General features: G+C 37.3%; 1 protein-coding gene across 2 annotated transcripts; it reads right to left on the reverse strand.

The window, feature by feature from the left end:
- Nucleotides 1-3,826: 3,826 nt before the first annotated feature.
- On the reverse strand, nucleotides 3,827-48,150 carry mapre2 (microtubule-associated protein, RP/EB family, member 2). Of its 2 annotated transcripts, XM_033993334.3 has the most exons (8): nucleotides 48,052-48,150; nucleotides 43,296-43,343; nucleotides 19,769-19,896; nucleotides 13,353-13,498; nucleotides 12,446-12,659; nucleotides 9,792-9,931; nucleotides 8,431-8,589; nucleotides 3,827-5,918 (listed from the first exon to the last, which is right to left on the reverse strand). In XM_033993334.3, the coding sequence occupies exons 3-8, from the start codon at nucleotides 19,887-19,889 to the stop codon at nucleotides 5,844-5,846; spliced, it is 855 nt and encodes a 284-aa protein (XP_033849225.1). In that variant the 5' UTR covers nucleotides 19,890-19,896; nucleotides 43,296-43,343; nucleotides 48,052-48,150; the 3' UTR covers nucleotides 3,827-5,843. The 2 variants fall into 2 exon arrangements, with proteins under 2 accessions (XP_033849225.1, XP_033849224.1); XM_033993333.3 differs by lacking the exons at nucleotides 43,296-43,343; nucleotides 48,052-48,150 and adding an exon at nucleotides 36,699-36,961.
- Between the last annotated feature and the right edge of the window lie 6,736 nt (nucleotides 48,151-54,886).

Here is a 54,886-nt window from a genome sequence, read left to right on the forward strand (position 1 = left end):
TGTTACAACTTTGAAGCACCAAGTCACTGTTTCAGGAATACTAATGACTCATTTCTGTCATTTCACCACAAGATTAACACAAAAAAAAAAAATCTGCTTTCTGGATCTTGTAAATCATGAAAGCTGAAATGTAGATTTAAGAATTAAGAATGCAGAAAATAGTTTTTCTCCAGTATTTTAGCATACAGCAACATTGTAATTATTTTAACTTAAAATGATCAGCTTTAACATTTACACATGGTGGGTTTTAGAGAGAGGCAGTAGCTGAATCGTGGTTTTATTTGAGCTGGGAACATGGGGTATTAAGGCTTTAATTTAACATTTTAGTTTTTTTTTTTTAAAAAGGCATGCATCCTTGCATACCTATAGACAAGATAACTCTTTCAGCACTCTGCTGTAATTTCATTAAATAAGGTCATAACAATGCTATCACACTTTTAGTAATGGCACCGGTTTATTTATTTATTTATTTGTTTATTTATACCTTGCTTGTCCCTTATATTTGGATATTTAACTTAAATGAAGGGGCATTTTCAACCCAACTTATAAGTAAAAGTGGATATTTCTGCTTAACAGAAGGACTGCCTTATGAAACAAATTAAACAAGGTTTCTTGTACTGAAAAATGAATGCATATATAAAAAAGAAATAGATATTGATACTGGCTGGCCACTTTATTAGGACCGGTCTTACCGATTGGATTTGCCCTCACCCTGGTGTGGGACATGTTCTCCTGGTATATCCGCAGTCCACTGATGTTTCTAGAAGGCAGAACAATTGCCATTGTTTACTCAATCATTGTTGCATATGCAGTCCACCCAACAGTGCTGCATTTATACCCAAGTGGCGATGGGTACGCTCAAGACGATAGTGCAAGTTCCTTAGGCGCCACAGTCACTGGATCTCAATCCAGTTGAGCATTTTTGGGATTAACATGAACAACGCATTCATCATCACGATTCTCTGCCTACCTCTGCACCAATTGTATGAAATCTAATGATTTCCTAGAATAATTCTCTTTGGAGTCTATGCCATGTAGTGTCAAGTCTGTGATCAGGACAAACAGTGGCCTAACCCCACATTAGGTAAATGTCCAAATGAAGTGGCTAGGCAGGGTACATATTTTATTGGTCTGCTTTTGGGAGCGGAGTTACTGTATCTTTCTGTAATTAAAACAGCTTAGGTGAATTTCACTTATTTGGGGAGCTGTGTGTAAAGCCCCGTTTTGCTGCAAATCTTAACTTCAGTAGCAATCCTATGGGTTTAATTCAGTCCCCATGGCGGTCATGTTGTTCAGACCACAGAATCATTAAAAGCTTGGCAGTCAAATGTTCAAGAGACCATGGTCTGAGAACAAACCGAAACAGCCTCCTCCCACAACAGGGTGCACTCCCTCAAGGTCAGAATTACAGTCCGTGAGACGCATGTGTGGTCAGGATCGAACAACACATGGCCAGTCTGGTTTTTGGGGGGGGGGTAACACCGGGATTTCAGCTCTGTATTCAGTGCACAGGTTCACGTCTTTTCTTAGATTGTTTATTTTTTTTTAAATTATTATTTTTTAAAAAGGATGCAAACTAAGCTGCTAGTATTAATGGGTAAAAGTACAGCATACGTCAACACTAGAAAAAAAATAGAAAACCTAGTATAAGGACACTAATCAAATCATACCACTTGAACATATTTTTAAACAGTTTTGTTTTTGCCAGTAACCTTATGTAGCTATCTGGAATAGTTTGAATGTATTACTGTTTAGAACATTGATACCTTTATTTGCATATACAGTATTTGTATGTATACACACAATAGTATTCTGGTAACCAAAAGGGTTTGATGTGAATGTTCTAGTAGTGAAAATTCTATACTTTAAAATATTAATACTATAAAAGCAACACACATATAAAATGTATGAAAGATATTTAGTCACGTGTGTAATTTGCAAAATACCAGTGTTTCATTTTTATTTTCATTTTAAGTATATGGACTGTATGAGTTGCTTTATGTATTGTACAAATAAGTATTCTAAAACATGTTTGTGTTTTCAACTGCTTACTCTTTTTTATTTATTAAAGAAATTAAAGTCACTGGTCTCCGTTTTATTGTTTCTGACTGAGGGTTATTGCAGAATTTTTTTTTTTTGTTAAAGTACTATATCTCTTTAGCATACAAATTACATTGAAGTATGTGCTGAGATTGTCGTGGTTGTTATGCTAGATAATGCCAGTGGCCAGAGCTGTATCCTTATTCAAACTACTCTCTCTACCTACACCACATCACTGCATATTCTGCCCTTCACTCTCATCATAGAGCAGTAAAAAAATGCTCCAATAGTGTTCAATTCAAGACACACTTGGGGGCTGATGTAAGGATAGGTGCAGTGCAAACAATTGCACCTGTAAAATTGGGGGGGGGGGGGGGGGGGGGTTAGTTAATAGCGACCCATCACTTCTGAATAATGCGTTAACATTTTGCAGTATAAATGATGTATATAGTTGGTTTTGTCTTATAAAAATAATTCTGAATGTTTTGGTGCATTTTTAAGATACGCAAATTAAATACTGAAATAAAAAATTCATTTTTGTAAACAAACTTTACTCAATAAGTTAAATAATTAATACTAAAAAAAGCTTTCCGCCAAGGACATTAAACAGAAGAGCATCCCGCTGTGGCTTTTTTTTTGTTAGTTCTGCTTTTTCAGCTGAGACTGTCAAGCCTACAAATCTCGCAGAACTATCAGAAGCGTAAATGAACAAGTACGCAGAACAGTCCTGCATGTAGTTCATTATCAAACAGTGCGATTCATTGAACATATTCTCTTTTTAAACTAAGCGAGTCTGCAGCAGCGTATGAAGCATTCAAAATGGTAAGTACTGTTTTCATGACTTATTTTAATACTCTGCATTTAATTCCATGTGTAGTTGTCATTGTATTGCATTTATAGTTGCGTTGTGAAACGCTTAATATTTTCCAGGTGCTTAGGCAATACAGAATGGGTAAGCTCTTAATTGCTCGCTTCTACAATGGTTTGCACCTTGAAAGAGGATGTAAATCCATGGTCTTTTCTTCATTTGAATACATTTCAATACAATTAAAATGGATTAATGGTAGCAAAGTGCTAATTTGAGAGCAGTTGCAGAAGGCCAGGTGAATTCTTTTTTTTTTTTTCACCACCTTTTTAATGACCAGTAAAGTCACACTTTACTCCAGCTAAACACTGTTTTTGGCAGCATTATCTGTGTTTTGCAGTTGCAAATCACTTTGCACGTATCCTTACATCAGCCCCTTGATGTATTCAGCTGTTTTGCACTTTTCACAAGACACAGCCCAGGTGTTGTGGACACTGGGAGAAATCCTGACAAAGTAACAGCACCATCTTAAGCAATTCAGTCATTTTTCGGTAAGCAAGCTTGGGGTGGCCTGCCCAGATATCAAGGAAATGTTATGCTAGTCCGATGATCAGGTAAAATCTCCCCATACACTTTGGAGACTGGGGAAGGCAGGTAGGAGCTGATTAATGTAGAGATGATTGAAGATACAAGTAATGTTTCGTTGTGGTCTCATAGATGTGAAATCCAACTTTGGGGGAGTATGTGTTAGGTTAAACCTGTCTGGTGAATTTAAATACCCAAAGCTCACTATTTCAAGGGTTACCAAAAACAGACAAATCAGGGGTTTACAATTATTTGCTTCATTTAATAAGCTCTAAAAGTTTTGGGGTTTCAGTTCTTAAGGGGCTTAAGAGGTTTAATTAAAAGCAGCAAAATGAAAATGCATTTTGTTATTCATTGGGGGGAAATAGACATTTTTAATTTAATGAAAAAAATAGATCACTGGTCTCAGTAAGTTTTATTGTAAGTGTTGCATATATTAAAACATTGTTTTGCTTTAAACATACAAATTACATTGGAGTTGTCACACAGTATAATTTTGCCTAGTCTGCAAAAAAAAAAAGCCCCTTCCAAATCCTAGTGTTTTCTGATTGTCAGGTGTTCTAATCAGTTGTTGCTTTTTGGACTGGGGGACAATGGTTTAAATGTGATGATACAAATTATTTAAATGTGAAAATCTGATTCCACTACTACCACCAAGAGGCTTTAAAATCAGGCACAGCCAAGGCCAGATAAACATCTAACATTTTTTACACAAAATCCTCAAGCTTTTGCTGGCATCTGAACCTCTTTGAAATCAAGTTTTCATTAAAAAAAAAAAAAAAAAAAAAGTTTAATATTACATTAAAGCAGAGAATACAGAAAAAATCTTTACCTATAGATTTTTGTATATTAATTAAATAAAAAAATAAATACAAAAAAAGTTACATGTTGAACCTTTTACAACAAAAGAAAAAAGTATAATAAAAAACAGAAAAGACACCATGATTTTGTTTTCAAACAGAATTTTAAAAAGTACCTGATATTTAGGTTTAAGAAATTGGTTAATTGTTTGTTTTTTTAGTTTCTGCAGAGAAATACCAACTGTGAACAAACACGTTCCAGAGTGTAATCTTCAGGCATTACAAAATCAGGGGGTTATTAATTAAGCAATACATTAGCATTAGTATTTATGTGTGCAATAGTTTAACATAGCACTAGAGTCTGGTGTCATGTCTTTAATTGATATTAATGCAAAACAGGGTTTGCAAGGATAGGACAAATTGATTTGAAAAAAACATTATACTTTAGCAGTATATGAACATCCCCACCATCCCAAATAATAATACAAATAAAAATAAAAATGGTGGGCTAACATTTATAAAACGCATATCACTTAACACATTTTTTTTTTTTTTTATTAAATATGTAAAAAGATAAAAGCAGGTCGTTATTCACATAATCAAAAGACAAACTATCTACCCTATCATGCAACAAATTGTGGTAAATGTAAGGAGTTAAATACATCTGAATAAGACATTTCTTGCATCTATTTAACACTTCCCCAATATGTTTTTCTTCTTTGCTATTTATAACTATAAACAGTACATATGCTTACATTACTTTTCAGTTTACATGTAATATATAACAAAGCATGATGGTGAGCTATTTAAGTAAAAGTAATAGCAAATGCATAATTAGAAAAAAACAAAACAAACATAATACTGGAATACTGCATTTCATCCAATTCCTCTGTGTGAATTAAACTGTAGTTTATTTCTCTGGAACGGTGATTACAAATTCACAAACAGGTGGATCTCTTACACAACTTCACTAGTATAGCCACTTGGCTGCAGCAGATTACTTCAGAGCATGATATGTATAAAATATGTATGTATTCCTTGTGAATTTAAATATGGAAGTGTTAAAGATGGATGCATCCCCTTTTATTTCATGTGTTCTGTATTTAAGCTTAATAAATAAAATTAAAAGTTTTCATAAAAGGTTCCCAAATGTCTTCTTAAAAGGAGACATCCATTTTGTGTACAGTTTTCATTGAGACAGATCAACTTACTGATATGTTAATAGAATACATTAAAAAAAAAGAATTTAGAAGCATATGAGGTGGCATTGAAGCAGGTTATGTACAATCTGACAATACATTTTATATACCCTTGCAAACACATAGGCCCTTACCCCAGCTCTGAGCAAATCCGCTCCTCAGTGGAGTGGTTAAGCGACATAGCCCTAGAAAAACACCCAGTATGCCTCACTGTTTGCTGTGTCTGTGTCTTGTAGAACCAATGGAAACTGAATTCAGTATTTCACTGGCTCTCACTACAGCACATGAATAAACTGTGTTAAAACAGTGAGTTTTGAGTAACCTTGAGACAGCATGTGCTTGTTCTTCAGGAACAAAACAAAAATAAAAAAAGAGTTCTCACAAAATGAACACTGCGACTATGAAGAGTTCCGGTCAGTACTCTTCCTGCTCCTGGGCCTCCTCGTGAGCTGGCTGCTCCTGGTCTTCATGGTGTTCGCCTGCCCCTTCCTGCAGAAATACAAGCAGCAAATCAGAACCAATCCCAAAAGTGTGCTTCCACTCTGCTGGGTTGTAGCGGACTGAAACTACAGCTGAAGCCCACCCTCCCCCAAGCAGGATGTAGAGGGGTAGATGTACTAAAGTGTTGCGGCTGTCGCAATAATCGCAAACGAGTCGGAAGTCTAGGGTAAAATGTACTAAACAAGCACAATGCTGTTAGCGACTTTTTAGGAAATGCTTTGCGGCAGCGGTTTTTCTTTGTGGTTCAGCCTTAGCTGAATATGTAATTATGGGCATTCCTGCATAAATTCACAAAAATAGGGTGGAGATAGTGCAAATGAGGTTTCTCAAATATTATAATGAGGTAATAAAGCTGCCGGCAATTGCGATACTTACAATTGCTCGTTTTAAACAGTAGCAATTAGCAAACCTTTAAAAGGCAGTATGAAAAATACTATCGCCTAACCATGGCCACTGTGACTGCAGCAAGGAGGAGACATCATCTTCAGCAAGAACATGTGATTTTTAGGGTGAGAAGTGAAAGCGTATTTCGTACCCGCATTACCCTCTTCAATTTGAAGACCAAATTAAGCACAGGTACACAGGCTTGGCAGCCACATAATTCTTGAGCTGCTGTCTGAAACGCCATGAAACGTAACACCAGCGCAAAATTTACCAAAATAAATACCAAACAAACCAAAATGAAAGAAATGGTGAATGTGAAATGTAATACAGCAGAACCCATATCTGATCCTGTAAGACACGATACTCCTCATTAGATTGTTGGACCTCCGCACATGTCATTCACACATGCTGCTACCAACTGAACGCTACAGATGGACACTGATCAAGGCACATTTTATTATGGGTTTAAAACAGTAAACTAAACTCTTAGAAGGACAGAATAGAGATAAAAAAATAAATAAAAAAAAGACGGTGTGCTTGGGAATTCAATTTCATTTTTTACATGCTGTCACTTCACCTAAAACATGATTTTTTCATCCACTTCCAAAACCAGTTTGTGTTTGTGTGCACGTTTTTTTTGTTGTTGTTTTTAAACAACATTTGTGTCTTGGGTTAACCTGTACTAACGGAGCAAAAAAAAAAAAAAAAAAGTCTGATTACTTTGGCATGGACTGAGGAAGCACGGTCAGAACTGTTTTTGTAATGCGGTTTTGTACATTGCCAAATACTGTAATACAGTGCTTTGTTTTGCAATCACTTTCACTGATTTTGTATAGTGTACATGCAGTACCATATCAATACTAACATTCCTGACATTGTTCATTTATAATGCTCCGTCATTCAGGGACTTGAACCGGATTCTTTTCCGTTATTAACCGATAAACAAAACCCAGAATATCATTTTCGTTCCAGATCGTAATAAATTTATTTCGTTTTCGTTTTTTGTTTCTGTTCCATGAAAAATCTCATCTCGCCCCCCCCCCCCCCCGTTTATCATTCCGGTTCCGTTTAGAATCCCTGCCGACATTAATAAAGCAACTGCAATGAAGTATAACAACTCCCTCTGAGACACATCTGAAGGACCCCAGGAGCCAATGAAATTAGACAGGTTCTACTGTACCACAAAATGAAACAATGAGAATAAAGTAAGTTCACCCCGAAATTAGCCAGGTACTACACAATATTTACATAGATGACCGATTGCTGGTAAATAAACTTTAAAAGCAAGACTATTGTAGTTAAAATAGTTTGGTTTCAAGATAAGTTTAACATCCTCACCCTCTCCCTCAAATAAATAACTGACATGTTGGGGTATTAAATTAATGCTTGATCTTGTGTTCACCCTTTCTGTAGCAGGATAATAAACAGATAACTGCAATAATCCATCACAAATTGTCTTAGATTCTTATGCCATTTATTACAAAAATTGCCTCTGCCAGGATAATGTTGTTTTTTATTATTTAAAAGGAAAAGAAAGTTGTTAAATTCTTAAATGTTTTACACAGCATTTCACCAAACAAACAAACTACACAGCATTCAAGTTTAAGTGTGGTTTTGTACACAGTAAAAGCCTCAGCAAACAATGTTATCTTATTGAGAACATGCCTAGCTTCAGACACTTGAAAAACCACAGCCTACATCTGTTAGTTAACAGACTGACTGCGCCTACATGATACAGTACACCAAACAAGATATGTTGCCAGTCAGAGGATAGGTAGTAAACCTTCTGCTTATTTACTTATATACATTTATCTTGTGAGAATAAAAAAAAGCACTATACCAACAACCTGGTCTTGCAAGGAAGCCAACAGTGGCGGGGGGAGTAGGCCACATTTTAATGAGAATGGTTCTATGTTTAGCCAGGTTTCACCTATAGGGGGCTATTTTTAAACCCTAAGCTGGCACCACCACTGGGGCCTACAAAACACCACTAACGGAAAATCCAGTTTATCGAAGTAAAGCAGAAATGCAGACATGTAGAACATACATAGGGTTCTACTTATGGGCCTACTTACAGTAAGTGGGCCAAAAAAATAAATAAAAAAAAACTACTGACCTGCTCGTCTGCGGCGTACAAGACTTCCATTAATCGTTCGACAAGGTGGGCTCTGTCCTGTCCCTGTTCCTGGCAGAGCAGCTCAACCTCCCTCAGCTTTCCAAAGTAGAAATCCCTCTCCTTCTCCACACCTTCAATTGCAGCTTTTAATGAATTTACCTGCAAAACAGGACACAGTTAATGATGTAACGATCTAATATTCCATCATGGTATTGAGCTATTTACCCATTTATTTTCCTTTATTCTTCCGTCTTGTACATTATCTAATTGTATGTCTTCTAAAACTACAAATTGTAGGTCATTCATGTTACTTTCATTATTTGTAAACTTGTTTAAAAAAAATACATAAATAGCCGTCTGAATGTAATTTAATTAGAATAAAACAAACTAAACTAACAATTACCTAGCCTATATTTAATTAATCATTTTTTGTAGTATCCAAACTGCCCAGCATCTTCTGTTGCAGTCACACCGCTGCTAATGTTAGCTGTTGTAAATAGTGCTGAGCGGACTATGGTGGTATTTATTTATTTATTTATTTATTTATTTATAATGTTGGACTTTTGGCGTCTCATGAATGACCATAACAAACCATAGCATAATAGTAGAGTGGCAAAATATATAGTTTGCCTCCCCTGCGCTCTATGGGTTATGTGCCTATAGTCTCAATCAAGTTACAATTCAACAGGAGAAAAATACACTAAAAGGTCACAAGTCATCAAGTACGTGCGAAAACATTATAGTTTTCCACCCCCCCCAACACACCCCCAGATTTTTTTGGCATTTCAACACGAATCATAGCAATGGACCTGGGAGAGGCCATTTTGACGGAATTCCATCTACAGACGGAGGACTTTCACCCATGTATTTCTTCTGAAGATATTATTTGCTTATCTTTTCTCTTATCCAGTGCTTCTTTACATGCTTCTATCCTTTACAGAGTAAATATTGCTTGTAGTGTTCATGTCTTAAAACATGATACTATACATGCTGCAGCCTGGGACATCTAATGTAGTGTAAATGCTCCCCCCAGATACCATGGCTTACATAATTAATGGTGTAACATAACTAGCGGCCACATAGTGGGGAACTAGACTACATCTCTAAACCTTTACCTGCACCATGTGGAATTTCTGTAAAAGGACCACTTGAAAAAGATTTGCCTGAACAAATTCTGAAGAAACCCATTTTTTCAAATGCTGCTTTGTTCCACTGTCCTCTGCTTTCTGGCTAACATTATATTGGCATGGGCTCAGAGGAATTAAAGGAAGGAAATAAATCAATAAATAAATAAATAAATAAATAAATAAATATAAATAGGCTTACAACATGAACTCAACACCGACTCCACGGCACAGTACCTGTTCACTGAGCTGTGTGACCTGAGCTTCCAATTCTTTTTCACCCTTTGCAGGCACTGCTATTGCTGGTGTCCTTTTAGCAGACGAGGGCCTGGATGACGGTGTTGAGGGCTTAGTTGCTGGACTGGATTTAGCAGCACCTAAAAGTGAAAAAAGAAAAATTCCAACACTAAGTTTGGCTTACAATTATTTGACAGTGTTTACAATCGGAAGTGCAACTAAAAATAACATTTGGTCTGTGTTTAAACACACAAACAAACAAACAAAAAAAAACACAAGTCATTTTAACATAAGTTACATTTTCATGTGGGGCAAGCCCTCCAACACCTCAGTGTTTATTCTACTCATAATGAAAAATACTGTACCTAGTACTAGACTAGAGGTCATAGTTTGGAAACTACAAATCCTTTTCTTTGCAGTAGAACCTAGTAGTATTTCTTTTTTTAGTTTACAGAAGCTTTTTTGGTACAGTCTGTAAGGTTCTATTAACTTTTTGGAGTTGCTGCACTCCTGTTTGTAGAGTATATTAAACAGATTTTAGACATTGTACTTATCTGAATGATTGTGCTTGTAAAGTATTTGAATACTGGAGGAATACAGTATAACAAATATAAACACTATTACCACCATTGACAATTAATTGTATTTTCATTTAATGGCAAGCGATACTGTAATGCCATTTGCAATTCAAATTAAATCGCTCATGAAGCACACTATTATGCTTTATTGATAACATTTCAAATTGGCAAGGAAATTGATAGGCCTAAGAACAGTTTTAAACACCTGAGCTTTTAACGCTTCATTGCCTTTCTATACCGTTTTTTCAAGCACATGTCTGACAAAAGTGACATCTCTGGTGGCTGTGGTACTATTGATAGTGATGATAATTTTGAATGACCCCTTAATGTATACTTTGCGGAACACATTACATCAGCACCTTAGACACACAGCTCTGTCAAGATGAAATTGTCTTTTCATTTTATGAACTGGAAAGACTATATTAGGCAAAAAAAATAAAATAAATGAGTAACAGCGAGAAGATACCTTAAATCTACAACTAAAGTGACAGCATTGGTTAACTGTGACAAGCTGGCTTGAGCGGTGACGTCAGACCCGGAAGAACACGCAATACTGCGAGCGAAATGATAAATGTGCTGCTTGCACGTTTATTAAATGAACAAAATAAAAACACAAACACTTTGACAAAACAAAACGGCGCGGTGGCCAAACAAACAGACAAACAAACACTAACCTATAACAAGTATCGTGCTGGTATTGAACCAGCCCGCTTAGCAATTGCTATTATTAGTATTATTATTATTATTTTGTTCTCCTCTTTCTCTCTCGCTCTCTCTCCGTACCTCCTCGCTGTACACCCAACCCCATGTGCGTGAAACATTAATTATTTTATACAGCTGTGCCGAGACTCGATTGCTAATCAATCATTCAATTGAATCTTGGCACAGTCTGCACGTGGACTAATTGTGCACTCCCCATGCCCCCATACAAATACCCACTTTAATCTGCATGTGAAGTGATTGTGCAATCCCTGTGCCTAAATACAAATATACATTTTACATCATCTGTGCTACATAACCCACACTCAGTGAACCACTACATACGCACAATATACAACATATAACACAACAGAGGCGAGGCACCCTGCCACATTAACATATTCACTTTCTGCCATCTGCTGGTGATTAGGTATCATGTGATGGCCATATTACATGTTTGTGGATTTAATGTTTAATTTTACCATACAGCTTATTTCTGATCATATAGTTTTTGTTCTTATGCAAATTAATGTATAACTAGACAATTAAGATGCATTATGACTGTTCCTTTACATAACTGAATATCCAATATAAACATTCCTCTCTGAAAAACACAGCACATCTCTGTGTGTGCACCCAGCAGAAGCACAGCTTGTGTCTCCTTTGGCTACAAGCTGCAAACCTTCCATTTTGTTCCAATGATTCCCGTGTAGTGGCTCTGCATCAAACCACACAGCTGTAGGGAGAAGAACTGATTAATCTTATTGCTCAGCTAAGTGATTATACATAGGACTCCAAAGACAGAAGGGAAGCTGCTCTTTATGACTGCCGATTGGCTCTGTTTAACTGGCTGTAATTTTATGTATGCACAATCATTGCAACCAGTGAAGGCTGAAAGGTGAAGCCCCTGAGCCTACTCTATAATATTTAATTTTCATACCATTAAGGATCATACATTAAAAAGATTACCAGCTACAAGTTGCCTCGATCAGGAGCTGCTGACAGCAACACTCAACACCAACACAAACAAGATGGAGCCCACAGGACTCAATGTATGCCAGTCACATTTGGAAAATGAACTTCATAGTGAAACAATATGTAAGCATTTCCAATCCTTTTTACATTTACATTTTAAAATGAAAAAAATCAGGATTGAACAACAAATGATGAACCTTTTTAATTGAATTAAATTGCCAGACAAGGTTCTGGTGCTCTGTTTAATGTTCAGGAGCTCCATGATTAAAGCAGAAGACTCCCTCTTGCTCCTCTGCAGAGACAGCTCTGATGGAAGGGGAGGAATGTGGACAGGGACCGCTTCCCAGCCCATGATAAATGAATAGCACTAATGAACTCCACTTGGCTCTGGTTCGACCTTACCTGCTGTCGGAGAGTTTGCATGGTGAGGCTTTTTAGGCAGGTTGAAGATCTGCTCGCCAGGGTCTGGGGGCGGGGTGGCGTCTTGGCCTTGCCTGGCTTGTAGCGGGTCGTACTCTTTGCCATCATAGTTAGCGTCAAAAAACTTCTTAAACCACTGGATGAAGTCCAGGTTGTCTTGGAATCTACCTTTTACCAGCTTCTCTACTGGAATAATCTAAAAAAAAAAAAAAAAAAAAAAAAAGGGGTCAATGGAAATACAGTCAGCAAAGCAATTCAAATATTATAGCCTATGTCTTGCTCCACCTGGGACCTAAATATTGTACATATTTAATATCTACATCGCCTTCTTGAGTACATAAAATGTACGGGCAGCTTTTGAGACTTGTGTGGTCTGTATTATTTTATTGTATACAGTTATTCTGAGTTATAGTTATTTATTGTAGTCACTGGTTACATTTCATATGGTTTGAACAACATTATATTCCTGAATTGTCACTGTAGATAAAACATTTGTAATTTAGAAATCAAACTGTGTTAGTCTTCATTTTTCTCCTGCATCAAAAAAAGTTTGGTGTACTGTAGAAAGGCCAATTTGCTGGCATTTATTCATTTTGCTTTAGGCAAGGATTCAAAATAGCTCAAAATACATTGGACATTGAACCCAAAGTAAAAAGGCTATTTATATAAACTGAAAAATAAGCAAATAAGGATATTTAACATAAAACAGAACTTGGCATGGGACAAACTGAGATTTACATCCCTCTCCCAGGAGGAAAAAGCAAAAAAACTAAATTTGGGGCACTCAGGTTCCCAGCATCTCTATAGCTGGTTTCAAATGCAAAAAGTGTAAAGGAAATAGAGGAAATAGGCCGGAGACACATCACCCTGTTCTGCTGTTTGTACCCACCTTATCAACATTCATCCTTTTGAAGGAGGCCTGCAGCAATTTAAAATTGTGAATGTACTCATGCTCTAGCTTGGCCTGGAATTTGACCTTCTTCAGACTGATGCATCCCGGAAACAACATATCCATGAACTGGCAGTAAGTTGCGCCTGCAGAAAAGGACAAACCCAGCAGCATTAATCACTACACTGGCCACTCATGCTATATGCAAGTTTGCTGTTCCTGCTCCAGGCACTGTTCCATTTAAAAGCACAATGGTGGTGCAGCATCAGTCCGTTTGTTGTACAGTTATAATAAACATTGATTTGGCATACGCGAGCATCAGTTCCAGCAATGTCTTTTAAAATAAATAAAAAATAGCTTCAGTCTGGAATTCAACATGAATTTCCTTCTCGGGTCATGCAAGACATGGTAACATTTTACAATATTGTAACGGGTATCTGAACAGGACTTACTGCTATGTGTAATGTGACATGTGTAGTTAACTGAATTTACACCTACTGTATCACAGAGAGATTACCAAGACGTAAAGGGGGTTAGCACTAACATTTTACAATAGGAGCAACACAGTTTGGATTAACACACAGCCTCTACCACCCATAACATTTCGCTTAATCAAAACAGCCACGTTAACCTTTTCTGTGTTGCGTTTGAGTCCGATGGAGATAAAAATGGGGGTTAGCTGAACGGCTGTATAATTTGGCTCCTTTTGTCACAGTATCACATACTGTACAGTTGAAAGACACAGACAGCACTTAGGTACAGCAATGAACCTAAACAAAGTTATAAAATACCAGAACACATGTGACACTAACTGTGATTCCTTTAAGTTAAACGCAATTACATGTATTTGTTCAAAGATTAATGGAAGACTCAATTCAAAATAACAAAATGAAATTAAAATGGAAAATCACCCATATATTTACTGAAGCAGAATGATGACGAGCAAACGAACATTAGCATCTTTCAAATGAAACAGAACACATACAGTATTAAAATCTCACACAGGGTCACATGTATTGGAGATGGTAATGACAATGTTACAGTAATGTTAATAAGCAAGTTAATTAGCAAATGACATTTGAAATATTATTGATTTATTATTAAAGTCTTAAACGAGACATATGGTGTGGACAAACGCATATTCTTTTCAGGTGTTAATTGAACTTAGTCCTTCAGTTTTTTTTTTTGTTTTTTTTTAATCAATCAAAGTGTTCTCATTTGAATATAAGTTGTGCCTTGCTACTCAACTAATATGACCAACAGCATTTTTAGTTATCGGATCTTCTGATAAAAATCTCATGCACTAAACAGTGGTAACCAGTTTACCACGCAGTAAGCCCGTTACTGCGTTCTTTGTACACCTGCTATATTCACTAACCAGCGGCAAATGACTTTGCACATTAAATGAATCACATGGAAAAAGATACCGGGTGTGAGTCATTTACATACAATTAATAATGGTAATCCATGGAAATGTATTCAAATTCTCTCCCCTAATACACTGAAAGGGAGGGACTTGATATAAAAACCATATTTACTTAAAGGTGCTAACGTTCCTAAGTGTCTCAGCACGTGTTAAGTTTACTGCTTATTGAAACCAGACGGTGTCTGTCTAAATCACAATATATATACAGCAGACCACAAGTAGTGCTGTGTGGGAAACATGATAAACGCGTATATCTGCTTTCAGGTACTGTATTTATTTTATAAACGATTGCCTGTGTTCCACGGAACACTACAAATAAAATGTCAAATATAGGCTACACAGGATGTATTTCGTTGGTGTTGTGGATTAAGGGCAATATTTTAACATGCGGTGTTATAATACTGTACATAATGGTATGATTCTGAACATGCAACTGGCCAAAAGATGACTGCACGTGAACTGTATTACATAATAATTTCCTTTATTCTGTTGCTTTTTCAATGCAAGATGCATTATAGGAATAGACAGTGCTGTATAAAATCCCATGATGTACTGTATTTTTTCCATTATGACGTTGTACTTCTGAAACGGTCAAGAGACAGTTGTGCTCTTTTAACACATGAATTACACTGAATTATTTCGGCCCTGAAAACATTTTTGTCATGGAAAAGACAACAGAGAGTACTGCACACATTGTGACTAGCCTGTGCAGCATGTTGAAAACGCCGGATAAGCTGCTGGAAGGTTAAAGTTTCTTAAAAGAAAAAAAAAGAAATAAACTGCACACTTGAAATCCCTTTAAAAGAAACACATTTATATTTAGCCAACGTTTCGGTACCGGAGCACCTTCAAAATAAAACAGACATTCTCAAAGCAATCATTCCCGGTGTTACACAGAATTCTGTATCCCTGCATGATTCCATGCCTGGATGTGGATTCGCGGAACTCAAACAAGACCAAACTAATTCTGTAGCAAAATAAAACAACACATTTAACACCACTAATTTTCTACAGTACGCTCAGCCTCCTGCATTGCTCAATACACAAAACCCTTCATTAAAAGAAACCTTATAAAACTGTATTTTTCTTTTAAAACACATTTTAAATTTTATTACATATAAATACTGTTCAGAAACATCAAGCGTTCACATATAGCGATCTTGATCTATGCAGGCATCAAATCTAAGGGGATACAGAATTCTATGGGGATACAGAAATCTGTGTAACACCGCCTCCCCTCATCCTACGGAGACCCACTGAAGATGTAGCTGGTGCCGGATGCTGCCTCCTTGGTCGCTGTCATTCTGACAAAGTGAGAGCCGGACTACCTGTCCTTTGGAGTGCCCATGTACTAAAATAAAGGGTGTGTAACACCTGCAGCATTTCGCCTGCTATGATGACTAGCAAATGAATAATTTAGCTTGCCTTATTCGTGCATATTATTATATTGGTGAATAGAGCGGTCATGCCTTCCTTTTTGCACAGTATGGGTTTCTCCTAACACGCAGTATTTCAGGTAATTTACCACCGTTTAGTGCATGAGGTCCCTAATGTTTGTTCTTGATTTTCAAAAATGAAATGTTGCTGATGCATCAATTATTCTTGATATGCGCATGAGATAATCGATTAAGATATTAGGCAGCTGATTGTTCCCACAAGACACCTGATCCCTAGTAAGCTACTGTAGTCTTTGTTCAAGCACCCTGGTCTACCTGCCTGTGAGAAGCCATTTATTTTAAGCACGACCTCTCTTACAAATATAGAGGAACTCTGTGTTGTCAATTGGTATAATGGTGTTTTACACACATCCCCATCCCCATAAGGATCAGTAGACCATTCCTTTACATTCAGTATGCTGCCTAGACCGATTACAAATGGAAATGTCTTCTGGTTTATCTCGACTCAAAGAACATCACATGCCTGAAAACATCATGATCACAGAGATGGAAATCCTATGGACTCCTATTGTATTGTATAGCACCCATTCCAGGTTTTACTTCAATCTTGGTTAGCCACAGTGCACAGGTAACAAGCTCAGATGTGTTCTATTAAATTTAATAGTAAAACCAGGAATGGATCAAACTGCTATGCAATGGGAGTCTTACTTCGATCCCTGTAAACACAATAGCTTATCCAAAGATTCTGTAACAGTCAGATCATTCCAACAGCAAAATTCTAATTTATACAAAGATGGGAACAACATTTTAATTTTAAGGTGGGCCTTTTTTCAAAACATATTATGGAGTCAGTGGTTCATTGGTTTTCAGCACATTTGATTATTGTCTTGTGTACCCATAGAATGAACAAAAGAAAGGCAATGTCTACAAATGCCTGATGACTGGGGGTATACGCTGCAGGATACTCAATAGCAGCCCATTTGGATGACTTACCTCCAGCAGCCAAAGCATGCAGTGAACTTATTAAATGTGGCTGAAAATCTGCGCGTGGCTGTGTGGCGTGCAACTGCGCTAAAGCAAACCTTACCTGTACTAAACCGTGCAATTGCAAGTGTGAAAAATAAACTTTTGCTTGTTGTCAAGGCTGACTTATCTAACTGCATTTTGAGAGAAACCGTGCATACTTAATTTATTTCCCTTGTGGCAGGCATTTTGAAAGATGACATCATAATTAGGGGTCTACTTAAATCGTGGTAAATTTACGTATTTTTCACGGGTAGGTTGCGGCATAAAATTAGGATTTCACTGACATTTCACAGACCTGTTTAAACATTAAATAAACCTAAGTAGACAGTATTTCAGAACACTATAAAGCCTAAAAATAGTGGTACTTACTTCCTTACTGCCACCATTTGTTAAAGGCAAGCATGCAGCATCCCCCTGCAGTTGACTTGCCCATACATTGAGACTGCACATTCTGCATCCACTGAATTGGTTGGAAGTTAAGGCAAAGCTTTGCCAAGTTATACATTACACATTAAGATACGCAAAACAAGTACCTCCATCTGCATGTACAGTTTCTTTGGGAAATATCTTGACACGATCAATCACCAAAATATACTTTGCTTTTTTTGCTTTGTCGTTTTCTACTATTTTACCTCCAATGCCGAAAACTAGATTTTAGCAACCTAAATCAAAACAATACAGCACTGCCTGTGTCCCACCCCCTACTGCACAGTACAGGTCACAGAAAAGCAGTACAGATAGGCTGCACTGATAGGCTGATTAAAACTTTGTTGTCATTTCAATAGTAGAACGTTAACCGCTTTGGAGAATTTTTTTTGTAGATGTTATTTGTGGATGTTTTTTGTTTGTTTTTTGCTTAAGTGCAATGCACACAGGAATCAAAAAGGGCTATTTACTTGTTCGGTATGCATTGGCCCCTAAAAGAGGTGAATTTCACGATGACCCCTCAATTTCACGATTTCCGCGAAATCGCGATTTAGGTAGACCCCTAGTCATAATGGCATCCGTTAATCCATTTTTTTGAAGCATGAGATTTTTCTAATCTCTACACCCATGTCAGTATCTGTACCAAATTTGGCACTTTTGTCCAGCCTGTAACGATTATGTTGAATTTTTGCATTAACACACCTCACTAAAATGCTTAAATGCAGAGAGGTGCTGTATATTAGAACAAAAATAAAAATACACTAAAGGGTTTGTGTTGCAGATGTGCACTAACAAAATGCCCTGAAAACATAACATAGAGAAATATTTTAATGAAGGGCTGTAATTCAGCAAAAAGCTCAATTAAACAAAAAAGGAAGTGAAAAGGTTACCTTACCAAGCTGAAAAGTTTTTTTTTGTGAAATCCAAAAAACCTATGTTACCTTTCACTAGTCAAATTGTAGAGTGCCTAAATAAAGTTGAGTCCCATGAACAGATTTCGTCTGTTGCATCTTCTATCAGCTGCAACTGTTTACCGATAGGAGTTTAGGATGATTTAATCGCGCAGCCATTAGACGATGAGCTGATAATATCTCTTCAACCAAAGAAGCAAGTATGGTAATTTAAGACGTTACCATAATAAAAACAGTAAAGTAGCGTGAGTTTTGTACTAAAGCAGGGGCAGCTGTTGCAGGGAAAATGAAGTCTATTTTTTAAAATGGCCAGAAAGGTGAAAACAGAACGCATAGAAATACTTGGGAGTGTAATTAGGAAGTGGACTGCTGATTAAAGAATTAAAAATGAAATGTACTGCAGTAAGATAAACTGCCATTCACTCAATTTAGCTCTCAGATTGTGCAAATGAAAATATATGACAATGTGCTTGCAGTGGTGTACTTAATATCGAAAACAGCAGAGCGAACACGCTGCAATTCAAATGTGTTTTTACTGAAAAATAAACGGTAACATATAATCATAAGAGCTGTCTGTGTTACATGCTCAGGGCAGCAGTGTGGAGTAGTGGTTTGAGCTCTGGACACTTGATCGGAGGGTCATGGGTTCAATCCCAGGTGGGGGGACACTGCTGCTGTACCCTTGAGCAAGGTACTTTACCTAGATTGCTCCAGTAAAAACCCACCTGTATAAATGGGTAATTGTATATAAAAAATAATGTGATATCTTGTAACAATTGTAAGTCGCCCTGGATAAGAGAGTCTGCTAAGAAATAAATAATAATAATGCTGTCAGATCAGGACTCGACTAATGCTGAGCATGGGAGCTGCAGCATGTGGTTTCCCATATTACAACTGTACACAATTAAAGGTGCGATCACCAATTCCACACACATTTTTAGTCTTGTACTGCAGGGGCCTTGATGCTCCAAAAGTCCATTTTTCTTCTTGTTGATCTTGCTGTGAGCAGTGCTGAAATAAAGCTCCTTCATTGCACTAATGGAGTACTTTGTCAGACACTACAAGCAGACCACTACTTGTCAAGCACATGCTTAAACCATCCAAAATTGCTCCACAATGCACCATTTTAGTCCCTTTTTTACAAAGACCACCTGTTTGGCTGCTGCCAAGCCTCCAGTTACCCACCACTGCTTTTCAGAGTTTGTAAAGGAAGAACAGCTTCTGTCTTACCTGAAGAAAGCTGTTCGACTTTAGTGTAGTTTGAACAGAGTATGTCATTGACCCATGCAATGATGTCATGTCTGCTCATAGTCTCCTGGGTTATTGAGGTAGAGTACACGTTGACCGCCATTCCCCAGCTGAAAGATAAAACATAAAATGAATATTGAGATGTTGTTGTATTTGCAGTTACACAGTGGTTTGGCATGCTGGTTAAACACACTCCCGCACAGCAGTGCAGTGACGCCCCTTCTTGCTGCAGTCCTCCGTTCACGTTATTGAACAACTGGACTTAGCTTCCATTCACAGAACCTCATTTGTGCAAATCATAAAGTATACACTGAAGCACTTATCTTGCTTTTTAAAGTGTTCCAGAAGAGGAACATGAATAATCTCTCAGTTTGTATTCTGTTTATAGTTCTTGTGTTATTCTTGCAGTGATGAGCCTTACAGAATGGTTCATTGTCAGTTTTACCTCAGTATAGGACAGTAATGTTGCTGCCCCAGTGCCTCCTGCACACTTTGCAAATATAAACTATGCCTGTGGAAATTTTAAGGCATGTGAAACCGGTAATCTGTTCAGGTGCTACTGCGACATTACAGTACCTCATAATTAGGGCTTCTGATTTTCGGTTTTAACCGATAAAACACCCCCGATGCAAAAAAAAAATGAAATCGTTGGATAGCCAATAAACACCGGAAAAACTGTGGAAATGGTTAATCAATTAACATCGACTTTACCCTTTTCCCATTAAAAAAAACAAAACAACTACTACAAAAAAAATAATAAATACATTTCCCAGTGCTGCTGGGCAATGTCCCTCCTTCCTGACTTGCATCTATCATTGATTCGTTCTAAATACTTTAAATACATTCCTACATTTCTATTGGAGACTCCGCCTGCGAGATTTAAAACAAGACTACAATTAGGAATGGAGGCTTGTTAGCAGGATTTAAAGCTGTATTACAGTTAAGATATGGAGGATTTAAAACAAAATTGTGAAGAAATGAACAAAAACTGGATCAATCAACTGTTTGTTTCTTTTTTAAAACTTGAACTACTCTAATCAGTGCGTCAATAAGGGAAGAACACTTTATCTAGGATCACTTTCTCTTTTACTGTAAATCATCTTGCCGTTGTAGCACAAACAGCTGCTGAGGAGATCTTATTAAATTACATTTTATAAATTTAAGACACAGTACAGACCTAATGTCAAACACATCCCACATTCACATGTACAATAATATTGCAAAGCAACAGTCAATCTCTCTGAAGTACCACATGGTGGTAAACATTTCAAACATTACAGAGCATTTAGTATGTTACTGGTTACTGAATTTGCAGGAGATCCAGACTGGGGCTAAAATGGCTGCAAATGTGAAAAAGAAATCATTTGTAGATGGTAGATGCATTGGCGTCTGTAAATCAAAAAAGCTGCCTCTCCCTTAAAACCATGTGTCAATATTTATGAACGCGCTACGATGTCGGTCTGTAAGGGGGAAACATGCATTTAATAAACTGAAGTGCGAGTAGGACAGTAACAAATACACCAATAATAATAATAACAATTTAATCGAATACAAATGCTTGTAAGCGCAGATAGGTGCTGTATGAACACCAGCATAATACGGTAACCCTAGTCTCATGCAGCAGTTGTGACGGTGACCAGACGTGTTTGAGTGTTGTGTAAACATTTAGTAATTTAAACTTGTTTTTACTGAAATAAACAGTAACATGTAATCATAAGAGCCGTCTGTGTTGCATGCTGTCAGATAAGGACTTCACTGACACTGAGCACTGGAGCTGCTGCACTGCAGCATGCTGTTTCTCATGTTAAAACTGTACACTGTTAGAGATGCCGTCACACATTCCAGACACAACACTTGCAAAATATTTTAAATATAAACATGCTGTTCATTGCAGTCATCAGCTGCATAGATTAACCATTCAGCAGAATGTGGCAACAAACAAGTGAGTACAGACATTAAATTATTGTTTTAGTATCACTTTCGTGTCTTAACAAGTTGTTGTATTGTAAGCAGTTTTATATGATAGCAACCAACTTGCTCCTGAAGTGGCACCAGCTATTGGATTTGACCGAGGAGCCATTGGCTCTTAAGGCAACAACTGTGTCCTGGAGCCCCAATTTGTAATTTTGTTTTAAAGAAATGTATTTTAAAGAATAAACAGGAAATAAAAGTAAAACGGGTCATGAAGCTGATTTGACCAAAAGTGCATTACCAGTGTTATTGCAAACACTTGCACAAGCAAATGAGACAATTGTGTGATTTTTATGTTTCGTGCTGTATTTACTGTATTGTGATACGTATCGTATCGTGACACGTATCGTTGACACTGCCAATGCCCAGCCCTACCCTTTACTTGAATTGATAAAACCCATATCATGTAGAGAATGTACGACCGACACAATTTACTCAGATTATGACAGACACATCATAAAACATTATAATTAACACTACCCTGATGATGTTTTGTGTCATAGTTGCCATGGACAAAATACATATCAACAGTCATCATCGGGGAAACCTGTTACAGCTTGAAATGCAAATTATATCCTGTTTCCCAGAGTCCTTATATTGTAATCAAAAGCAGTCAAGCAGGCTGAAATGTATAATTTTAGCACGAGACCAAGCCTAGTTCAATGAGCCATGCAGTGATTAATGACAAACATGCAATGCCTTGCTGAAGTCTTATCAGCGAATATGTGCCACACATTATCTTGGTCTAAAATACATAAACACCAAAACTAAGACAAATAATAAAATCGAGTACCGGTAACTGAAAGATCAAATCAGTATGACTCTCCGACTCTCAGCTATTCCATCCTTGCTGCTTGCACCAGGCTTTGTAGACTCCAGATTATGTTGTGGAGGTAGAGATCACTGCAGGCCCTTTGTTCCATCTTTGTGTTTTACCCTTGGAAAACATTCCATACCATGTACAGTACAAATCATTCTGGGCTCACTGTTTAGTTATGCAGTAATTTGGGTCTCTATGCACAGGAGGATACTGGAAACCATTTTTACATTTTTTTTTTTACTGTGACTTGGAAACCCTCTTGCACAACCATATGGTTTCTATAAACATGCACTGAATAGAAAGCCCCCATTTCCCACTGAACAAGAAGGATATGCAAGAAACCTTTACATAAAGGGGATTATGACATTGTGCTTCAATATGGTCTTTATTGTGCTAGTCAGGTTTCAGGGCCTGAATGCAGGAGGCAATAACCCATTAGTTAGCATGTCTATAGTAAATGAACAACTAAGTGGCTTGCTGCAGGGTTCTGTCTCGCCAAGGTAAGTGCTAAATTGAAAATATATCAATCAATGCATTGAACCCATAACATAATTAGAAATAGCAACAATGATGAATGCAACGCACACCTTCATAGCAGCAGCCACGAATGGAAGGCATGCAGATCTAAGAGTTTAAAGAATATCACTGCTGGCTCCTGCAGGACACCAGACACTTAATGCAAGCCCTGCCGAAGGTCCTTATTCAGTCCTTGGGAGAATAGAGCCTGTGTTTTCTGAAACAGACTCTTCATTCATGACTTGTGAGAGTCCCTCTTATTCATCTGTCTTTAAGGGATTTATTTATAACTTGTCTTGAATTCACATTTTGCTGCTCCTATTTTAAAAATCATTGTCTCAAATCCTTCTTAATGGACCTGCCAAGGCTGGGCACTGCTCTAGCTAGTAGCACAGCTGTGCTCCTATAGAGCAGCAATGACCTCATACAACATTTAGGCCTGTACCCTGCTTCCACTGCCAAGTGGGCTGTGACGGCTCCAGACGTTACATTCCCACTGAAGGTTTTGCAGGCTGTACCAGACCGTCATATTTTGGCCTTGCAAGATATGTGAATCTGTCCCCAAGCCGATCAAGGCTGTTGTTTTAGGGGGCAGTGCAAATCGGGGTCTGCAGTGCTGTCTACTATTAATTATGTCAAATAAACAAAAAAGAAAAAAAAAAAAAAACACAGGACTCCCAAAAGACTGTTATTATTATTGCTTTTCAAATAGCCATACAGTTGCAATTGTTTAAAGAATACCCATAAAATAGACCAGATAGTATGTAGTACCAATACAGAATACTATACAAATCAATTGTGCATAGTAATAATAAAACCTGTACTGTACCTGGTAAAGTAATACATGATTATGCTAAACTGTTTGTCAGAATGTAGGCCTACTACACAGATCTTCGTTCCAAGTGCTCTACCGTGCACATTCCTGGGCCATGGTATTGCAGTGGAAATCACACTCAGCCTGTTGGTGCAGTGGATACAAGGTATTATTTATTTATTTATTTATTTATTTTTGACAGGCACCTTTATCCAAGGTTACCCTTCTGCAGGGTTTTCAAAATAAGCCGGCGACAAGCACGATCCACCGTCGAAAACGATATTTGCAGCAGCTACTTTTATTTTAAAATATTACAATTATTTTCGGGTATTATTGTACCCCCCCCCCCCCCCCCCCCCCAAAAAAAAAGCGTATTCCTTTTGTTATGAGATATTGGAAGAGTTGTGTCCTGTACACAGGCTGTCTCCTTTCAGAATAAAAGGCATGCTGGGATATCAGCTGATCCCTTGTCAGCTGACAGCAGAAGACAAAAGGGAGAGGGAGATCTGTCTGTAGAGAGTTTGGAGAGTCAGCACGCCAAACTTTAAATAATAATCAAATAGATGGGTTGCCTTGGATAAAGGCAGCAGCTAAATAAATATGTCAAATTACCCATTATAGTATGCAACAAGAGAGTATCAAAAGTTAATAAATGAAATAGAAAGAATAATCTGTGAAAGATAATATTTAAACTGCTATATGGATGTTACTGCATTCTTATAGTTCAGCACTCAACTTCTTTAAAAAGGCAGACTTTGCTTCTGCCAAAATTATTATACTAATTTAGCAGATCAATATTTTTACTCTGTTTTAAAATCGGTCTTTCAAAAATCTCACATTTTGCTAGTTTTACTAGGTTTCTAGTACAAATGAACACTGAACAATTTTATAAAAGTAAGCTTTTCTTAAGAAAAAGTGGAATTATGATTGCTTGTCTTCTCACTAGGCAAGACTATAAACTGCATTTCAGGCTATTCAATGTGATAAAATATTTTTCTATATGAATAAATTCAACATGCATTCAATCTATATCTCTCTGTTTTTTTTTTTTTTTTTTTAAAGGTGTTTCTAAGACATATGGATGGTTTGCGAGCAGAGTGGCATGTCTGTGCAAAATTAAAAGGACAGAAGTACCCTGTAGGTGATGTAGTATTGATAAAACTAATATTTTGACTGCAAAGTAGGTTTAGCAGACACTCCTGGCTAACAAAACTACTTAATTAAACAGGGTCAGTGTTTAGGTCAGGACAACACCACAAAAACAATAAATCATTCCTCCTGTCTCTATCCTAAAAACTGGCTCACTTCACACACAGAGAAGAGAGCAGACCACTACCCTCGTGGGGGGGCGAGGGGCTCTAGAAGATGACATGGCCGCACCCAACAACACACACACACAAACACAAAGCACACACACACACAACACTACCGAAACTAGCGGTATGGTCCCTCTACAGAACAACGCAGATAACGTGAAGGCACAGGACCAGACAGAACAAGACAAACAAACGAGACAAAACAAAAGTCTTGCTGACCAGAACTGTGACCGGGTCACTACAATATATTGAACTTACATTCATGAAGAAATATTATTTACATTTCTTCAAGTACTCGAGTAACAAATTAGTGCTCAAGTAATTATAATTATTTAGAGTACTCGAGTACTCTAACCCACCCCTACTAGTCACTTGGCATAACCCCATGAGCAAGCAAAGCCACAAAGAGACTTTATATCTGCTACCGTCATCAGCTGGATTATCCCTACTGTATGTAGTCAACCATTCCAATTACAGTGAGGTTACACATTATTAAGAGGCTGTTTCTAAGGTGAATACATATTTTAGGGCAGGACTAACATTGGGCTAATGCAATCACCCTGGATTGAATCAAACACATACTTGTGTTTAATCAGGATTACCCTAAAAATAGGGGCTTGATGCAATACAAGTGCATTCCCTTGATGTACAATGTTGTAATAAAAATCCAGGGGTGACTGGGTGTAAACTGATTAAAAAATAAACAACAAAAAATTGAGGACATCAGATGTTTTCTTCTTTTCAGAAGTGGTCAGTCTTATGATCAACAGTGTGTCGTGAAGTTTAAAAAGCTTTGTATCACAAACAGCCTCATGCCAAGTCTGCACTGGTTAAGATTTGCAACTAAATCTACTGTATCAGTTATAACTTTCAGATTACAGATTCAATTTCAAAATAAACATCACAGACTGAGAAAGAGGCAGTACATATAAATAGTTTTTGAATTTGAAATAAGAATGAACAAAGAAAAATGTGCCCAATCAGTATTATGAAATTACCAAAAACTAGAAAAATGTTGCTGTACTGTATGAACTGTATCGGGCTGCATATTCATACAGTACATGTGTAACAAGTATTTTAATGTTTGTTCAGTTGCAAAAAGTTATCAAAGCCATTAAACATAACACTGTATTAAAATAAAAACTATCCCAGAATAGGTTGTAAAGGCCTTAACTTTACCCTAGTGAATTAACTACAATACAAACAGTGATTACATTAAAGTTGGGCCAGTGTTGGAAAACTTGAGCCATTTTGGAGTGACGTACTAGAGATCACTATTAGGCAGCTTGTCTGGATTCTGGCACGAGTTAACAGCCACAGTAAATAAGGGGCCAAGAAAGTGTGCAAATCTTCAGTTTGTTTTTTTTCATATAGAAATTCCACACAGTTATTTTTTCACATGCTATTTTAGAAACTGGCAAATTCTGGCAAGGTGGTGTTAAGTCGGTGCAAGGAAAAACATATTTTATTTTGATACATAATTTTAATTATGTATTGTTTTTTTGCCTTCAAATATATGTTAATAAACGTTCGTTAAAATATTCAGATATTTGTCCCAGGCCTAAAGGGTGTGTATTTGCCAGTTTTGTAAAACCAGTTACAAAAAAGACAGAATTGATCAGTGCCACATCAGTCCACAGAATTGAAAAGCAGAAAACATAAAACAAAAAAATGTTTCTTAAAAACATATCATTAAAATCCCACACCACAAGAGTCCAAATGCTAACAGAAAAACATGTACCAGTAATATTTCTCAGCACTTTGTCAATGCCTCTAAGAAAAATCTAAATTAGGCAGGAGAGGGGAGCCTTGCAGCTCAGAATTACAAGGCTGGGTCACAGACAGGTTGCCACCATTCCAACCCACAGTGCTCTAATTTTGTCTGCTGCTTGCTTCCTGTTTGGAAAAGATACAAAATAACTACTGGTGAAAAAAAAAAAAAGAAACTTCAGTTCTGAGCCATGTCATAAAGTACCAGTTCCTTACAACAGATTTTTGTGCGCATTTATTATCATCTGCCTTATTTTTTGTTTGTTTTCTTAAATATTTGCTTTACTAAAAAAAGGTATTTTTACTTAGTAAGACATGATTTCTGGTTGTTTATCACCACCCATTAGACTCTTGTCCTGAGAGAAGCAAACCCTGCTGTTTCATACCATTCTGGAACAGATTGTTCCGGAAGGATTCAGGAAAGCAAGTGTAAATGCTCCTAGCGACAGGCTTTTCAACGATCTACAAGATAACCACAGTTACATCTTCTACCCAGCTGTTCTTTCAAGGGGGGAGTTTGGTTTGTGAGGCTACCCAGCTTAGTGTCTATTGGCTATGGTTCACAGCTGGGCACGGTATTTGAAAAGCCTAGAAAATAGAAATACTTGATCCTAAAGACTCCAGCTATGAATTTTACTTCTTCCCTATTTCATACACGCTCTGACAATTGTGTGCCGCCCCCTGGGAACTCCCGTCCTCGGCCGGCAGTGGAATAGCCTGGACTCGAACCAGCAACGTGCAGGCTATAGGGCGCATCCAGCACTCCAAACGGAGTGCCTTTACTGGAAATTATTTCTGAGTCAACTTTGTGGTCAAGCGTGTACTTGTTGGGATGTTTAAAAACAAAAAAACTGAAGTTTACTGCTTAGAAGCATTTCAGATAAACTATCCCTGGCATAAAATTGAATGATTTTTTTCTTTCGATTTTAGTGTTGCTAACCTAGTTTGCCATTTTTACGTATTTTTTACAATTTAAACGCTATATTAATTTATTTTTTACTAGATTTGAACAGAAGCGATTTTAGTTATTTATTGGACATGCACGATCCATCGATTTGTGAAACTATTAAAACATGAAGACTGATACATGTTTATAATGATAGAAATGAAATGCTTATACAGTATACGAGATTCTGTACAATATTTTATTATTATTTTAAAATAAAATACAGACTGTGAATCTCATGGCAATGTGTTTATGTATTCATTAATGGATGTATTTATTTTTCAGTTATAGTGCAGGGAAAGAATGTTGCCCTCCAGAAAAAAAAAAAAAAAAAAAGCCATCAGGGTATGAAACCAGGATCCCCCTGCTGCAGCAGTGTTCCAGATAGCCATCATGGGACAAGCACCAATTGGAGCTGGCAAAATCCATAAAAATAAAATGTGGATAAATATAATTCAAACATAACATCCAAGGCCAGAAACCTGGGATTTACAATTGGCTCCGATTTATGTTTCGAGGTTCATATTCGTAATGTCACTAAATTGTCCTTTTATTATTTACGTAATATTGCTAAGATTTGGTCTTTTCTATCATTGCCTGACACTGAGAACCTAATTCATGCATTTGTTTAATCTAGACTGGATTACAGCAATGCTGTTACCTGTGCTACCAAATCATGCCCTTATTGCGTTTGCAACTTGTTCAAAATGCAGCTGCCAGGGTGCTAAGTAGAACAAAGAAAAGACAGCACATAACTCCAGTACTGGCTGCACTTCATTGTCTTCCAATACGTTTTAGAATTGATTTTAAGATTTTGCTGTTGATTCATAAGGCGCTCCATGGTCTGGCTCCTGATTATCTAAAAGAGCTCCAGTTCCCACATGCACACCTATCTGTGCTCTAAGGTCAGCCGATTCTGGCCTTCTTGCTGACTAAGACAAAGAGAAAGGAAGAAAGAGCTTTCAGCTATAATGTCACTTAATGTTTTTAAATCAAGGTTAAAAACGCATTTTATTAGCTTTTAAATCCTGATTTTATGTATCAATCTATTAATACTGTCATTTTACTTACTCTTCTCTTTTTATTAATTGTATGTTTTTCTTTCATTATATTTGTTGCTTTTAATTAAGAGTTGTTGCTTAATAACTTATTTTACTCCTCTCTATCAATCTTACCAATTTTTCTGTACTCTGTTCAATTATACTGTATTTTTGTTGTTGATTTTATTGTATTTGTATTGTAAAGCGCTTTGGGACACTGAAAGGTGCTACATAAATAAATACACTTTAAACTTTAAAATAAACTAAGATGTCAGATGAGGAAAATAGCTGTACAATGTTGTACACTGTTTTAAAAAAAAAAAGTATATCAATCAATCTATTTTATATAGCACCTTCCATAGTGGACCACCATCACAAAGCGCTTTATAAGATAGTGAGGAACAATGCATAATACATTAAATACAGTGAAATACAGGGCATAGTACATTAAATACAAACAGTAAAAAAACTATGCAAATACATTAAATACAGGCATAATACATTAAATACAAGGCTAGGATGTGAATTCTAAACATTGTGGATGCGTGTGTCATACAGAATCATACAAATAAGATGGAATGAAAAACCTGAAATAGCAATTTAGACAACAGCTAATACCAGGCTTAAATAGCATTAAAAGCAAGAGAGAACAAGTGGGTCTTGAGAGTTGATTTGAAGCGAGCGATTGTGGGAGCTACATGCACTAGAATAGAAATAAAAGAAAAAACATATTTTGATGGAGCCTACTGTAAATACTGCATGCATTTTGGTAGAAAAACAGTAAAGAAAAATAAAAAAAAGAGAGAAACTTGACAGGTTATACACAAGTCCTTTAAAAATCTGTGGTTCAGCAGTTACAAAGCTGAAAGAACGTCAAGAAAAATCAGAATGCCACAAAGCAGCAGTACCAGTCAAGCTCTAAGACCCCTGTTAATCACTAATTGATTGATTGTGTTCACTGTTAAATGAAACCAAAATCCTACACGTTATATTCTACTTTTTTGTGTGTGTTTTAAGCGACAGGGGAGGGGGCAAGTAGATTTTTAAGAAGAACAAGTAGACTTTTCTAGCATTTTGTTCTTTGGACAAGAAGTCTTTTTCAGAAATTGCACATCCCTGCTTACATACCATGCAGAAAAAAGCCAAAGATAAGCCCTTGATTAACACATGTAGGTGCACATTATATACATTGGAAAATAGACAATTGGAGCAAATAATACTACTCACAAAATCACTGCCTTAAATTTTACAGCTGTAAATCTATATTTAACAGATTACACGTTTAAACCTGCGTAAAATGGTCAATTACCATTTAATTATCAGACAAAACTTAAATGAAAAAGACATTTTACATTTCAAATTTTACTATACTATAAAATGATTAAGCTTTTTGAGGAAAAAAAAAGTCAAATACTATAGAGTTTAGGCTTTTTATTTTACTTTACTGGTTAACAGTGTAGCAGAATGTCCAAAATCTTCAAGGCACAGAAACCAAACCTTCCAGAATTTCCAAACCTTCTGGAACCAACTAATTGGTTATAATTAACAAAAAGACACAAGTTAGGGGCAAGGCTTAATATTTCTATTTCAGTTTGAATCTGATCAATTTGAGTAGCTGTGTAAAATAGCTGTAGTAAGAAGGAGGTTTCTGGCGGCAGAGAAAATAATGTGCAAGCTGTAAGAAATAACACTGTAGCTTTAACTGCAGCTTTAATTAACTAGCTTCCTGCATACTATCAAAATTGCCAAAAAAGCAGAGATACTAGTAGTGTAGCAATGCCTAAAGCAGGGATTCCCAAACTTATTATTATTATTATTATTTTTTTGCCTGAGGCCCACCTGTGCAGCTGCATTTGGCACTGTGGCCTACTATTCGCACTTAAGAAAAATTACAAATTAAAAGAACAAAAAAACGTAAACCTGTAACACTGTAAATAAATCATCTAAATTGTTCTTTGTTCATTTTTTTTTATAGAAAATACATAGAACGCTGTTGCTCCCATGGCCCACTCTGGACACAGTTTGGGAACCCTTGATTTAAAGTATTGTATAAAGACGACTAGAGTTGAACAATGCACATACTTTTATTCAGGCCTGGGAGCCTGCAACAAGAGCCGGACTACTTCAACTTGTTGTCTCAACACATTATCCCTCGAAATACTTCCTTGTTGTATACTATACTGTACATTTATTGTAAGCCCTGTATTATTAATGCACCCATTAAGTGGTATGGATGCAAAAGCCCATTAATGTAGAAACGAAAAATTTTCTTTGTAAGACGTTTTGATTCAAAAGTATAATTGATTAGTTCCTCTGGGATTATGCACCATGTATCGCACTCTCCCCGCCTCCCTCTCCCGGTAAAATAATCATGTATAATTCAGCCAAAGCTGGCTCTCCTGAGACTCTGTGTAGCAACAACATACCAAACTAGCTACAGCTACAGAGAATACACTGCATATCAGCTAAGAAGGGGAGCGGTCACAGGATTTATTCCCACCAAAGTCAGCTGGCACAGAAAAGTGCATTGGTAATTGGCGAGGAAAAAAAGATTTATAAAATGGAAAGAGCGGGAAGTGGTGGAGTACACAATATACTGTATCGTATATCCTGTACATGTGGTTCTTTTACATCTTTAGAAAACATGTGTACCATAAAGCTTTTCAAGAAGATTTACTCACCAAAATAATCTTTTCCATCAGAAGGTTTTTTTTTGCAGTAAAGGCAATCAATAAAAGATGTTGCTTGTATGTGAAGCACGCCTAATGCACTTACTGTAAGTACAGAGTAGTTTGCTGGCATGCATGGAATAGGCCACATCAAAGAATGAAACCCAGTTACTTAACACTAACAGCAAAATTACTGTACTGCAGCAGTACAGTAAGGAAAAACTTACAAAAACTTAAAACAGTTTTGACCTTTGGGAAATCTGGGATGTATTGCATGGGGGTTGTTCCTAGTTTTACCTCCTTAAAACAAGTGTACATCAGTTCATATTCCTTGCAACAGAGTACTTACATACAGCATTCCCCCTCAGAAACATTCCTTTATTGTTTCCGTTTGAAATTTCACAATGATGTTCTTTATAAACCAACAGAACTGCAGGGCAAAACCAAACGATGGAAATGACTTAAGATCTCATCTACACAGGAAAAAAAACAAAACAAAGGAACCATCTCTTTCTGCTCTCAACAGTCACCAACTTCTGTTGCTTTATCAAACAACTGAGTTTTTCTCTACAGACATAACGGAATTAGATCAATTCAGTTGCAAATGAAGTAGATTATTATCTGATATGACAAAGTGATCTGCTACGATTTGAGCTAAACCTACTTGACTTACTGAACAAATCACTGGTGGGGACTAAGAGTTCAAATTTCTAATTTAAATCTAACACATTGAATGTGGTTGACTATTCAGCTCTTAAATTGTTAAATTCAAAATCCAGGAGTGAGATCATCTCGAACATTGATCACAATAACCCACTGTTTTGCACGCATGATGACAGTTGATATTTTGTCCTTTGCCACAGAATGAAAACACAGTCTTAAGCAGACCTAAATTGCACACTATCCAAAAAAATAAATAAACCAACAAGTTAATAAACTTCATATAAAATTATTAAGTCATTGAAAAGAATCATGGCACTAGAACACTACTGCTAGTACTGGAAATGCTGATATTACTTTGGATACATTTCAAACAAACTGCTAGGTAGAATATTATCCTGCCTCGATGTTGAGTTCAAGTGTTGTACAAGCAATTATTAACTTAGTAATAAAACAGAGGTGCTAAGCTAGTCTTTAGATAAGCCACACAAGAAGAGAGATTTAGCAATGACGTTTAAAACAGCAGCTGTTGTATGCACGTGCATTGCTGACAAATTACAGGAATGCCAGGTTATTGCTAAGTGGGTGTGTTACTGTGATCCAGTACACTGCGAAATCGGAACTCAGGTTTCTTGAACACTAGCTGCTGCCCAAATGTGACCCATAATGTAGGTCTTAGCATTTCTATTATGAATAACAAACTATTGTTTTTATTATAGAAATACTTCTACAAAACTTGTAAACTGAATCTCAAAGGCAGCATTATACTTACTAAATAAATAGCCCTAAAAACACAAAATAGGTCCAAATAACATAATTAACCCTCTGGATATATTGTAGTACAATGGTCATCAGCTTGGATGTCTATCCTGCATTACCTGTCACATGTGTCTCTTAAACCTTGTCTGTCCTTCTAACAAATATTACAAGAATAGAATTGAATGCATTTTCTGATTTAAATGCAGCATGTCAGACACTTCCAGAAGCCAGCTTAGTTCTATATTAAACAGTGTGTTTTTTATGATATTGTTTAGTTGTAAAGTTTATGGTTGTTGTTTTGTTTTGTTTTTTTTATCCCAGACTTTTAATCACATCAGTTTTTCTCTTTTACTGATATTTACTTAATTGCTCAAGAGATAGGGGTCAACTAACATTAAATTAAGAAAACATTAGAAAGGTCACAACTAGCCCCAGAAGCAGCAGAACATTACATCCACATTTGTATAAAAGTGTGGTGTATTATGTGTGGAGATTACAACTGCCAACCATTTATTTTATAATTATACTTTACCAATTACTTTATAATTTAGCAAACTATACTGCATGTCCCTGAAAAAGGTGTCAGTGGAATGATCTACTTAAGAATATTTTTGTTACCTAATTCACAATCCCTACATGGTGGGCTTATATTTAGGGGCTGCAAGATTACCTTTGGAGTTTCAGGCTGTTGCATTGAAATTGAGAATCAGTCCTATTCTATGGTTGGCTAAACCATTTATTTTTAGAAATAAAGTCTGATGACACTATGTAACACAATTTTTGTTCCTGGGTAGTAAGTGTTATTTCCTAATTGCTTATGCCTCAAAAGTATAGAAAATGGCTATTATTCCCCACAAACTGCTTTTTGTGACCAGGACAGTGATATTTTGAAATTTACCTATTTCCAATGAGAAAACGGGCGAATTTGTGTCTTTTCGTTCACATAAAGTCAGAAAAAAACAACATATGAATCCAAATTAACATTTATACATTTTACAAGTATTTATACTAAAGTAATACAAAAATGACTACAAAAGATTTAGAAGTGAGTAGTTTTTCGAGATTTACAATTATACTGTAAATCACTTTCACGAATCAGCCCCCTAATGTAGTCTCCCATCATGTTCTCGTTATACTGTCCTTGGTAGCGGCGTTCAAAGTCCAGTATATCCTGGTGGAAGCGCTCGCCTTGCTCCTCCGAGTACGCTCCCATGTTCTCCTTGAATTTATCAAGATGAGCATCAAGGATATGGACTTTGAGGGACATCCTACAGCCCATTGTGCCGTAGTTCTTCACCAGAGTCTCAACCAGCTCCACATAGTTTTTGGCCTTGTGATTGCCCAGGAAGCCCCGAACCACTGCGACAAAGCTCTTCCAAGCTGCTTTCTCCTTACTAGTGAGCTTCTTGGGGAATTCACTGCACTCCAGGATCTTCTTGATCTGTGGTCCTACGAAGACACCGGCTTTGACCTTTGCCTCAGACAGCTTAGGGAAGAAGTCTTGAAGGTACTTGAAGGCTGCCGACTCCTTATCTAGAGCTCTGACAAATTGTTTCAGAAGGCCCAATTTGATGTGCAGTGGTGGCATCAGCACCTTCCGGGGGTCCACCAGTGGCTCCCACTTGACGCTGTTCCTCCCCACAGAGAACTCGGTCCGCTGTGGCCAGTCCCGCCTGTGGTAGTGCGCCTTGGTGTCCCTGCTGTCCCAAAGGCAAAGATAGCAGGGAAACTTGGTAAAACCGCCTTGGAGACCCATCAGGAATGCCACCATTTTGAAGTCTCCTATGACCTTGATGCCATCTCAGAAAAATGCAGATATGTATCCACTTAGGCAGCTGGAACTAAACTGAACTGGTGGGCTTAAGGCCCTTGTATTTATACTACTATTTATATTACTGGAAAGTTCTAGAAGTTACTCCAAGTTTACTCAGCACTGAATCTATCTGGAATGTTCTGGAAAATAGGTAAATTTCAAAATATCACTGTCCTGGTCACAAAAGCAAAGTTTGTGGGGAATAATAGCAATTTTCTATACTTTTGAGGCATAAGCAATTAGGAAATAACACTTACTACCAAGGAACCAAAAAAAAAAATAAAAATTTGTTACAGTGTGATCAAAACAAGCACAATCAATTCTAAACTTGTCCATTGCGGAGCTTTGTACAGTATGATCTACAGACACACAAAAACATAACATGCATTTCGTAATATTGACCAGTAAATTACATCGATCTTCCTGGCTCTTATTAATGAGAATTCAAAAATGGGTCGAGCCAAGGTGAAATAATGCATCCAATTGCATGAGCAACTTGATCTATCTATATTGCTCCGTCAAAATAATTGCTTTTTGTTATTGCAAGTTTCACATTCATCTTGCCATGCAAACTATTCGCTGCATCTAAATAACATGTACTTGTTAGTTTGCAGTAAATCAATATATAAAGCGCGCTATATGGCTTTAAACTATCCGTTTTAAATCAGGTAATGTCTGAACAGTATACTCGGAGCACAGCAACGGAGTATCCAAAATGTATTCTTCAAGGGGGACAAAAAAACAACATTCCCAAATTCCCTCCCACACAACTATCTTAAGGGCACAAACACAGCACGAGTGTACAGTGTCTTCATTTAACAATGCAAACTATTTTAATTTTCTTATCTACCGTTATGTTGCTTGATAACTGCTGCTGTTTTTAGCTCCGCGACAACATGTCATAAATGCTCGTTGATCTACGCACTATATAGATACTGTTATGTTATTCTATCAAGAAAGACTGGACAACTTCGAAGATTTTAATTTCTCTGCGAATTCGTACTGCGTTGTTATTTGGTGCATATGACGCTAAATTTAGCAGTCACATGACTTAGAATTATAATCAACCCCGTTATGTTGTAAAATAAATAAATAAAACACATCCGCTTGTGGATCGATTAGCGAATAAAATTAATGTCAGCTGTCATATTTTCACGCATGATTTAAAACAGCGCTTGGATAAAACAAAAACACACAAAAAAATAACAATTCCAGTCCCTGCAAAACACCAGTTTCCAGACAAAACCTCACTGAATACTCAACATCGTGACCTCTGCTGTCAAGCTATCAATGGGGGTGTCCGAGCAGTTTGTTACAGTCAGAGTTCCATCAATCTGGCGGTTTAATGCTGCAGACTTTAATCTCGGATTCCATTTTCTAGAACTTCACCAGGGCAAACCGTTATTCCCAGACTTCGCTAGTATTTATTGCTGTGCAGTCCTTCCTTTTTTGAAACCGCAATTTTTAGGCAGCCAGCCCTGAAAGGGTCTCTTCTTTTGCTGTACTATTGGTTCAGTCCGAAAGCCTCCCCTAATTGCTTTCATCTCATTATCTTAACAAGGGGCGAATGAAGATGACAGGAACAAAACACTGTACTGATCGCATAATTTAAATAAATTATATATAAAAAAGTACGTGATTAGAGCCGTAGCAAGAATATACTATCCACAATCACACTGCACCATTTTACAGCGCCAGTAAAATATAAATACAAAAAAAAACAACATTATGGTTGTTATGTAATCCACTGCATTTCCTCATTTTGCTGCAGTCTTTGCTGCTAGCTAAACCCCCGAACGCAGCAAAGCACCAATTTACCTGTAGGCGCGCTCCCCTCGCACCGTATGTTTCCTGAAAGGGATCACGTTGGTACCGTTGTCCGGGATAATGTCGTTGTTGTTCTCGCCATTTGGGGACAGTGCTTGGGTGGGACCAGGCATTAGAGCTCTGCCAAACTGAACAGATTTCTGCTCACTTTGCGTGTGGAAAGGCTGCGTCTGTGTTCCTGCCTCTGCTTGCTTGTTTGCTTGCTCCTTCAACACACAGCTCTGGCTTCTGCCTTGTGACGTCAAGCGCAGCCCTAGAGATGAGCAGCATCCTGGTCACATGGCACCGGGCCTTCGTCATGGCAACCAGCTAACTCATCAGTTAGCTACAGCAATCCCACACAAACAATCCTCAGCGGAACGCAGTGGAATTGGGGGCAGGTCTAGTACATCGTCTGCTACATCGGGAGCACGCCACCCCCTTGATTTAACCATGTTTTCCCTTTGTCACATCCTTGGAAACCCCGAGAATTCTTAAACTGCTGCTGCGTTCACAATAGCCTTGTACAAACCATGCTAGCTAGGGGCGTTTGAACAAAACCCACAACCGCCACCACAGGCATATAGGTGCAGTTTATGCAATTAGTGAAGACGGTTTGATGAGACAAGTTGTATACACACTCCACCCTGACCAACAACTGCAGTCACCTTGCCAAATATTTTGAGAGATGATTAATGTAGCACTACCAAGTACAGTATATCATTGTAGCAACTATGCAAGACTGATTTGAGGTGTGTATTAGGCGGACTGATCAAGTGATTTTCTCCAGTGAGCCAACATAAGTTAAGCATCACATAAAGAGCATTAGTGTGTCAGTTGGCCATTTAAGAATACACAGGTAAAAAGCCTCTGAAATGTCTGCTATTGTTTGTGCGTGTGACATGCATGGAAGGACGTTCTTGCTATTAAGAAAAAAAATTGAGGACAAATTGAGATTACAAGAAAAAAAAACAACAAACAAAACTGCTAGAATTGTGACAGCATTTGTGTTTCATTGAGTTTATTTAGGATTAATGGATTTTCTATGGCTCTGATAATGTAGATTTAATCCTCTTCTGTTTGAGAAGAAACAAAACTAGGCTAAACCACAGCTTAAAATGGAAACAGAATCAGAAACACAAAACATACACACTTGCACACACAAAAAAGGAAGCACCAATGCACATAGTTTGATCACAAAGGACATATTTATCTTGATCATGTGATGGGGATTCATATCTCTTGTGATAAGGAGCAGGATGTAGCGTTCTGTATATGAAAGTCAACTTTAGAGTTATACACAGAGGTTTCAAATCTTGAACGATATGCAGTGGCCATATATCAATTACTTTTCTACATGTACGTTCAGTAAATGTAGGCCATGGTGATTTACATTACATTACAAAATACATTAAAAACTATATCAAGGTCAAGCAAAGTTCAGTACCACATATTTACAGGGCTTTTGTAGAGAAATTTCAGTTGTTAGTGGCCACCAACAAAACATTATTGTATTGTATAAAAGGTGGTTTCAGCAAAGGCATTAAACAAGGGTGGAGTGAAATTTGTAAACCAAAAAAAAAAAAAAAAACGAAACAGCATGCCTTTGAGTAATTGTCACTGGGATATGGAAAAACCCATCAGACGTGGCGTCTCAGAGTTTCCATGAACTGCAGTTTTGTTTGAACTTAGTGAGTTGTTAGTGCCCCACCCATTAATCCCAGTTCTGCATCAAACATATCAGGCATTGCTGCTATTGGCAAAAAACTACCTTCTTATGGAAACCTATTAAACAGAGTGTGGCAGTATAGCAGATATTAGGAATACATGATTTCTTTTAAATTAACAGAAATAAGGCAACAATGTATAGGTCATTCTTAACTTTAAAACACACAAGATATACACTAGCCTATGGTTTCACAGACCCTGATTAGCACTAATCTTGGACTACCTAATGTTAATTTAGATAAGACAGTCTAGGACTAGTGCCAACCACGGTCTGTGAAACCACCCCTAGAAGTATCGAATAGAAACTTTAAAATCAAACCAAAAGTTTTAACGAGAAGCCTTTGTACAACACAAAACATAGACAGAAAGACTTCTCATTAAAACATTTGGAAATTAATTGCAAGGCATAAGTAACTAGGCATTGTGCTCTCTAAAACACGCTGGGTTGCCCTGTTTATGTGACAAACATGCAGTCATAGAATGTGTGGCATCTTGTGAAATTCTGCAAGCATGAGACAAGAAAGAAAAAAGAAGAAAAGCTTTTTTCTGGAGTACACAATCAGAAGTGTTTTGACTGGCAAACAACTTACACAAATAGCTTTCCAATACAATACTAGTGTATACAGATTATATGGTACACTTTTTTGCCTAACAGGCAGATGGAACCAATTCCAAACCTAAATCTATTTGATTTTCTACACCTTCAAAATCTAAATGAGCCAAAAATGACCATACTACAACAGTTTTATTTTTCTGAAAATGACTCTAGGGTGAATCAGTACAATACAATTGTGTATCTGTATAGCAAGAAAGCCATGGCATTATTGTCATATTTATTTTAAATTTAGCACTATACTGCATGTCCTTGGGAAAAAAAAAAAGTGTCAGTGGAATGATCTACTTAACAGTAATCTGAGTCCAACTGCAAAGCCCACGAGAAAACAGCCACTTTTAACATTGATTTAAATTATTTTTCATGCAGTTAATCAAATACGTCATTAATGTGCTGTAGTAGTTGTTTCTCTAGACATTTACCACTGTAGTGCAAGAGGGTTTCTAATTCATTGTTATTTCCCTCTCCCCAACACAGAGTTGCAAAAGTTTTAATAGCATTTTGAATAAAAAAAACCAATACAAATGGAATACTTGGCACATCCAACTCCTACACCAAAATGGAACAAAAATGTAAATCTTTTTTTTTATTTTTATAAATTTAGTCATTGCCAATTATTTTTATTATTTTCTCCCAATTTGGAATGGCCAATTATTATTTTTTAGGCTCAGCTCACCGTTACCACCCCTGCGTTGACTCGGGAGGGCGAAGACGAACACACGCTGTCCTCCGAAGCATGTACCGTCAACCGACCGCTTTTTTTCACACTGCAGACTCACCATGCAGCCACCCAAGAGCTACAGCGTCGGAGGACAACGCAGCTCTCGGGCAGCTTACAGGCAAGCCCGCAGGCGCCCGGCCAGACTACAGGGGTCGCTGGTGCGCGGTGAGCCGAGGACACCCTGGCCGACCTAACCCTCCCTCCCACCGGGCGACGCTCGGCCAGTTGAGTGCCGCCCCCTGGAAGCTCCCGTCCTCCGTCGGCAAAGAAATAGTCTGGACTCAAACTCGCGACGTCCAGACTATAGAGCACATCCTGCACTCCACGTGGAGCACCTTTACTGGATGCGCCACTCGGGAGCCCCTCCAAAAATGTAAATCTTAACAGCCAGATGCAGACACAAAATAAACAAAAAAGCCAGGACCAGAGCTGCTAAAATCTTCTGCAGAGATACTGGCAGCAACAGTAGTGTAATGCCTACTGTGTTGTAGCCTGCACCACAGTAATCCTCTATTGCTTAGTAAAAGAAAAAGAAAATACAGATACATATATTTTTTAAAGTGTCCAATAAATGTGGGTAAACTAAGCCATTGACTCAAGTTATTGATTTGTCCTCTGAATAAACTGAAACGTCACTAAAGGTATCTTTAAACGGTAGGTTAACCGCTGCTGTAAGCCATCTAATGGCACAGCGGGTAGCACCCTGGGCTACCACTGTACTGAACAGGGTTCACATCTGGGTTGGAAATACAATATTTTGATCTATTTATTTATTTAACAGGTACAAAGTTTACTTTATTATTTTGATTCCAGCAAAAAGGAGTTTACAGTTAGGATTTTTTTTGTTATTTTGGCTACTGTTTCATTGATAAACATCACAGATGAAGAAGTTAAAATATTTTTTCATTTTATTGTCCATAAGTTTAGAGAAAGGGAAACGAGTCATTGTATTAACAATTCATAAGAATAGGTGTAATTATTTTGCTTAAATGGAAAATACTTCAGTAGCATCTGGCGAAAAGAGATCAGATTATGCAAAGATGCTCTGTAAATGTGTTCAGTTAGGAGCCACTGATGTTCTTGGTTACTTTTACAAGATAATGTTATTCTGAGACATGACTTTTTAGTTACAACTGTTTTCTAGTTTCATTAATAAACGCACAGTGTGAGCTGCAGACTCCTGAGGCCGATATGCCCCCTGCTGACAGCCTGGCCGCACAGTCAGAATGGAAAACATAAACAGAAATTCTACACACAGTACATTACAGTCTACAGTAAGACACTGCAGTACGCTGTAGGAAAATATATTTTAAAAAAAAGAAGAAAAAGTGTACTTTGCCAGTATTTCCTTGCTGCAAGCCACTATGTTAAAACAATGCCTTACAGTACATACAACTATTACGTCTTGCCAATTAAAAAATATTACTATCACCACCAAGAACCTTGGTGTCACCCTTGACCCCTCCCTCTCCTACTCTCAGCACATCTCTACTCTATCACGCCCCTGTCGCTTCTTTCAACATATGCATAATTCGCCCCTTCCTCACCGACTACTCCACACAGCTCCTAGTTCAGGCCCTGGTACTGTCCCGCCTTGATTACTGCAACTCCCTCCTGGCCAGCCTCCCTGCCTCTGCTATCCGTCCACTCCCGCTCATCCAAAACTCTGCTGCCCGCCTCGTCTTTTCCGTTCCTCGTTTCTCCCACGCTACACCACTGCTCCGCTCCCTTCACTGGCTCCCTATCGCTGCTCGCATCCAATTCAAAACTCTTATACTCACCTATCGCTGTCTCGACCTTTCTGCTCCCTCCTATCTCCAGACTATCATTTCCCCCTACACCCCCTCTCGCCCCCTCCGCTCTTCCGCCACCGGCAGATGAGCTGTAACCCCCTCCGCTCCCCTGTTTCCAGAGCCCCTCAGTGGTGCAACAACCTACCCACAGATATCAGGACTGCTCAGTCCCTGAGCACATCAAGACACACCTATTCATACAGCATCTGTAAACCTCACAACTCTCGACTATACTGGACTATATGGCACCCAATTGTACCAGTACTTCCATCATCTTGTATTCGTACGAAACTGCTCCATACATTGCTGTATTCTATTACTGCTCTTAATTATAACTATTCACTGTGTCTTGTACTTGATTTTACTTTCAGATATCCATATTCACGTTTTTGGTAACTGCTCTTATTTGAAATTGTTCTTATCCATTTATCATACTTACTATGGCCTCTTAATGGACAATGGCAAATATTTTTACTATAAGTGAACTGCTCTTTGTTGTAATTATTTGCTGCATTGTTTACTTTGCTCTTATTTGAATTTGATCTTATTGTCTACCGATTTTATTGTACTTTATAACTGCTCTTAACTGTAATGTGATATTCTGTAATGTGATTTTCTTTACTGTGATATTTTGTAAGGTGAAACTTTGTATTGTGATATTTTGTAATAACTGTAGGTCACCCTGGATAATGGCACCTGCTAATAAATAAATAAATAAATAAATAAATAAATAAATAATAATAATAATAATAATAATAATAATAATAATAATAATAATAATAATAATAATAATAATAATAATATGTTAGGTCCAAACCCATTGATATAAATACAACATTTACATCTTCAATGGTAGTTTGATCTGTAGGGAGACACACTTTCCCCTCTTGAAACCAGCTTGTTGTACTTGTGACTTAATAAAACAGGCATGATACTGCTTCTGCAATACCTGCAACTGAGGATAACCTTCAGAAGAACAGCAGAGCAGTGGGCAGTGAACTTACTTTAGCCCTCCTTCTGCCAACAGATGGCAGTATTGAGTATGTTTAGAAGCGTTTGAGGTGTCCTACTGTACAGAAATTTAGAAAAAAAGGCACCTTAAAATACTCCTTTAATGAGGTTTATAAAATTCATATTTCCAATGACATGCACCTAATTGGATAAAGTACCTTTTTCATCAATCCAGTTTCTCTTCTGTATTTCATTTATAATTGACTGGTTTTATATAAGGTTTAAAATAAAAACAAACCGAACCACTAATGTACATTAGTGTTGTTGTTTCTGTTAGCACCAGAACATAATGTGTCGCAACCCTAATTATGTGCAAATGGAATATAAGGATTTGTGACATGTTAATATACAGTACTTTCTATAATCTATAAAAAATAATCAAAACCAGAAACAATTACAAAGCCTTCTTTCTATCCTTAATCCCGCGCGTCAGTTGATATGAAGTACAACTGTTGGAAAACAAGTTTCCAGTATTCTTGTAAAACAAGGGCAATCTGCAACAATCAAGTAGCCGCTATGCCTCATTTTATTACCGCCCCCATCAGAAACAATATTACAACCACCACAAAAACGAAATAAAACATACGTTTAGAAGTTTAAGGGTAAAAGCTAAATTAACAATGGTTTGAACACCATGGATAAGGTGCATCAAGTTCTATACTCCAAATTGCAATTTGAACCATTTTAGAAAGGAAAATAAAAACAAAAATTTTACAAACTAGAATAAATAAATATGTTCTTACCTTTTTCGTCCAGTGCAGTGAAGAAATGTTTACTTGTTCGTCACTGATCTAATGATAGAAAAAATATATAATTCAGTAAATGGAGAGAAATAAAAAATGTTATTTATTGTGGTGGTGGTGGTGGTGGGGGGGGGGGGGGGGGGGGTGATAAAACAGTCTTTTAGTGAAAAAAAAGCTCCGTAACAGCAGCCCTATTCAACCATTAAGACAATAGCAGTCTGTTTAGAGACAGCTTTGCAAAAAACAGATGCAACTCCCATGACTGCAATTTGAGGTGGCACCACAATAGCAATATAATACTTTATTAGCGTTTCCTTGAACAGCTACTTTTCTGTCCCATTAACTCTGTTTGAGCAGAGTGGCCTCTGCAGTGCCACACTACAGATATTCTTTGTTTAGGCTCTTACAATTTTTCTGTGCTTAAAAAATTAACAGTCATGATTTTTTAGGGGTCAAGTATGCAATAGCCAAGGCTCTTGTGTTACAGGACACTCTGTATTGTTTACAGGGAACGCTTTACTCTATCCACATTGCAATACATTTTTCAACAAATTCCTGACGGTTTTGATATTTTTATTTCCACAGGTCAGAATGAAACTGCAATATGTATAAAACACAGTATAAGTAAAGTGTTTCTTAACAATGCAGGGTGTTCTATAACCATGTAACATCCCTTGTTGCTTAATTAATAAGAAATCTAATTGACATTTGTGTGCGACTACATTCGTACCAGTTATAAAGTGTGTTATAGTCTTGGGAAAGCAAGCTACTTAACACTGTCACAGTAGGGAAACATGCACCAAAGGGTTTGATTTTTAACCGCTCAATAACCCCAACTTAAAACTGGTGCTTAAACTGCAGCGAAGGAACAGCACATTGAGAACAGCCAGCTAACCTTCACTAGGAGTTCTTTGTGAAAGGTTTGACATTTACAAAAGACAGCTACTTTGTTATAAATAAGAAGCATAAAACTTGAAGTGCTGTTTTTTTTTTTGTATAAAGCAATGGATGTAGGGTCTACAATAATGTCCCTGTCAGGCCTGTTCACACAGACTACTCCTCAGCAGCTGCAAATCCTGAAGCCATACACAGATAAGAAGCACTCAAGGTAGTGGGACGTTGAGAGTTTCAATTGCCAGTCACGGTACAGTACAAACCATCAGACTGGGGATGGAACTGTCAGTGCATGGGACTCTTACACTCCATGTGGAAAAACATTATAGACTACTGTACACTGCATATAAATGGGTCTCTAGGCTCAATTAAGGGAACTTCTTCGCATGGGATATTTTCATAGAAGTCATCAACATTAGCTTTAATCATCTTGTTACATCTATGGAAATGGAGATATAAATTAAGATTAAAGTGGTTGTAGCTAACAATTATTATTATTTTATTATTTTTAATTTGGAATCGCCAATTATTTTTCTTATTTTCTCCCCAATTTGGCCCAATTATAGTTTATTTCAACCCGGCTCACCACTGCCACCCCCACGCTGACTCGGGAGGGACGAAGATGGACACTCACATCCTCTGAATCGTGTGCCGCCTGCCGTCCCGCCTCAGCGCTACAGCATCGGAGGACCACTCAGCTCTGGCAGGAAGGCCCACAAGCGCCCGGCCAGTCTACAGGGGTCGCTGGTGCACCCCTGACGCCGACGTCCTCATGTAAGATTTATTTAATTATTTTATTAGCTTCAACTACTTAAAAAGGTCTTATGTGATACCAACGAAGCCCAGTTCATTTCTCCGAATAGCTTGATTTGTGTATTTGCTTATCTAGTGCAGTGTTAAATGCTGCCATTGTATCATAAAGCCACAGCCAAACTGCCACATCTCACTGAATTACTGAATAATTTATATAAAAAGCCTACTTTGAATACAGTGCAGTGTATAGAGAACATGCTTATTTAGAATATAAAGATCAGCAAGTCATCTTTAAGATTCAGGAGACCAGATATTCTTTTTTTTCTATATTTATCAGGTCCACAGTGGGTTGAATTCAGAATGAAGGTGTCAGGACTATCCTGCTGTTTTCGCCATATGGAGATGTCCAGTTCCAAAACACATTGCATTAAAAGTGAAGCGTACCAAACCCAAACCAGCTTTCCTTTCTTATTTTACAATTCCCTAAATATTACAGTTATGTAAATTCATAGATTTTCTTCAAAGCTAATTGACTTACAGTAAAACCTGTTTAGGGGTTATCCTGTCTGGACTAATAATAATAATAATAATAATAATAATAATAATAATAATAATAATAATAATAATAATACGCACTGATGAAACATTAGAGATTTTCATATTTCTCGAGAATGCATAAAATAAGCACCTATTGTACCAATGCAATACAGAGAATAAAAACCTGATCCTGTTATTGTACATATTTAATAGTGAATATGCCTTATTAGTTTATTGGCATGTGGAGGTTTATTAAACAACAGTTAGCACACATTTGCACCCACAAAAACCCATCTGTCTTTCTTCAGAAAAGGTGGGGTATAATGTGAAAACAATCTCTAAGCATCCTCCTATTTATGAGTTTCGACAATTTATATATGTTAGACCTCAGAGACAGATACAAAAACATCAACACTAATAAAAGTGTAATTCAAAATGTATTTATTGCAAAGCCTGACAAAGCCCTTAGGCCGCAGATGATCTGAAGTGCTATTGTGTGCCCCCTTTTTTCAACCCTCCTTTTAAAATTCCTCATAAATAATGCAGTATGCTGGCTGCATACATTGAGTTGGGACTATATATACTCGCCTTCAGTGTTTTGACATTGCATATATAAACTTAAATATGTCATTAAAACATGAAATGATAAACCAACTGTACTGTCAAAAGCATATTACAAAAACCTAATACCTGACCCCATACTGGCAGTCTACTACACCGTACGATCCCTTGCTACAGCTTGTTCTAGTCACGTGATAAAGCAGGGGGGTGGGAATAACCGCACCTTAAATGGCATGGAAAATGACGCCCACCGGGGTGTGGTTTACCTCTTAGCAACCATTAAATCGCAAGGGGTTTGGCTGAACAAAAAAAAAAAAGAAAAGCCAAATGCAAAATCCCTAATACAGAAAAAACACAAAAACGGTTGCTCTCCAAGATGGCAAAACACTCCCCATGGCCAGCCAAATACATTGTTACAGACTGTTAATTGTATCAAAACACAGCGAAAAGGAAAAAGTAACAACGTGCTTACAAATTGCACTGTAACATATGATTATGATCCACTGTATTCATCTATCGTTACCCGTGATCAAACAAAAATGAATGCTGAGGCAACGCTGCTCCCCTCCCCCTCCAGCCTAATACAGACAGGGCGTGTCCTCACCTGCAAAAAAATCCGAATCATTCTAACAAAAATCTGAAGCAATCTTGAGACGACGTGGCAAAAACTATTCAACATAACATTTGCAGATTTACCCCCACTCCCCATTAAATGTATTGACATAATCGCTTAAATTTGAAATCAGAATGCACTACAGTTTACAGAAGCGTATCCATTTGAGTCTATAGAATGTGCTGTTATAACCACAAAACGATATACTGTAGAGAAACTTTGTTTAGCTCCATAATGCAAACAAGGTTTAGATTTTAAAAGTTCCCGGTTCTGCGCAAGCCCACATCAATGCAAAGGCTCGCCGGTTCAACTGTCAGAATACTGTGTAACAGACACGGCCACACCACTGTAATGTCAATTATCTACTGAGCTATTGGAATACAATATCCACTATTTAAGGGTTTTCAGCGAAAAACGTTACCGCTATTTCCTAAACCTTCAAACGTAGGCCTTTTCATTTTATGGTGTTCATACTATGAATAGCATAAAAAGAACAACTGTCAGACTAGTCTTTTATGGAAAGTGTTGGCTAATTACAAAATGTTGCATTCACCGAGTTTAATACAAAGTATTACATTTCCTTACAGGTACGGTACTTTATTGAGAAATAGACAGAAATGTATAAAGATTAATTCATGGCTTTGTGAATTGAAATATTAAAGCTATACAATACTTAAATAAAAATACATGAAACATAAAAAAACGTACATCTGACAAGTCAGATACTGTGTTTTAAAATGCATGTGAAACGTGATTTACACGTGCATGTTGTGTATGAATGAACAACCCTATCAATTAACCAGTTTCCATTCGGGGATAACAATAGTGGATTACATTTTTTGGCACATGCTTATTATTAAAATCAAGCACAAGCCCGGTTCGCTCATATCATAAATGCAGGTTATGAAAAATAAATAAATGATAACAAAAAAAAAAAAAAAAATCGTTGTTGCATTTTTCATCTGCAAGCGTTGTGTTAAGCATGGCCATGACAGATGGTAGTAATACAGTGCTAGTACTAGTTCTCAGCCCTCTGATTTGTTTTCTGCAGACAGTATACCGATACTTTATTGAAGTTTGCCTGGCATTCATTTATTTAACTGTGAATTGTCACAAGCAAACACAGAACACGGCAGCAGTCTAAAAACGGGTACGCGCTACGTCCAAAGCATGAAATCGTATATTTAATATACTCGCTTGTTTAACTTTGCTCCCCTGGACATAATGAAACAAAAACCAGTCCGATAGGTTGTCAAACTAACATAGCGGCTTCACAAAACACAAACATTGAAAAAAGCAAGAAGCTGCAACATTGGAACAATTTACTTAAGAGGGCCGGTTTAGTATTTAAATATAATCTGAAATAGGATAGTGCATCTTTAAATACACTTGACTCACCAGCCAGCGCTCTCCGCTTCCTTGTGTGTGTGGGTGCGCGGATGACAGGGAGAGCCTTTCTTCATTCCCTCCACCCTCACTGTCGGCTCTCACTGCGTCACGTGATCACACCACCAAAAACACATAGCGAGGATGGGCCTGCCTCAAGCTAACACAGTAATACAGAATGCATTATAAATATATCCCTGTCTATATCTGTATTTCAGCAGCTGACAGAGGCACTCTGGTTGGATAAGAAGTGTGCAGCTTCAAAGGTGTTTAGATGCCTGGGTTATGGGAGGTTACAGGAGGAGAAACAATGGAAAGGACCAGTGATGGACAAAGCCTTGGGATCATTTTGTGGAGCTATACCACAACCTGTATCAATAAAATATCCTTATTTACTATGCCATTGACAAAAATAAGCACATAGTGGTAATGTCCTTGAGAATCTATAGCTTGTTTGCAATGTAATTCATGTGCAAGCTCCCTGTTTGCAGGTGCGATAAAGTAATACTGCTTTTTTCCCCCTTTATTTTGATAGGGAAACTCTAGTTATAGTCAAGGTGTGAATCACATTGAAAAGAAAATTAAACAAAAAAAAGTTTTATTCAATAAAACAAAGAACAACTGATCACAATAAAGAGAACAAAGCAGACAGTTATCACCTGATTTTTTTAATGTTTCCAAAATAAGGGAGAAGCCCTATGCTATAACCCAGGCTACTGTTTCTCCTTCAGTTTAGAATGAAGCTGTTAGCCCTTGCTGGGTGCAGTCGTGTGTTATTATTGACATCTGCATGGCTGGCTTCTCTTACTTGCTCACTGTCTAATTATAAAAAGGGGAATCCCTCAATTTCAATGAATGTGTTAATTCTAATAAAGGATATGCTAATTCACAAGGAACTCCAGGGCCAGGTCAGGCTTTTCAACACTGAGAATCTCCTTGAGGTAGAAACAGAAGCAGCTGAGAAAGGAGGATACAAATGGGGCTCCTTTGTCCTCTTGTGAATGAAGTTTTGGGAGGTCTTAATTCACAGGTTTCTACTTTTAAATAATTAAAAGCACCAAGGAGGTCTAACATGCTGTATCACTAGCTATACTGCATTTTCTCTAAAAAACAAAAAGAAAAAGAAAAAAGAAAACACCAAGTGTAAAATGTTTATCCATGTTCTATAAAATGTGTTCTTTGAAATAATTACTTTGCAGTTATAAAATACTACTGGATAAAGTTATATGCTATAGATATTTTCGTGTGTGGCCTTCTTTTTCCAATAGACTAGAATTATGACTTTATTTTCCTTCTATCTGCGTGAGTTAACTGGCTGAAATTATAAAATGCATTCAGACAAATTACCCACCAACAAGTATTGGGACATACAAATACATACTAGGTGGGACATTGTTTTGACCAGAAGCAAATACATGCGATCTGCAGTACCACTGCATTTGGGTTATGCCTATTTTAGAAGAGGAGACATTTATTTATTCATGGATAGCAATATATTTAGTGAACAAGGGTTTAATGTGTGAATAAATGCCATACTTACAGTCATTGATCTTTTCTATGTTAAAAAAAGTGGTGCTACTTCACTTGTGAGACAGCTTATTAATTAAAATATTTTGCATATTACCACAGATTATTTTAATCTTTACCTATATTATTGTGTTTATCTGTACACTGCTTGGTGTTTTAGGGCACAGTAGATTAGCTCTGTGGTTGAGAATAGATTGCTAATGTAGGGCCTGTGCTGGCTTTGTAGTGTTATTAGCAACTTGTCTTGCTGACATTGTGGGGTAGATGTAAGTATAGGCACAGTGCAAATAATTGCAGATGCAAAATTCAGATTACATTGCAGCCAGGCAATTATTTTGCACTGCGGCCTATGTAAGCTTAAGAGCAATGCAAATTACTCAACACGCACAAATAATGATCCGCAATTATGATAATGAGGGTCTCAATGAGTGCATTTATCTAGAATTGATAAGTGTAATGCACTTTTCTCTGGTATCCCAAAACATGTGGTGTCTCGCTCATTCAGAACACTGCCGCTAGAATTCTGACTAAAACCAAAAAAAGTGAACATATTCCCCCTGTTCTGGCCTCTTTGCACTGGCTCCATGTGCAATTTAGAATTGATTAGAATTAGATTTCGCTTTTAACTTATAAGACCCTGAATGGGTTAGTACCCAGCTACTTACAGGAATTCTTGACCCTGTATACTCCTGACCCACACTCTGAGATCACAGGATATAGGGCTGCTGGTTATTCCAGAGTCAATAAACATAATACCAGAGGAAGGGCCTTTTCTTTAAGCTCCTAAATTATGTAATGCTCTGCCGCCTTCTGTCAGGGAAGCTGGGACTCGTACCTTTTTTAAGTCAAGATTTTCTGTCTTAGTTTTACTATTTTACAATCAAAACAGCATTTTGTTTTTGTCCTTTTTTAAATTCCAATTTTATTTTTGTTTTAGACTCTTTCAATCGTTCTATTTCTACAAATTAGCTTTTTTAAAACAGCTAAAACCACATTTTGTATCTATATTTTAATTTCTGTTCAATCAAATTCTGTATTAGACTGTTTTTAATTGAATAGATTGTTCTTTCCTTTGTGTGTGTATGAAGCACCTTGGGATCCTTGTGATGAAAGGCACTATAGAAATGTAAATTGTTGTTGTTGTTTGAAGAGGTGTTGACTATATGTTCAGATATGCCAAGATATTTAGTAGACAAATGCCGCACATGTAGTGATTCTGCATTGGGATAATGCAAAATATCATCAACCCCTATGCTTTTTTAACAATATAACAAGCAAAGACTGTGGATGACCATCCCCAAACCAGGGTCTTTCTGGAAGAGAAAAATGTTAGTCATTAAGGAAGCTTTTACGGGATTGGAGCTCTGCAGGGATTTTAAGTTGATTATCTGTAAAGTGCCTTGAGACATTGTTGTGAAAGACATCATATAACGATGTATCATATTGCATTATATACTCCCAAAGGTGCATCACTAAATAGGCCATGAAAAGGCATAGATACTTGGTGGCTATGGACTTGTTACTAAGAAGCGAATTCCATTGTGGATAATACTTAAAAAACAGATCGGAGATGAGGTTCTTCGTTTCTCATAATGTACTGCAGGGAGTTTCAACCAGGGGCACGCGTGCCCCTGGAGGTAATTCTAAGGGTCATAGTGGGTATAATATATTATCTCTGAACCACTGTGCATAAATATTTCATTTTTGTTCAGCAGCTCAAAGGTTAGGCTGGTTGAATTTGCTTTCAATAAAGTACATCCAGATTATCCGGTATAGTTTCTCGAGCCAAACACATTTCTTGTCAAAAGAAAAAACGAAGGAAGAAAACACCAGAGTCTGCAGAAGGTGTAAAGTGACAGAAAGTTATAACGAATCCATTTGGATCTTTGTTAATGCTGTATTTTTTCACGTTTTTTATGATTGTCCTGACATTTACCCATTGCCATGTGAAAATTCCCATTCTGAAAGAATAGCGTAAATATAATTTTTTTTTATATCATTTAAAAATATACAGCAAGCGTTTGCCTTATTGACAAACGACCTGTTACACTGCATTAGGAACCTGGTAGCCGGTTTCGTTTGCTTCCGCCTGGTCAATGATTGAACACATTGCATAGTATGGCACAAAATGTCTTCAACAAAAAAGACACCAGCTGCATCACAGATAGTAAATATTTCTGCTAAAGATCGCTCTGTCCAGAAAAAAATTATCAGTTTTGAATGTGACAACAATATTTTTCAGCTTTAACCCTTAGCGGTCCATTTATTCAGCGCGTGTCAGACGCGTCAGGTCCAATTTATTTTCAGACGCGCAGTTTATTTTAGACGCGCTGTTTAAATGTATTTTTTTTTCACAGTAAAACAGGTTTAATAAATATTATGTCAAATCATTAAATATTTTGAAATAATTATTTTTAGACAGTGAAATGCTGTGAAATAAGGCATACATCCCTAATCACTGTTAGTCATTATAGCGTTATCTAAATGTTTTTGATGTTTTTGATGCTGTAAACATTTTAAATGGCACACATAATTATGCTGAGATGGGAAGTAAATGGTAACATGATAAACATTTACAGTGCAGACTATTTTGGTTTGTTTATAATAACTTTGCCTAATAGAAAGAATTACTGTTTGGCATTCTATCTTAAACTAACTGTTTGTCAGTTTCAAACTGTTGTGATATAAATTATATATTAAATAAACAGGGAATTAAATGTGTTAATCAGATTATTCTGCCTTTTATTGCAACTGTGGTACCATTCATTAGAGCGAAAATTGTAAAGGGGTACTTAAGAACATAAGAACATAAGAAAGTTTACAAACAAGAGGAGGCCATTTGGACCATCTTGCTCGTTTGGTTGTTAGTAACTTATTGATCCCAGAATCTCATCAAGCAGCTTGTTAAAGGATCCCAGGGTGTCAGCTTCAACATTACTGGGGAGTCCCTTGAGTTGACATTGTCAATACCTTTTAGGATGTTGACTGCTAGAATAAGATCGCTGCATAGTCTTCTTTGTTCAAGACTGAATAGATTCAATTATTTTAGACTGTCTGCATATGCCATGCGTTTTAAACTCTGAATAATTCTGGTCACTCTTCTTTGCACTCTTTTTAGAGCAGCAATATCCTTTTTGTAGCGAGGTGACCAGAACTGAACACAATATTCTAGGTGAGGTCTTACTAATGCATTGTAAAGTTTTAACATTACTTCCCTTGATTTAAATTCAACACTTTTCACGATATATCCAAGCATCTTGTTGGCCTTTTTTGTAGGTTCCCCACTTTGTCTAGATGAAGACATTTCTGAGTCAACATAAACTCCTAGGTCTTTTTCATAGATTCCTTCTTCAATTTCAGTATCTCCCATATGATATCTATAATGCACATTTTTATTGCCTGTGTTCTGTACCTTGAACCTTACTCTATTAAATGTCATTTGCCATGTGACTGCCCAGTTCTGAATGCTGTCTAGATCATTTTGAATGACCTTTGCTGCTGCCACTCCTCCTATTTTTGTGTCGTCTGCAAATGTAATAAGTTTGCTTACTATACCAGAATCTAAAGTTAAGAATTTAAAGTTAGTCGTTGCCAAATATTTTTTAAAATTATTTTCTCCCAATTTGGAATGGTCAATTATTTTTAGGCTCAGCACACCGCTACCACCCCTGCGCTGACTTGGGAGTGACAAATACGAACACACACTGTCCTCCGAAGCCTGTGCCGTCAGCCGACCGTTTTTTTTCACATTGCAGGCTCACCATGCAGCCACCCAAGAGCTACAGTGTCGGAGGACAACGCAGCTCTCGGGCAGCTTACAGGCAAGCCCGCAGGCCCTTGACCAGACTACAGGGGTCGCTGGTGCGCGGTGAGCCGAGGACACCCTGGCCGACCTAAACCCACCCCCACCCCCCTCCCCAGGGCGACGCTTGGCCAGTTGTGCACCACCCCCTGGGAGCTCCCATCCACGGTTGGCTGTGGAATAGCCTGGACTCGAACTGGCGACGTCCAGGCTATAGAGCGCATTCTGCACTTCACGCAGAGCACCTTTACTGGATGCACCACTCGGGATCCACCTTGAGAATTAATCTTTGATGTAGGACTTTGTCAAAAGCTTTCTGGAAATCAAAATTTAATTTGAAATTATCCATTGTCGATGTTGCATCCTCAAAAAAAAATCAAGCAGGTTAGTTAGACATGATCTCCCTTTCCTAAAATCATGCTGACTGTCTCCCAGGATACTGTTACCATATAGGTAATTTTCCATTTTGGATCTTATTATAGTTTTCATACTTTTACACATAATAAAAGTCAGGCTTATTGGTCTCTAGTTACCTTGTCTGGTTTTGTCTTCCGTTTTGTGGATTGGTATTATGTTTGCAATTCTCCAGTCTGTCGGTACAACCCCTGTGTCAAGAGACTGTTGCATGATCTTGGTTAGCAGTTTGTAAATAACTTCTATTATAGTACTATTGGGAGGATCTTATCCGGCCCAGGGGATTTGTTTATTTTAAGAGCTCATAATCCCTTTAACACTTCTGTCTTTGTTATGGTAGTTATTTAAAACTGGATAGGAACAGGTCGACATGTGTGGCATGTTGTCCGTATCCTCCTTTGAAAAACTTGTGAAAAGTAATCATTTAATATATCTCTTCATCTATGATTTTGCCATTTGTATCTCTTAGACATTTTACCTCATCTTTGAATGGTCTCTTGCTGTTATAATATTGGAAAAAACTTTTTGGAATTGGTTTTAGCCTCCTAGCAATGTTCATTTTTATCTCTCTCTTGGCCTTTCTAACTTCCTTTTTGACTTGTGTTTGCAGTACCAAGTACTCTTTCTGTGTACTTTCTGTATCTATTAAACCATACTTGAGCTAAAACCTTCTGACAGAAAGGGGAAAAGTTTAAAAAAAAAGGTTGAAAACCACTGATGTACTGTAATACATAGCCTATGATAGCTATAGAAGGGCATGATCATAAACATTGGGAGAAAATAAACAATATAATCAAGCAATAACACAATTGACCAAGCCAACAACACTAATGACATTTTGCAAGCATGTATCTGTGAAGTATGTAAAATAGTCATTAAAGATGTGAAGCAGTTACAGATCAAGCAATCTGATGGTTGCATAGAAAGTAGACAAATGCAACGTGTCACCAAACATCTTTTGAGAAAGATTAATGCATTACTGCCGAGTTTTCTATCTACTCTTTATTTGTCAGTACATCTCTACCTATCATTGCCCCCCTCAGCAACACCTGTACTTGTATTGATCATACAGAGGCAGTTTTAACCAGAGGATTGGATTGGAAA

The sequence above is a fragment of the Acipenser ruthenus genome, chromosome 3 (genome assembly GCF_902713425.1).
Source record: "Acipenser ruthenus chromosome 3, fAciRut3.2 maternal haplotype, whole genome shotgun sequence".
NCBI classification, from domain to species: Eukaryota; Metazoa; Chordata; class Actinopteri; order Acipenseriformes; family Acipenseridae; genus Acipenser; species Acipenser ruthenus.

Excerpts from the sequence above, each read along its gene's own strand:
- mapre2 (XM_033993333.3), bottom strand. The coding sequence starts at position 36,820 with ATGCCTGGTCCCACCCAAGCACTGTCCCCAAATGGCGAGAACAACAAC. Across the intron at positions 19,897-36,698 it reads CGAGGGGAGCGCGCCTACAG|CTGGGGAATGGCGGTCAACG; the intron begins GTAAATTGGTGC and ends TTTATCTTTCAG. Across the intron at positions 13,499-19,768 it reads AGTCGAACAGCTTTCTTCAG|GCGCAACTTACTGCCAGTTC; the intron begins GTAAGACAGAAG and ends CCTTTTCTGCAG.